The 72,089-nt window shown below is 33.4% G+C and overlaps 5 protein-coding genes and 1 pseudogene across 5 annotated transcripts; 2 read left to right on the top strand and 4 right to left on the bottom strand.

Moving 5' to 3' along the window:
• Positions 1-31,711: 31,711 nt before the first annotated feature.
• LOC135194518 (uncharacterized) lies at positions 31,712-32,905 on the bottom strand (annotated as a pseudogene).
• Positions 32,906-33,796: 891 nt separating this feature from the next.
• On the bottom strand, positions 33,797-35,427 carry LOC135194530 (uncharacterized). Its single transcript, XM_064220143.1, has 2 exons — positions 34,981-35,427; positions 33,797-34,593 (listed from the first exon to the last, which is right to left on the bottom strand). Exons 1-2 carry the CDS (start codon positions 35,351-35,353, stop codon positions 33,962-33,964), a joined length of 1,005 nt encoding a protein of 334 aa, XP_064076213.1. The 5' UTR covers positions 35,354-35,427; the 3' UTR covers positions 33,797-33,961.
• A 271-nt stretch (positions 35,428-35,698) lies between these two features.
• On the top strand, positions 35,699-38,986 carry LOC135194526 (uncharacterized). Its single transcript, XM_064220112.1, has 2 exons — positions 35,699-35,997; positions 37,191-38,986. The coding sequence occupies exons 1-2, from the start codon at positions 35,826-35,828 to the stop codon at positions 38,615-38,617; spliced, it is 1,599 nt and encodes a 532-aa protein (XP_064076182.1). The 5' UTR covers positions 35,699-35,825; the 3' UTR covers positions 38,618-38,986.
• Positions 38,987-45,710: 6,724 nt separating this feature from the next.
• Positions 45,711-47,062, bottom strand: LOC135194522 (uncharacterized; the record flags this gene model as incomplete). Its single annotated transcript, XM_064220105.1, has 1 exon — positions 45,711-47,062. A coding segment is annotated over one exon (1,332 nt), but the record flags the coding sequence as incomplete, so codon positions are not given.
• A 422-nt stretch (positions 47,063-47,484) lies between these two features.
• LOC113398174 (uncharacterized) lies at positions 47,485-50,696 on the top strand. Its single transcript, XM_026636782.2, has 4 exons — positions 47,485-47,745; positions 48,181-48,364; positions 49,708-49,896; positions 50,505-50,696. The coding sequence occupies exons 1-4, from the start codon at positions 47,562-47,564 to the stop codon at positions 50,671-50,673; spliced, it is 726 nt and encodes a 241-aa protein (XP_026492567.2). The 5' UTR covers positions 47,485-47,561; the 3' UTR covers positions 50,674-50,696.
• Positions 50,697-51,234: 538 nt separating this feature from the next.
• On the bottom strand, positions 51,235-65,822 carry LOC113398173 (L-dopachrome tautomerase yellow-f-like). Its single transcript, XM_026636781.2, has 11 exons — positions 65,663-65,822; positions 61,361-61,471; positions 60,653-60,697; positions 59,251-59,349; positions 57,930-58,103; positions 56,167-56,283; positions 55,323-55,496; positions 54,526-54,704; positions 52,905-53,088; positions 51,905-52,007; positions 51,235-51,438 (listed from the first exon to the last, which is right to left on the bottom strand). The coding sequence occupies exons 1-11, from the start codon at positions 65,796-65,798 to the stop codon at positions 51,360-51,362; spliced, it is 1,401 nt and encodes a 466-aa protein (XP_026492566.1). The 5' UTR covers positions 65,799-65,822; the 3' UTR covers positions 51,235-51,359.
• Positions 65,823-72,089: the final 6,267 nt, after the last annotated feature.

Raw genomic sequence — 72,089 nt, 5'->3', positions numbered from 1 at the left:
AATAAGTTGACGAAATACTTTCTGAGCGACTCCAGATATGAACATTTGCCAGATTGATTTCTGGAGATGTAAACTCTGCAGAACATTTGTAAAGATATTTTAATTCCTTTCGCATATATTGTCATTATTGAATTTAATAGTTTATCATTGAATTTGAAGTCGTTTTGGTTGGTTCGTTAAAGGTGAGACGCGAAGCGACCTTTTTACTTTTCAAAAATAGTTTTTTTGTCTACTCAGTTATAAGTACCTAAATTACAAAACGTATCGACAAAAGTTGTTTGTCATTTTTCCAACAATTTTACGGTTTCTATCGCAACAAATTGCTCACACAGAAGAAGTATTGATGAAAGTTACTATTCTACGAATTATCTGGGTCGATCGTTTTTAAAACATCACGGCCGTTGAACATCTTTCTTTTTTAATATTCCTAATTGTTCATGATATTATTTCTGAACGACTCCCGACATGAACATTTGCAAGAAAACATATTGAAGATGGATGTTCTTGCAGGACATTGTTTATAATTGTGTTTATCGCTAACGGATGTCATGTATTCAAAGAATTAAGCTGTGAATTTGAAGACGTTTTTTTTCGTTAAAGGTGAGATTTTTCACAGAATGAATATAGGCGAAACAGTTTTCTATTGCTTATCCAAATGCTGTTTTCCGATTGTCATATCTGAATTACCAAAGGAACGATTAAAATGTACTCTTTAATATTTTGAACAGTACCGCCTTATTGTCGCAAAGGGTAAACGGTTTCTAACTGAAAACAAAATCCTTGAATATCTAGCAAAATTGGAATGCATATTATTGAAGCATTTATGGATTTGGACTTTTTATGCCGAAAGTAAATTTCTTAACTTCCTAAATTGTCGACGGTATATTTTCTGAGCGACTCCAGATATGAACATTTGCCAGATTGATTTCTGGAGATGGAAACTCTGCAGAACATTTGTAAAGATATTTTAATTCCTTTCGCATATATTGTGATGATTGAATTTAATAGTTTATCATTGAATTTGAAGTAGTTTTGGTTGGTTCGTTAAAGGTTAGATGCGAAGCGACCTTTTTACTTTTCAAAAATAGTTATTTTGACTACTCAGTTATAAGTACCTAAATTACAAAACGTATCGACAAAAGTTGTTTGTCATTTTTCCAACAATTTTACGGTTTCTATATCAACAAATTGCTCACACAAATAACGTTTATGTGAAACTTACTAGTCGATGAAAGATGTCTCATAATATGCATTTCTGTCAAAACATCACGACCGTTGAATACCTTACTTTTTTCAAATAAGTTGACGAAATACTTTCTGAGCGACTCCAGATATGAACATTTGCCAGATTGATAGCTTAGACGTGAAAGCTCTGGTGGAAATCTCCGTAATAATGGTTTATCGCTAACGATCGTTAGGCACTCATTGAATTGAACTAATAAATTTGAAGACGTTACGGTGCGAAACACGACAATTTTTTCCTTCGCAAATATAGTATTTTTATCCTTTATCACTCCCAGATCGTTGTGTTTGTCTAAAGTTTACGTTTTTCATCTCGACAAATCACTCACACCAATGAAGTGATAAAATTACTTTTTCGTGAGATCTCGGTGTCGACTCTACTCAAAATCACGACCGTTGAATATCTTTCTCTGTTAACTTTTTTTAATTGTTGATTAAATATATTTAATAGGAAAAACTCTCAGAAAATTTGCGCAACTTCTTCTAAAGATTATTAGTTATGGTCATTGAATTGCACTAATGTTTCGATATGGTTTTAGCTGTTACGTTAAAGGTCAAATTTTTTCAATGTTCAATTATTTTCTCAAAAACTATTTCACGTTTTACTTTTAAAAATTTGCTCACACAAATAACGTTGCTGTGGAACTTGCAAGTCGATGAAAGATTCCTAATATGCATTTCTTTCAAAACATCATGACCGTTGGAAATCTTACTTTTTCAATTTCCTAAATTGTCGACGGTATATTTTCTGAGCGACTCCAGATATGAACATTTGCCAGATTGATTTCTGAAGATGGAAACCCTGCAGAACATTTGTAAAGATATTTTTAAATCTATACTAATATTATGAAGGCGAAAGTAACTCTGTCTGTTTGTGACTCTTCATGGCCAAACCACTGTATGTACCAATTTTGAACCCCAAAGAATTAACTATCTCAACATATTGCTCACACAAATAACGTTTATGTGAAACTTACTAGTCGATGAAAGATGTCTCATAATATGCATTTCTTTCAAAACGTCACGACCGTTGAATATCTTACTTTTTTTCAAATAAGTTGACGAAATACTTTCTGAGCGACTCCAGATATGAACATTTGCCAGATTGATTTCTGGAGATGGAAACTCTGCAGAACATTTGTAAAGATATTTTAATTCCTTTCGCATATATTGTGATGATTGAATTTAATAGTTTATCATTGAATTTGAAGTAGTTTTGGTTGGTTCGTTAAAGGTTAGATGCGAAGCGACCTTTTTACTTTTCAAAAATAGTTTTTTTGACTACTCAGTTATAAGTACCTAAATTACAAAACGTATCGACAAAAGTTGTTTGTCATTTTTCCAACAATTTTACGGTTTCTATCTCAACAAATTGCTCACACAAATAACGTTTATGTGAAACTTACTAGTCGATGAAAGATGTCTCATAATATGCATTTCTGTCAAAACATCACGACCGTTGAATATCTTACTTTTTTTCAAATAAGTTGACGAAATACTTTCTGAGCGACTCCAGATATGAACATTTGCAAGAGGTAATCTTGCATTTTCATACACTCACTGGTCATTTGAGCAACATTTTTCTAAAGATTATATATTCGCTAAGTTCATGGATATGCACTCATAATTTTCGAGCTTAGGGTTGTTTCTTGTAAGATCAAATTTTCTCACAGAATGAATATCTGTGGAAAAGCATTTATGTACTTATCGAAATAAAGTTTTCCAGCCCATCATCTCTAAATTACAAAACAAAGTCACTCAAATTGTCTTACTGAAATATTCGTAGTGTTTATGCAACAAATCTTTCACGTTATCCACACAAATAACGTTGGCACGACTTTATAAAGAGAGTACATCTCTTTATAATGTTTTTAGTAGCTGGTTGTCCAATCTATGATTATAAGAAGTTTTTAACTTACAACAACATCGTTGAATATCATGTACAGCACTTGAAAAACATATTTTTAAACATTTATGAATTTGGATTCTTTGCACGAGTCACAAAGTAAATTCCTTATTCTCCTAAATTGTTGACGGAATATTTTCTGAACGACTCCCGACATGAACATTTGCTGTCGACATTTGGAGTCGTTTTCGATGTTTCGTTAAAAGTCAATTTTTTCCCAGAATGATTAGCTTGAAACAGTCTTCTGTTCCTTAACAAAATATTGTTGTTTTTTCGACCGTCCTATGATAATTACCTAAAATGTCCTCTGTAACATTTTAGGAGGTCGCCATAGAAATGTCGCTAACGGTTCAAAATGCATACCTGTAAACTAGATCGTTGGACATCTTAACTAACTTGAACGACTCCCAATATGTACGTCTTTGTGATTCACATCTTTTAACCGTAATAAAAAGACATATTTTTAACCTTTTCCACAGCAGTATGACGTGATGAATAACACCGAACAGTTGACTCTTTGTACCGACATTACAGTCATTAAGAGATGTTCAATTTGCGTTTCTTTCCTTAATATCACGACCGTTGAATATCTTACTTTTTCGATTTCCTAAATTGTCGACGAAATACTTTCTGAACGACTCCCGACATGAACATTTGCAACAGTGATTTCTGGTGATGGAGACTCTGCAGAACATTTGTAAAGATATTTTTAAATCTATACTAATATTATGAAGGCGAAAGTAACTCTGTCTGTTTGTGCCTCTTCATGGCCAAACCACTGTATGTACCAATTTTGAACCCCAAAGAATTAACTATCTCAACAAATTGCTCACACAAATAACGTTTATGTGAAACTTACTAGTCGATGAAAGATGTCTCATAATATGCATTTCTGTCAAAACATCACGACCGTTGAATATCTTACTTTTTTTCAAATAAGTTGACGAAATACTTTCTGAGCGACTCCAGATATGAACATTTGCAAGAGGTAATCTTGCATTTTCATACACTCACTGGTCATTTGAGCAACATTTTTCTAAAGATTATATATTCGCTAAGTTCATGGATATGCACTCATAATTTTCGAGCTTAGGGTTGTTTCTTGTAAGATCAAATTTTCTCACAGAATGAATATCTGTGGAAAAGCATTTATGTACTTATCGAAATAAAGTTTTCCAGCCCATCATCTCTAAATTACAAAACAAAGTCACTCAAATTGTCTTACTGAAATATTCGTAGTGTTTATGCAACAAATCTTTCACGTTATCCACACAAATAACGTTGGCACGACTTTATAAAGAGAGTACATCTCTTTATAATGTTTTTAGTAGCTGGTTGTCCAATCTATGATTATAAGAAGTTTTTAACTTACAACAACATCGTTGAATATCATGTACAGCACTTGAAAAACATATTTTTAAACATTTATGAATTTGGATTCTTTGCACGAGTCACAAAGTAAATTCCTTATTCTCCTAAATTGTTGACGGAATATTTTCTGAACGACTCCCGACATGAACATTTGCTGTCGACATTTGGAGTCGTTTTCGATGTTTCGTTAAAAGTCAATTTTTTCCCAGAATGATTAGCTTGAAACAGTCTTCTGTTCCTTAACAAAATATTGTTGTTTTTTCGACCGTCCTATGATAATTACCTAAAATGTCCTCTGTAACATTTTAGGAGGTCGCCATAGAAATGTCGCTAACGGTTCAAAATGCATACCTGTAAACTAGATCGTTGGACATCTTAACTAACTTGAACGACTCCCAATATGTACGTCTTTGTGATTCACATCTTTTAACCGTAATAAAAAGACATATTTTTAACCTTTTCCACAGCAGTATGACGTGATGAATAACACCGAACAGTTGACTCTTTGTACCGACATTACAGTCATTAAGAGATGTTCAATTTGCGTTTCTTTCCTTAATATCACGACCGTTGAATATCTTACTTTTTCGATTTCCTAAATTGTCGACGAAATACTTTCTGAACGACTCCCGACATGAACATTTGCAACAGTGATTTCTGGTGATGGAGACTCTGCAGAACATTTGTAAAGATATTTTTAAATCTATACTAATATTATGAAGGCGAAAGTAACTCTGTCTGTTTGTGCCTCTTCATGGCCAAACCACTGTATGTACCAATTTTGAACCCCAAAGAATTAACTATCTCAACAAATTGCTCACACAAATAACGTTTATGTGAAACTTACTAGTCGATGAAAGATGTCTCATAATATGCATTTCTGTCAAAACATCACGACCGTTGAATATCTTACTTTTTTTCAAATAAGTTGACGAAATACTTTCTGAGCGACTCCAGATATGAACATTTGCAAGAGGTAATCTTGCATTTTCATACACTCACTGGTCATTTGAGCAACATTTTTCTAAAGATTATATATTCGCTAAGTTCATGGATATGCACTCATAATTTTCGAGCTTAGGGTTGTTTCTTGTAAGATCAAATTTTCTCACAGAATGAATATCTGTGGAAAAGCATTTATGTACTTATCGAAATAAAGTTTTCCAGCCCATCATCTCTAAATTACAAAACAAAGTCACTCAAATTGTCTTACTGAAATATTCGTAGTGTTTATGCAACAAATCTTTCACGTTATCCACACAAATAACGTTGGCACGACTTTATAAAGAGAGTACATCTCTTTATAATGTTTTTAGTAGCTGGTTGTCCAATCTATGATTATAAGAAGTTTTTAACTTACAACAACATCGTTGAATATCATGTACAGCACTTGAAAAACATATTTTTAAACATTTATGAATTTGGATTCTTTGCACGAGTCACAAAGTAAATTCCTTATTCTCCTAAATTGTTGACGGAATATTTTCTGAACGACTCCCGACATGAACATTTGCTGTCGACATTTGGAGTCGTTTTCGATGTTTCGTTAAAAGTCAATTTTTTCCCAGAATGATTAGCTTGAAACAGTCTTCTGTTCCTTAACAAAATATTGTTGTTTTTTCGACCGTCCTATGATAATTACCTAAAATGTCCTCTGTAACATTTTAGGAGGTCGCCATAGAAATGTCGCTAACGGTTCAAAATGCATACCTGTAAACTAGATCGTTGGACATCTTAACTAACTTGAACGACTCCCAATATGTACGTCTTTGTGATTCACATCTTTTAACCGTAATAAAAAGACATATTTTTAACCTTTTCCACAGCAGTATGACGTGATGAATAACACCGAACAGTTGACTCTTTGTACCGACATTACAGTCATTAAGAGATGTTCAATTTGCGTTTCTTTCCTTAATATCACGACCGTTGAATATCTTACTTTTTCGATTTCCTAAATTGTCGACGAAATACTTTCTGAACGACTCCCGACATGAACATTTGCAACAGTGATTTCTGGTGATGGAGACTCTGCAGAACATTTGTAAAGATATTTTTAAATCTATACTAATATTATGAAGGCGAAAGTAACTCTGTCTGTTTGTGCCTCTTCATGGCCAAACCACTGTATGTACCAATTTTGAACCCCAAAGAATTAACTATCTCAACATATTGCTCACACAAATAACGTTTATGTGAAACTTACTCGTCGATGAAAGATGTCTTATAATATGCATTTCTGTCAAAACATCACGACCGTTGAATATCTTACTTTTTTCAAATAAGTTGACGAAATACTTTCTGAGCGACTCCAGATATGAACATTTGCCAGATTGATTTCTGGAGATGTAAACTCTGCAGAACATTTGTAAAGATATTTTAATTCCTTTCGCATATATTGTGATGATTGAATTTAATAGTTTATCATTGAATTTGAAGTAGTTTTGGTTGGTTCGTTAAAGGTTAGATGCGAATCGACCTTTTTACTTTTCAATAATAGTTTTTTTGACTACTCAGTTATAAGTACCTAAATTACAAAACGTATCGACAAAAGTTGTTTGTCATTTTTCCAACAATTTTACGGTTTCTATCACAACAAATTGCTCACACAGAAGAAGTATTTATGAAAGTTACTATCCTACGAATTCTCTGGGTCGATCGTTTTTAAAACATCACGGCCGTTGAACATCTTTCTTTTTTAATATTCCAAATTGTTCATGAGATTATTTCTGAACGACTCCCGACATGAACATTTGCAAGAAAACATATTGAAGATGGATGTTCTTGCAGGACATTGTTTATAATTGTGTTTATCGCTAACTGATGTCATGTATTCAAAGAATTAAGCTATGAATTTGAGACGTTTTTTTTCGTTAAAGGTGAGATTTTTCACAGAATGAATATAGGCGAAACAGTTTTCTATTGCTTATCCAAATGCTGTTTTCCGATTGTCATATCTGAATTACCAAAGGAACGATTAAAAATGTACTCTTTAATATTTTGAACAGTACCGCCCTATTGTCGCAAAGGGTAAACGGTTTCTAACTGAAAACAAAATCCTTGAATATCTAGCAAAATTGGAATGCATATTATTCAAGCATTTATGGATTTGGACTTTTTATGCCGAAAGTAAATTTCTTAACATCCTAAATTGTCGACGGTATATTTTCTGAGCGACTCCAGATATGAACATTTGCCAGATTGATATCTTAGACGTGAAAGCTCTATATATATATAGAAGGATTTTCGGTAATTTTTTCCAAAATTTCAATTTTTTCTGATATCTCAAAGATTAACTCTTTCGACTCTTTGTGCCGAAACCGCTGTTGGTGACAGACTGACTTTTCATATGCATTTCTTTGCACAACATCACGACCGTTGTATATCTTACTTTTATTCAAATAAGTCGACGAAATACTTTCTGAGCGACTCCAGATATGAACATTTGCCAGATTGATATCTTAGACGTGAAAACTCTGGTGGAAATCTCCGTAATAATGGTTTATCGCTAACGATCGTTAGGCACTCATTGAATTGAAGTAATAAATTTGAAGACGTTACGGTGCGAAACACGACAATTTTTTCCTTCGCAAATATAGTATTTTTATCCGTTATCACTCCAAGATCGCTGTGTTTGTCTAAAGTTTACGTTTTTCATCTCGACAAATCACTCACACCAATGAAGTGATAAAATTACTTTTTCGTGAGATCTCGGTGTCGACTCTACTCAAAATCACGACCGTTGAATATCTTTCTCTGTTAACTTTTTTTAATTGTTGATTAAATATTTTCGAAGCGATTGCCGACATTAATATTTGCAAAAATATATATTGAATTGGAACAACTCTCAGAAAATTTGCACAACTTATTCTAAAGATTATTAGTTACGGTCATTGAATTGCACTAATGTTTCGATATAGTTTTAGCTGTTACGTTAAACGTCAAATTTTTTCAATGTTCAATTATTTTCCCAAAAACTATTTCACGTTTTACTTTTAAAAAATTTGCTCACACAAATAACGTTGCTGTGGAACTTGCAAGTCGATGAAAGATTCCTAATATGCATTTCTTTCAAAACATCATGACCGTTGGAAATCTTATTTTTTCAATTTCCTAAATTGTCGACGGTATATTTTCTGAGCGACTCCAGATATGAACATTTGCCAGATTGATTTCTGGAGATGGAAACCCTGCAGAACATTTGTAAAGATATTTTTAAATCTATACTAATATTATGAAGGCGAAAGTAACTCTGTTTGTGACTCTTCATGGCCAAACCACTGTATGTACCAATTTTGAACCCCAAAGAATTAACTATCTCAACATATTGCTCACACAAATAACGTTTATGTAAAACTTACTAGTCGATGAAAGATTTCTCATAATATGCATTTCTGTCAAAACATCACGACCGTTGAATATCTTACTTTTTTTCAAAAAAGTTGACGAAATACTTTCTGAGCGACTCCAGATATAAACATTTGCAAGAGGTAATCTTGCATTTTCATACACTCACTGGTCATTTGAGCAACATTTTTCTAAAGATTGTATATTCGCTAAGTTCGTGGAATAGCACTCAAAATTTTGAAGCTTAGGGTTGTTTCTTTTAAGATCAAATTTTCTCACAGAATGAATATCTGTAGAAAAGCATTTATGTACTTATCGAAATAAAGTTTTCCAGCCCATCATCTCTAACTTACAAAACAAAGTCACTCAAATTGTCTTACTGAAATATTAGTAGTGTTTATGCAACAAATCTTTCACGTTATCCACACAAATAACTTTGGCACGACTTTATAAAGAGAGTACATCTCTTTATAATGTTTTTAGTAGCTGGTTGTCCAATCTATGATTATAAGAAGTTTTTAACTTACAACAACATCGTTGAATATCATGTGCAGCACTTGAAAGACATATTTTTAAACATTTATGAATTTGGATTCTTTGCACGAGTCACAAAGTAAATTCCTTATTCTCCTAAATTGTTGACGGAATATTTTCTGAACGACTCCCGACATAAACATTTGCAGTCGACATTTGGAGTATTTTTAGATGTTTAATTATATGTAATTTTTTTCCCAGAATGAATGTCTGGGAAACAGTCTTCTGTTCCTTAACAAAATATTGTGGTTTTTCCGACTGTCCTATGATAATTACCTAAAATGTCCTCTGTAACATTTTAGGAGATCGCCATATAAATGTCGCTAACGGTTCAAAATGCATAGCTGTAAACTAGATCGTTGGACATCTTAACTAACTTGAACGACTCTCAATATGTACGTCTTTGTGATTGACATCTTTTAACCGTAATAAAAAGACATAATTTTAACCTTTTCCACACCAGTATGACGTGATGAATAACACCGAACAGTTGACTCTTTTTACCGACATTACAGTCATTAAGAGATGTTCAATTTGCGTTTCTTTCCTTAATATCACGACCGTTGATTATCTCACTTTTTCGATTTCCTAAATTGTCGACGAAATACTTTCTGAACGACTCCCGACATGAACATTTGCAACAGTGATTTCTGGTGATGGAGACTCTGCAGAACATTTGTAAAGATATTTTTAAATCTATACTAATATTATGAAGGCGAAAGTAACTCTGTCTGTTTGTGACTCTTCATGGCCAAACCACTGTATGTACCAATTTTGAACCGCAAAGAATTAACTATCTCAACATATTGCTCACACAAATAACGTTTATGTGAAACTTACTAGTCGATGAAAGATGTCTCATAATATGCATTTCTTTCAAAACATCACGACCGTTGAATATCTTACTTTTTTTCAAATAAGTTGACGAAATACTTTCTGAGCGACTCCAGATATGAACATTTGCCAGATTGATATCTTAGACGTGAAAGCTCTGGTGGAAATCTCCGTAATTATGGTTTATCGCTAACGATCGTTAGGCACTCATTGAATTGAACTAATAAATTTGAAGACGTTACGGTGCGAAACACGACAATTTTTTCCTTCGCAAATATAGTATTTTTATCCTTTATCACTCCAAGATCTTTGTGTTTGTCTAAAGTTTACGTTTTTCATCTCGACAAATCACTCACACCAATGAAGTGATAAAATTACTTTTTCGTGAGATCTCGGTGTCGATTCTACTCAAAATCACGACCGTTGAATATCTTTCTCTGTTAACTTTTTTTAATTGTTGATTAAATATTTTCGAAGCGATTGCCTACATTAATATTTGCAAAAATATATATTGAAATGGAACAACTCTCAGAAAATTTGCACAACTTCTTCTAAAAATTATTAGTTATGGTCATTGAATTGCACTAATGTTTCGATATAGTTTTAGCTGTTACGTTAAACGTCAAATTTTTTCAATGATCAATTATTTTCTCAAAAACTATTTCACGTTTTACTTTTAAAAAATTTGCTTACACAAATAACGTTGCTGTGGAACTTACAAATCGATGAAAGATTCCTAATATGCATTTCTTTCAAAACATCACAACCGTTGGAAATCTTACTTTTTCAATTTCCTAAATTGTCGACGAAATACTTTCTGAACGACTCCAGATATGAACATTTGCAAGATTGATTTCTGAAGATGGAAACTCTGCAGAACATTTGTAAAGATATTTTTAAATCTATACTAATATTATGAAGGCGAAAGTAACTCTGTCTGTCTGTGACTCTTTCATGACTCAACATATTGCTCACACAAATAACGTTTATGTGAAACTTACTAGTCGATGAAAGATTTCTCATAATATGCATTTCTTTCAAAACATCACGACCGTTGAATATCTTACTTTTTTTCAAATAAGTTGACGAAATACTTTCTGAGCGACTCCAGATATGAACATTTGCCAGATTGATTTCTGGAGATGTAAACTCTGCAGAACATTTGTAAAGATATTTTAATTCCTTTCGCATATATTGTGATGATTGAATTTAATAGTTTATCATTGAATTTGAAGTGGTTTTGATTGATTCGTTAAAGGTGAGATGTGAAGCGACCTTTTTACTTTTCAAAAATATTGTTTTGACTACTTAGTTATAAGTGTCTAGTTACAAAACATACAAAAGTTGTTTGTCATTTTTCCAAAATTTTTTCGGTGCCTATCTCAAAAAATTTCTCACACAGAAGAAGTATTGATGAAAGTTACTATTCTACGAATTCTCTGGGTCGATCGTTTTTATAACATCACGGCCGTTGAACATCTTTATTTTTTAATATTCCTAATTGTTCATGAGATTATTTCTGAACGACTCCCGACATGAACATTTGCAAGAAAACATATTGAAGATGGATGTTCTTGCAGGACATTGTTTATAATTGTGTTTATCGCTAACGGATGTCATGTATTCAGAGAATTAAGCTGTGAATTTGAAGACGTTTTTTTTCGTTAAAGGTGAGATTTTTCACAGAATGAATATTGGCGAAACAGTTTTCTATTGCTTATCCAAATGCTGTTTTCCGATTGTCATATCTGAATTACCAAAGGAACGATTAAAAATGTACTCTTTAATATTTTGAACAGTACCGTCTTATTGTCGCAAAGGGTAAACGGTTTCTAACTGAAAACAAAATCCTTGAATATCTAGCAAAATTGGAATGCATATTATTGAAGCATTTATGGATTTGGACTTTTTATGCCGAAAGTAATTTCTTAACTTCCTAAATTGTCGATGGTATATTTTCTGAGCGACTCCAGATATGAACATTTGCCAGATTGATTTCTGGAGATGGAAACTCTGCAGAACATTTGTAAAGATATTTTTAAATCTATACTAATATTATGAAGGCGAAAGTAACTCTGTCTGTTTGTGACTCTTCATGGCCAAACCACTGTATGTACCAATTTTGAACCCCAAAGAATTAACTATCTCAACATATTGCTCACACAAATAACGTTTATGTAAAACTTACTAGTCGATGAAAGATTTCTCATAATATGCATTTCTGTCAAAACATCACGACCGTTGAATATCTTACTTTTTTTCAAAAAAGTTGACGAAATACTTTCTGAGCGACTCCAGATATAAACATTTGCAAGAGGTAATCTTGCATTTTCATACACTCACTGGTCATTTGAGCAACATTTTTCTAAAGATTATATATTCGCTAAGTTCGTGGAATAGCACTCAAAATTTTGAAGCTTAGGGTTGTTTCTTTTAAGATCAAATTTTCTCACAGAATGAATATCTGTAGAAAAGCATTTATGTACTTATCGAAATAAAGTTTTCCAGCCCATCATCTCTAACTTACAAAACAAAGTCACTCAAATTGTCTTACTGAAATATTAGTAGTGTTTATGCAACAAATCTTTCACGTTATCCACACAAATAACGTTGGCACGACTTTATAAAGAGAGTACATCTCTTTATAATGTTTTTAGTAGCTGGTTGTCCAATCTATGATTATAAGAAGTTTTTAACTTACAACAACATCGTTGAATATCATGTGCAGCACTTGAAAGACATAGTTTTAAACATTTATGAATTTGGATTCTTTGCACGTGTCGAAAAGTAAATTCCTTATTCTCCTAAATTGTTGACGGAATATTTTCTGAACGACTCCCGACATGAACATTTGCTGTCGACATTTGGAGTCGTTTTCGATGTTTCGTTAAAAGTCAATTTTTTCCCAGAATGATTAGCTTGAAACAGTCTTCTGTTCCTTAACAAAATATTGTTGTTTTTCCGACCGTCCTATGATAATTACCTAAAATGTCCTCTGTAACATTTAAGGAGGTCGCCATATAAATGTCGCTAATGGTTCAAAATGCATAGCTGTAAACTAGATCGTTGGACATTTTAACTAACTTGAACGACTTCCAATATGTACGTCTTTGTGATTGACATCTTTTAACCGTAATAAAAAGACATATTTTTAACCTTTTCCACACCAGTATGACGTGATGAATAACACCGAACAGTTCACTCTTTGTACCGACATTACAGTCGTTAAGAGACGTTCAATTTTCGTTTCATTCCTTAACATCACGACTGTTAAATATCTTACTTTTTTCAATTTCCTAAATTGTCGACGAAATACTTTCTGAACGACTCCCGACATGAACATTTGCAAGAGTGATTTCTGGTGATGGAGACTCTTGTAGGACATTTTTTAAAGATATTGTAATTCCTATCGCATATTATGTAATCCTTGAATTTAATAGTTTATCATTGAATTTGAAGTCGTTTTGGTTGATTCGTTAAAGTTGAGATGCGAAGCGACCCTTTTACTTTTTTAACTACTTAATTATAAATGTCTTAATTACAAAACATTTCGACAAAGGTTGTTTGTCATTTTTCAAACATGTTTTACGGTGTCTATCTCAACAAATTGATCACACAGAATAAGTATTGATGAAAGTTACTATTCTACGAATTGTCTGGGTCGATCGTTTTTAAAACATCACGGCCGTTGAACATCTTTCTTTTTTAATATTCCTAATTGTTCATGAGATTATTTCTGAACGACTCCCGACATGAACATTTGCAAGAAAACATATTGAAGATGGATGTTCTTGCAGGACATTGTTTATAATTGTGTTTATCGCTAACGGATATCATGTATTCAGAGAATTAAGCTGTGAATTTGAAGAGGTTTTTTTTCGTTAAAGGTGAGATTTTTCACAGAATGAATATAGGCGAAACAGTTTTCTATTGCTTATCCAAATGCTGTTTTCCGATTGTCATATCTGAATTACCAAAGGAACGATTAAAAATGTACTCTTTAATATTTTGAACAGTACCGTCTTATTGTCGCAAAGGGTAAACGGTTTCTAACTGAAAACAAAATCCTTGAATATCTAGCAAAATTGGAATGCATATTATTCAAGCATTTATGGATTTGGACTTTTTATGCCGAAAGTAAATTTCTTAACATCCTAAATTGTCGACGGTATATTTTCTGAGCGACTCCAGATATGAACATTTGCCAGATTGATATCTTAGACGTGAAAGCTCTATATATATATATAGAAGGATTTTCGGTAATTTTTTCCAAAATTTCAATTTTTTCTGATATCTCAAAGATTAACTCTTTCGACTCTTTGTGCCGAAACTGCTGTTGATGACAGACTGACTTTTCATATGCATTTCTTTGCACAACATCACGACCGTTGAATAGCTTACTTTTATTCAAATAAGTTGACGAAATACTTTCTGAGCGACTCCAGATATGAACATTTGCAAGAGGTAATCTTGCATTTTCATACTCTCACTGGTCATTTGAGGAACTTTTTTCTAAAGATTATATATTTGCTATGTTCCAACCCATCATCTCTAAAAGGCATATTTTTAAGCGCTTATGAATTTGGATTCTTGGCACGAGTCGCAAAGTAAACTCCTTATTCTCCTAAATTGTTGACTGAATATTTTCTGAACGACCCCCAACATGAACATTTGCAAGATTGATTTCTGGAGATGGAAACTCTGCAGAACAGTTGTAAAGATATTTTAATTAATTTCGCATATATTGTTATCGTTGAATTTAATAGTTTATCATTGAATTTGAAGTAGTTTTGGTTGGTTCGTTAAAGGTTAGATGCGAAGCGACCTTTTTACTTTTCAAAAATAGTTTTTTTGACTACTCAGTTATAAGTACCTAAATTACAAAACGTATCGACAAAAGTTGTTTGTCATTTTTCCAACAATTTTACGGTTTCTATCTCAACAAATTGCTCACACAAATAACGTTTATGTGAAACTTACTAGTCGATGAAAGATGTCTCATAATATACATTTCTTTCAAAACATCACGACCGTTGAATATCTTACTTTTTTTCAAATAAGTTGACGAAATACTTTCTGAGCGACTCCAGATATGAACATTTGCAAGATTGATTTCTGGAGATGGAAACACTACAGAACATTGTAAAGATATTTTAATTCCTTTCGCATATATTGTGATTATTGAATTTAATAGTTTATCATTGAATTTGAAGTAGTTTTGGTTGGTTCGTTAAAGGTTAGATGCGAAGCGACCTTTTTACTTTTCAAAAATAGTTTTTTTGACTACTCAGTTATAAGTACCTAAATTACAAAACGTATCGACAAAAGTTGTTTGTCATTTTTCCAACAATTTTACGGTTTCTATCTCAACAAATTGCTCACACAAATAATGTTTATGTGAAACTTACTAGTCGATGAAAGATGTCTCATAATATGCATTTCTTTCAAAACATCACGACCGTTGAATATCTTACTTTTATTCAAATAAGTTGACGAAATACTTTCTGAGCGACTCCAGATATGAACATTTGCCAGATTGATAGCTTAGACGTGAAAGCTCTGGTGGAAATCTCCGTAATAATGGTTTATCGCTAACGATCGTTAGGCACTCATTGAATTGAACTAATAAATTTGAAGACGTTACGGTGCGAAACACGACAATTTTTTCCTTCGCAAATATAGTATTTTTATCCTTTATCACTCCAAGATCGCTGTGTTTGTCTAAAGTTTACGTTTTTCATCTCGACAAATCACTCACACCAATGAAGTGATAAAATTACTTTTTCGTGAGATCTCGGTGTCGACTCTACTCAAAATCACGACCGTTGAATATCTTTCTCTGTTAACTTTTTTTAATTGTTGATTAAATATTTTCGAAGCGATTGCCTACATTAATATTTGCAAAAATATATATTGAATTGGAACAACTCTCAGAAAATTTGCATAACTTCTTCTAAAGATTATTAGTTATGGTCATTGAATTGCACTAATGTTTCGATATAGTTTTAGCTGTTACGTTAAACGTCAAATTTTTTCAATGTTCAATTATATTCTCAAACACTATTTCACGTTTTACTTTTAAAAAATTTGCTCACATAAATAACGTTGCTGTGGAACTTACAAGTCGATAAAAGATTCCTAATATGCATTTCTTTCAAAACATCACAACCGTTGGAAATCTTACTTTTTCAATTTCCTAAATTGTCGACGAAATACTTTCTGAACGACTCCCGACATGAACATTTGCAAGATTGATTTCTGAAGATGGAAACTCTGCAGAACATTTGTAAAGATATTTTTAAATCTATACTAATATTATGAAGGCGAAAGTAACTCTGTCTGTTTGTGACTCTTTCATGACTCAACATATTGCTCACACAAATAACGTTTATGTGAAACTTACTAGTCGATGAAAGATTTCTCATAATATGCATTTCTTTCAAAACATCACAACCGTTGAATACCTTCCTTTTTTCAAATAAGTTGACGAAATACTTTCTGAGCGACTCCAGATATGAACATTTGTCAGATTGATTTCTGGAGATGGAAACTCTGCAGAATATTTGTAAAGATATTTTAATTCCTTTCGCATATATTGTGATTATTGAATTTAATAGTTTATCATTGAATTTGAAGTCGTTTTGGTTGGTTCGTTAAAGGTGAGACGCGAAGCGACCTTTTTACTTTTCAAAAATAGTTTTTTTTTACTACTCAGTTATAAGTATCTAAATTACAAAACGTATCGACAAAAGTTGTTTGTCATTTTTCAAACATTTTTTACGGTGTCTATCTCAACAAATTGATCACACAGAATAAGTATTGATGAAAGTTACTATTCTACGAATTGTCTGGGTCGATCGTTTTTAAAACATCACGGCCGTTGAATATCTCTATTTATTAGCCTCCTTTATTGTTCATGAATTTTTTTCTGAACGACTCCCGACATGAACATTTGCAAGAGAGATATATTGGACGGCATTGATTGGGCGAACATTTCTTAAGATATTTTATTGTTAACGCAAATTATGTAATAATTGAATTAAAGTTTTAAGTTTGAAGTCGTTTTGGCTATTTCGTTAATAGCCAAATTATTTCAGTGGAAGGTAAAAGCTAATCGAATATTGTATCCGAATATTCGTTCGAAGTGTCGCATAGCGATATAATTTTTGAGTCTCTAACGCTTAAATTAAAAACAAGATCGTCGAATACTTTAGTAACATCGAAGGACATATTCTTTAAGCATTTATGAATTTGGACTTTAATATGCTGATAATTAACTTTCCTCACATACTAAATGTTGATGAAATATTTTCTGAACGACTCCCAACATAAACATTTGCAGTCGACATTTGGAGTCTTTTTAGATGTTTCATTATAAGTAATTTTTTCCCAGAATGAATGTCTGTGACACAGTCTTCTGTTCCTTAACAAAATATTGTTGTTTTTCCGACTGTCCTATGATAATTACCTAAAATGTCCTCTGTAACATTTTAGGAGGTCGCCATATAAATGTCGCTAACGGTTCAAAATGCATAGCTGTAAACTAGATCGTTGGACATCTTAACTAACTTGAACGACTCCCAATATGTACGTCTTTGTGACTGATATATTGTAACCGTAATAAAAAGACATAATTTTAACCTTTTCCACACCAGTATGACGTGTGAATAACACCGAACAGCTGACTCTTTGTACCGACATTACAGTCGTTAAGAGATGTTCAATTTGCGTTTCTTTCCTGAACATCACAATCGTTGAATATCTTACTTTTTCAATTTCCTAAATTGTCGACGAAATACTTTCTGAACGACTCGCGATATGAACATTTGCAAGAGGTAATCTTGCATTTTCATACTCTCACTGGTCATTAGAGCAATTTTTTTCTAAAGATTATACAGGGTTATTGGTAATTCGACGTATTCCCGTCAGGAGGTGATAGGGGTGATTATTTGCGATAATTTTAACCCCCATATGCATTATGCAAAAGTGAACCATTTTTGAGTTATCGCGTTTTTTAGATTTTTTCAAAATAAGTCAAAATTGCAAATTCAAAGATTTATTAAAAAAAAAGTATCAATTAAAATCTATTTTTTTCTTCTGATTTATAAAAACGATTAAACACTGGATATTTTTCAATATTTAAACAATAATTATCGGTCCAAATTTAAAAATGCGAGACGGAAAACGATATTATTTCAATATAGTTTTTAAATTTTTTCCCTCAAATATGCCTGAAAAACAAAAAAAATCAATATGAAACTTGTTCTGCAGATTATTTTAAAAACATAATCATTTACTTAGCGTTTCGAAAATATATAAAAACTAGGAATTTATTTTAAAGCAACCGAAATAAAAATGATCAGAAAGGTCGCTGGTGGAAATTCGTATTCGAACATGACCGAATTCGTACTAAAGGTCGCTCTTTAAAATTCCCACAAAATTGATTTAAAATAATAACTAATGTAAAACAACTTACTTATTTACTTAACTTACTTAATACAAACTTAAAATAAAATTTAGATACATAAATAGTTCAGTAGCTAAGTTACAATTAAGATATTTTATATTATCATTTTAATCCTGTGCACGTTATTACCAAAAACCCTGTATATTCGCTAAGTTCATGGAATTGCACTCATAATTTTGAAGCTTAGGGTTGTTTCTTTTAAGATCAAATTTTCTCACAGAATGAATATCTGTGGAAAAGCATTTATGTACTTATCGAAATAAAGTTTTCCAGCCCATCATCTCTAAATTACAAAACAAAGTCACTCAAATTGTCTGACTGAAATATTCGTAGTGTTTGTGCAACAAATCTTTCACGTTATCCACACAAATAACGTTGGCACGACTTTATAAAGAGAGTACATCTCTTTATAATGTTTTTAGTAGCTGGTTGTCCAATCTATGATTATAAGAAGTTTTGAACTTACAACAACATCGTTGAATATCATGTACAGCACTTGAAAAACATATTTTTAAACATTTATGAATTTGGATTCTTTGCACGAGTCACAAAGTAAATTCCTTATTCTCCTAAATTGTTGACGGAATATTTTCTGAACGACTCCCGACATGAACATTTGCTGTCGACATTTGGAGTCGTTTTCGATGTTTCGTTAAAAGTCAATTTTTTCCCAGAATGATTAGCTTGAAACAGTCTTCTGTTCCTTAACAAAATATTGTTGTTTTTTCGACCGTCCTATGATAATTACCTAAAATGTCCTCTGTAACATTTTATGAGGTCGCCATATAAATGTCGCTAACGGTTCAAAATGCATAGCTGTAAACTAGATCGTTGGACATCTTAACTAACTTGAACGACTCCCAATATGTACGTCTTTGTGATTCACATCTTTTAACCGTAATAAAAAGACATAATTTTAACCTTTTCCACACCAGTATGACGTGATGAATAACACCGAACAGTTGACTCTTTGTACCGACATTACAGTCGTTAAGAGATGTTCAATTTGCGTTTCTTTTCTGAACATCACAACCGTTGAATATCTTACTTTTTCAATTTCCTAAATTGTCGACGAAATACTTTCTGAGCGACTCCAGATATGAACATTTGCAAGAGGTAATCTTGCATTTTCATACTCTCACTGGTCATTAGAGCAATTTTTTTCTAAAGATTATACAGGGTTATTGGTAATTCGACGTATTCCCGTCAGGAGGTGATAGGGGTGATTATTTGCGATAATTTTAACCCCCATATGCATTATGCAAAAGTGAACCATTTTTGAGTTATCACGTTTTTTAGATTTTTTCAAAATAAGTCAAAATTGCAAATTCAAAGATTTATTAAAAAAAAAGTATCAATTAAAATCTATTTTTTTCTTCTGATTTATAAAAACGATTAAACACTGGATATTTTTCAATATTTAAACAATAATTATCGGACCAAATTTAAAAATGCGAGACGGAAAACGATATTATTTCAATATAGTTTTTAAATTTTTTCCCTCAAATATGCCTGAAAAACAAAAAAAATCAATATGAAACTTGTTCTGCAGATTATTTTAAAAACATAATCATTTACTTAGCGTTTCGAAAATATATAAAAACTAGGAATTTATTTCAAAGCAACCGAAATAAAATGATCAGAAAGGACGCTGGTGGAAATTCGTATTCGAACATGACCGAATTCGTATTAAAAATCGCTCTTTAAAATTCCCACAAAATTGATTTAAAATAATAACTAATGTAAAACAACTTACTTATTTACTTAACTTACTTAATACAAACTTAAAATAAAATTTAGATACATAAACAGTTCAGTAGCTAAGTTACAATTAAGATATTTTATATTATCATTTTAATCCTGTGCACGTTATTACCAAAAACCCTGTATATTCGCTAAGTTCATGCAATTGCACTCATAATTTTGAAGCTTAGGGTTGTTTCTTTTAAGATCAAATTTTCTCACAGAATGAATATCTGTGGAAAAGCATTTATGTACTTATCGAAATAAAGTTTTCCAGCCCATCATCTCTAAATTACAAAACAAAGTCACTCAAATTGTCTGACTGAAATATTCGTAGTGTTTATGCAACAAATCTTTCACGTTATCCACACAAATAACGTTGGCACAACTTTATAAAGAGAGTACATCTCTTTATAATGTTTTTAGTAGCTGGTTGTCCAATCTATGATTATAAGAAGTTTTTAACTTACAACAACATCGTTGAATATCATGTACAGCACTTGAAAGACATATTTTTAAACATTTATGAATTTGGATTCTTTGCACGAGTCACAAAGTAAATTCCTTATTCTCCTAAATTGTTTACGAAATACTTTCTGAGCGACTCCAGATATGAACATTTGCCAGATTGATTTCTGGAGATGGAAACTCTGCAGAACATTTGTAAAGATATTTTAATTCCATTCGCATATATTGTGATTATTGAATTTAATAGTTTATCATTGAATTTGAAGTAGTTTTGGTTGGTTCGTTAAAGGTTAGATGCGGAGCGACCTTTTTACTTTTCAAAAATAGTTTCTTTGACTACTCAGTTATAAATACCTAAATTACAAAACGTATCGACAAAAGTTGTTTGTCATTTTTCCAACAATTTTACGGTTTCTATATCAACAAATTGCTCACACAAATAACGTTTATGTGAAACTTACTAGTCGGTGAAAGATGTCTCATAATATGCATTACTTTCAAAACATCACGACCGTTGAATACCTTACTTTTTTCAAATAAGTTGACGAAATACTTTCTGAGCGACTCCAGATATGAACATTTGCCAGATTTATATCTTAGACGTGAAAGCTCTGGTGGAAATCTCCGTAATAATGGTTTATCGCTAACGATCGTTAGGCACTCATTGAATTGAACTAATAAATTTGAAGACGTTACGGTGCGAAACACAACAATTTTTTCCTTCGCAAATTTAGTATTTTTATCTTTTATCACTCCAAGATCCTTGTGTTTGTCTAAAGTTTACGTTTTTCATCTCGACAAATCACTCACACCAATGAAGTGATAAAATTACTTTTTCGTGAGATCTCGGTGTCGATTCTATTCAAAATCACGACTGTTGAATATCTTTCTCTGTTAACTTTATTAATTGTTGATTAAATATTTTCGGAGCGACTGCCTACATTAACATTTGCAAGAGAAAATATTGAAATTGAAAAACTCGCGGACAATTTGCACAACTTATTCTAAAGATTATTAGTTACGGTCATTGAATTGCACTAATGTTTCGATATAGTTTTAGCTGTTACGTTAAACGTCAAATTTTTTCAATGTTCAATTATTTTCCCAAAAACTATTTCACGTTTTACTTTTAAAAAATTTGCTCACACAAATAACGTTGCTGTGGAACTTACAAGTCGATGAAAGATTCCTAATATGCATTTCTTTCAAAACATCATGACCGTTGGAAATCTTACATTTTCAATTTCCTAAATTGTTGACGAAATACTTTCTGAGCGACTCCAGATATGAACATTTGCCAGATTGATTTCTGGAGATGGAAACTCTGCAGAACATTTGTAAAGATATTTTAATTCCTTTCGCATATATTGTGATGATTGAATTTAATAGTTTATCATTGAATTTGAAGTCGTTTTGATTGGTTCGTTAAAGGTTAGATGCGGAGCGACCTTTTTACTTTTCAAAAATAGTTTTTTTGACTACTCAGTTATAAGTACCTAAATTACAAAACGTATCGACAAAAGTTGTTTGTCATTTTTCCAACAATTTTAAGGTTTCTATCTCAACAAATTGCTCACACAAATAATGTTTATGTGAAACTTACTAGTCGATGAAAGATGTCTCATAATATGCATTTCTGTCAAAACATTACGACCGTTGAATATCTTACTTTTTTTCAAATAAGTTGACGAAATACTTTCTGAGCGACTCCAGATATGAACATTTGCCAGATTGATATCTTAGACGTGAAAGCTCTGGTGGAAATCTCCGTAATAATGGTTTATCGCTAACGATCGTTAGGCACTCATTGAATTGAACTAATAAATTTGAAGACGTTACGGTGCGAAACACGACAATTTTTTCCTTCGCAAATATAGTATTTTTATCCTTTATCAATCCAAGATCGCTGTGTTTGTCTAAAGTTTACGTTTTTCATCTCGACAAATCACTCACACCAATGAAGTGATAAAATTACTTTTTCGTGAGATCTCGGTGTCGACTCTACTCAAAATCACGACCGTTGAATATCTTTCTCTGTTAACTTTTTTTAATTGTTGATTAAATATTTTCGAAGCGATTGCCTACATTAATATTTGCAAAAATATATATTGAATTGGAACAACTCTCAGAAAATTTGCACAACTTCTTCTAAAGATTATTAGTTATGGTCATTGAATTGCACTAATGTTTCGATATAGTTTTAGCTGTTACGTTAAACGTCAAATTTTTTCAATGTTCAATTATTTTCTCAAAAACTATTTCACGTTTTACTTTTAAAAAATCTGCTCACACAAATAACGTTGCTGTGGAACTTACAAGTCGATGAAAGATTCCTAATATGCATTTCTTTCAAAACATCATGACCGTTGGAAATCTTACTTTTTCAATTTCCTAAATTGTTGACGAAATACTTTCTGAGCGACTCCAGATATGAACATTTGCCAGATTGATTTCTGGAGATGGAAACTCTGCAGAACCTTTGTAAAGATATTTTAATTCCTTTCATATATATTGTGATGATTGAATTTAATAGTTTATCATTGAATTTGAAGTCGTTTTGGTTGGTTCGTTAAAGGTGAGACGCGAAGCGACCTTTTTACTTTTCAAAAATAGTTTTTTTTTACTACTCAGTTATAAGTATCTAAATTACAAAACGTATCGACAAAAGTTGTTTGTCATTTTTCAAACATTTTTTACGGTGTCTATCTCAACAAATTGATCACACAGAATAAGTATTGATGAAAGTTACTATTCTACGAATTGTCTGGGTCGATCGTTTTTAAAACATCACGGCCGTTGAATATCTCTATTTATTAGCCTCCTTTATTGTTCATGAAATTTTTTCTGAACGACTCCCGACATGAACATTTGCAAGAGAGATATATTGGACGGCATTGATTGGGCGAACATTTCTTAAGATATTTTATTGTTAACGCAAATTATGTAATAATTGAATTAAAGTTTTAAGTTTGAAGTCGTTTTGGCTATTTCGTTAATAGCCAAATTATTTCAGTGGAAGGTAAAAGCTAATCGAATATTGTATCCGAATATTCGTTCGAAGTGTCGCATAGCGATATAATTTTTGAGTCTCTAACGCTTAAATTAAAAACAAGATCGTCGAATACTTTAGTAACATCGAAGGACATATTCTTTAAGCATTTATGAATTTGGACTTTAATATGCTGATAATTAACTTTCCTCACATACTAAATGTTGATGAAATATTTTCTGAACGACTCCCAACATAAACATTTGCAGTCGACATTTGGAGTCTTTTTAGATGTTTCATTATAAGTATTTTTTTCCCAGAATGAATGTCTGTGACACAGTCTTCTGTTCCTTAACAAAATATTGTTGTTTTTCCGACTGTCCTATGATAATTACCTAAAATGTCCTCTGTAACATTTTAGGAGATCGCCATATAAATGTCGCTAACGGTTCAAAATGCATAGCTGTAAACTAGATCGTTGGACATCTTAACTAACTTGAACGACTCTCAATATGTACGTCTTTGTGACTGATATATTGTAACCGTAATAAAAAGACATAATTTTAACCTTTTCCACAGCAGTATGACGTGATGAATAACACCGAACAGCTGACTCTTTGTACCGACATTACAGTCGTTAAGAGACGTTCAATTTGCGTTTCTTTCCTTAATATCACAACCGTTGAATATCTTACTTTTTCAATTTCCTAAATTGTCGACGAAATACTTTCTGAGCGACTCCAGATATGAACATTTGCAAGAGGTAATCTTGCATTTTCATACTCTCACTGGTCATTTGAGCAACTTTTTTCTAAAGATTATATATTCGCTAAGTTCGTGGAATAGCACTCATAATTTTGAAGCCTAGGGTTGTTTCTTTTAAGATCAAATTTTCTCACAGAATGAATATCTGTGGAAAAGCATTTATGTACTTATCTAAATAAAGTTTTCCAGCCCATCATCTCTGAATTACAAAACAAAGTCACTCAAATTGTCTGACTGAAATATTCGTAGTGTTTATGCAACAAATCTTTCACGTTATCCACACAAATAACTTTGGCACAACTTTATAAAGAGAGTACATCTCTTTATAATGTTTTTAGTAGCTGGTTGTCCAATCTATGATTATAAGAAGTTTTTAACTTACAACAACATCGTTGAATATCATGTACAGCACTTGAAAGACATATTTTTAAACATTTATGAAATTGGATTCTTTGCACGAGTCACAAAGTAAATTCCTTATTCTCCTAAATTGTTGACGGAATATTTTCTGAACGACTCCCGACATGAACATTTGCTGTCGACATTTGGAGTCGTTTTCGATGTTTCGTTAAAAGTCAATTTTTTCCCAGAATGATTAGCTTGAAACAGTCTTCTGTTCCTTAACAATATATTGTTGTTTTTTTCGACCGTCCTATGATAATTACCTAAAATGTCCTCTGTAACATTTTAGGAGGTCGCCATATAACTGTCGCTAACGGTTCAAAATGCATAGCTGTAAACTAGATCGTTGGACATCTTAACTAACTTGAACGACTCTCAATATGTACGTCTTTGTGATTGACATCTTTTAACCGTAATAAAAAGACATATTTTTAACCTTTTCCACACCAGTATGACGTGATGAATAACACCGAACAGTTGACTCTTTGTACCGGCATTACAGTCGTTAAGAGATGTTCAATTTGCGTTTCTTTGCTTAACATCACGACTGTTGAATATCTTACTTTTTCAATTTCCTAAATTGTCGACGAAATACTTTCTGAGCGACTCCAGATATGAACATTTGCAACAGTGATTTCTGGTGATGGAGACTCTGCAGAACATTTGTAAAGATATTTTTAAATCTATACTAATATTATGAAGGCGAAAGTAACTCTGTCTGTTTGTGCCTCTTCATGGCCGAACCACTGTATGTACCAATTTTGAACGCCAAAGAATTAACTATCTCAACATATTGCTCACACAGATGAAGTATTGATGAAAGTTACTATTCTACGAATTCTCTGGGTCGATCGATTTTAAAACACCACGGCCGTTGAATATCTTTCTTTGTTAACCTCCTTCATTGTTCATGAAATACTTTCTGAACGACTCCCGAGATGAACATTTGCAAGAGGTAATCTTGCATTTTCATACTCTCACTGGTCATTTGAGCAACATTTTTCTAAAGATTATATATTCGCTATGTTCCAAGTCCAACTCATCATCTCTAAAAGTCATAGCGAGACTTCTGTAAATAATAAAACATTTGCTAAGATAATTTCGAAATGTAATTTAGTTTTTTCGTGTGATCTACTTCTTGTTTTCCGAGGATATGACGGTTTTATTAAAAAAAAAATCCATGTCGAATTTTAATAGACTGTACTGTTTTATGTTAAAATGTGTTGAGAGCCGAGATGGCCCAGTGGTTAGAACGCGTGCATCTTAACCGATGATTTCGGGTTCAAACCCAGGCAGGCACCACTGAATTTTCATGTGCTTAATTTGTGTTTATAATTCATCTCGTGCTCGGCGGTGAAGGAAAACATCGCGAGGACACCTGTATGTGTCTAATTTCAACGAAATTCTGCCACATGTGTATTCCACCAACCCGCATTGGAGCAGCGTGGTGGAATATGCTTCATACCTTCTCCTCAACGGGAGAGGAGGTCTTAGCCCAGCAGTGGGAAATTTACAGGCTGATTATGTTATGTATGTTTATGTGTTGATTTTGTTTTATTTTGTCCTAAACTACCATATGAGTAGCTCGGATAGTCCAGATACAAAATTTCATATACCTAACACCATTGGTTGTAACAAAAAAAACTTGTCCTTTGCAATTAAAATTATCCGAATATGAATTTTGATTTGTTTCATAAAATATATTATATATATTTCTCATTTATGTAAAATTTACATACTGTTTAAATATATGTTATAACATTGTGTGTTTTTCAATAATAGTAAAAATAGCCAATAAAAAAAAAACTGTATTATAATATTATTAATAAATGCTTTAATTTAATTTCTGGTTTCATTCATAAATACGAATCATTTGTAAAAAATACATTAATAAAAAAAACTTATCATTCGATACAAGATTATATAGATGATAAAAAAGCGTGGAGTTAACGCTCGTTGACTTCCAGGCAGGATATACAATTGTATTTAACTAAAATAAATTCCTATTATAAATATTGGAAAAGTGTAACTACTGATTTTCTAGCCGGTTATTCTTGGTAGAATCTACATTCTACATTCTCAACCGGTGGTAGCATCTTTTAATATAATTTGTTAAATGACGATTCAAAAGCGCTTGTAAAAGCCTACTCGAATGAAGTATAATATATTTTGATTTTAATTTTGATATTTGTTGGTAAGTGATCACCGCCGCCCATAGACAATGGCGCTGTAAGAAATATAACCATTCCTTACATCGGCAATGCGCCACCAACCTTGGGAACTGCGATGTTATGTCCCTTGTGCCTGTAGCTATAGTAACTCAGTCAACAATCAAACTGGATTTATTCCGGCATTGCCTACCCAGATGGGCTTGCAAGAAATCAAGGACAAGTACCTCTGTGTGATCATAGTCAAAGTCAAAGTCAAAAATCTTTATTCAATATAGAAGTGTTTACACTTGCTTATTGATTGTCAAAAATCTACCACCGGTTCGGAATTTAGCGCCTCGGACCTGAGAAGAACCGGCGAAAGAAACTCAGCGGGATATATTTTTTTTTTTTTTAACCGTTATTATGTACAATGATAATTATATTTTAATTATTTGAAGCAGCCTGGAGGCATTCATTTCATTCCCAAGGTGTGCAGTCAACTTAAACTTCAAGACATTTTCTGCATTAAGAATAATTAATGAATAAGCACTACATGAATAGTAATATATTTATTTTGTCAGGTAGCTGATCATAATGGTAGAATCCTAAGCATCAACCCTAAATTTGGAGGAGCCAGCCATGATGCTTCTGTTTGGGAGAACAGCCAAATAAACGCATACATGCAAAATTTGCATCGGAATGGTGAACCTGTTTCGTTACTAGGTACACTTTATTTGTTCTTAAATAATAAATTTGTACCTTTTTTTTTTTACTCGCTGGAAAATCGCGTTACGCGGTTCCCCCACGTGATGGAAAGTGGGGGGTGTGTGGGACTACCCGGAGCCCTGGACGCCGAGTGCGCCCAGGTACGCCGGGTTTATCTACTAAAAAACCAGCGGTACCCTCTCCGTCTTTCGGCGTGCGTCACGGAATCGCTTACGCATGCTACCGTGATAGGGCGGATCGCCCGCGAGAAGTATCGCCGCAGTACACGACACCGTACGGTACCCACTGATGCCTCTCACCGTTATGACCCTCTGTGGCTTCTGCAGCTGGGCCTAATAGTCAACGGTGAGGGCGTCGACCCAGATCGGGGCACCGTACACCGCCATCGACCTCACTACGCCGGAATAAAGACGCCGGCATAGCGATACCGCCCCCCCCCCCACATTCGGAAGGAGGCGGCCGAGAGCCTTTCGTTTCCGTGGACCGTGGAATAGGAGGGCCTCCGTTTTGGATATGGATATGGAGATATGGGAATATACATACGGTCCACGGTGAGAGCCGTTCCGACCTCGGTGAGGCGAGCCGCCTCTCGAAAGTAATAAATTTGTACCTGACTTAAATAGTGAATGACTAAAACTTTAATAAATAATAGGTGACTCTGGATATCCTCAACGGCCATGGCTTATGACACCATACAATAATCCGGCACCAGGATCTGCTGAGGAAACTTATAATGAGTTACACACTAAAGCCCGGGTAATTGTAGAAAATACTTTTGGGCGCCTTAAGAATAGATGGAGATTTCTGTGCAAGGATAGAGTACTTCATTATAAGCCTCTGAAATGTGCACAAATTGTTACTGCGTGTAGTGTTTTGCATAACATTGCACTGGATTTAAGAGTGCCAGCGCCCCAAGATCATGTCATTGGTTAGTTAATTTACATTATATAACGTTAATTGTTTTATATAATTAATATTATTAGTATTATTCATAATTTATTTAATATATACTGTTAAAATGATTATTATTGTATTTAAATGTCCCAGACTAAGTTCTCGTCACCAGTGTCTATTTGATGTACCTACTACAAGAACAAAATTCACACAAAACAGTTTTATATTCCGATCTTGTAGGAATTATAACAAATATTTTTCTAATGTTGACTTATTTGTAACCACACTAAATTATTTTAAAAATTTAATTAAAAATGCTTTAGATAATAGTAATTAGAGTTACTTTTAAAGAAGATGTAATTTGATGTATTTTTACTAATTTATTATTGTTAACATTATTTTATTTTAATTAAATGCTCATGTGTTCAGATTTTATATTAGGTTAGATTGGATAATTAATATATTCAATTAAATTCATATCATTGTATTCAAATTGCTCTAATTCTGTATTATTTGTAAGTGGAAACTTAATTGGTATCTGTATTACCTTTTTTAATCATATATTTGTGTATTATGTTACTGTTTGTTTCCCAAATAAAATAAATAAATAAAATAAATAAATTTATTATTTAATATAATAATAATTTTAACAGTATTTTTCTGTGTATAACAAATTATGATTTCCCTTATTATCTTATTATTCAACAGTAAATCAAGACGTAAATCAAATGGAAGTTCCTTGGCAAGAAGAGCAAGACCACTCCCTTTTGACTCTGGGCCGCCTGCTACGCGATCAATTGGCTAGGAGGCTACATGGTCCAGTCACATGAATATATTACTTGATGTGTATATTTATGATGATGCTAGATGACAACACGAATGAAAGGCTGAGTTTTTATACTGAATAACTTCATATAATTTAGTTATAACTGACCCTTGAACTAAATTAAATTATTTTGAATTTTTAATAGGTTGGCTTTCACGACAGAGAAAAATTAAGCAATCAATATATATATATCAATATATATATATATATTGATATATATATATTGATTGCTTAATTAATTAAATAATATATAATTAATTAAATAAACCAATCAATATATATATATCAATATATATATATATATATATTGATATATATATATATTGATATATATATATATTGATTGCTTAATTAATTAAATAATATATAATTAATTAAATAATATATATATCAATATATCAGAAGGAGCCTATCAAAGTGTTTGCTTTGTGTCAGAAATAAAAAACTAAAAGATGAGACCCAATATTAAATGACAAGCAACTTATCATATTTCAGATATTAAATATTTAAATAATGAAATATGTATAATTGTATATGTCGGCGATTCGCCAGAATTCTCCCCGGGATTTATGTAGAAATCCAGAAAAACACTTTTTGCATTAATCAATTTAATATTAATAGTAATAATTGTATAGCAATTGGTCCTGCAATTGTCCGAGCAATGCCCGCCTGAACTTACTTTTCTACTAACTAAACTATAACATCCTTTTTTTATATCAACAACAAAACCATATTTATTTTGTTACAAACATAATAACTATTAATGGCGTATAATAATAAAAAAATAATATAAAATTATTTTTGATCCTAAATAAAAAATCGTAATATATTGGAATTAGCTTAATTATTTATCACTATCTATATTAAAAATATACCGGACAAATCAAATTCACACATTTCTTGACAAAAAGAAATCATATTTATATTACAAAATTATTAAAACAAATTTTATGACAAAAATAGATCATATTTATATTTCTAAATTATTTAAACAGTATTAGTTAATAATTGCCATAACCAAAACTAATACTAAATCTTAATTTATTTAATTCCTTACTTATTATAATAAATCTGTCCGGAAATCATAGGCTTAAAACGCCATAGGTACAAAACAAATGTTAATGACTTGCTTGATACATTCTACATTCCAAAATAAGAAATATAACTTAGTATTATCTAAGATTGATTCTAAAATATGAATTACAATTTATTATTCTACATTTTGCTTACTTTATTGCTAAGAGTAGATAATAATATTTCCTGTATTATTAAGTCCCAAATTAGCTGATAGATGTCTCTTTACAGATTATAAGTTTTATTCGATTTGTTACATATATTGACAACAGATGGCAGCACGGCCGAGCGCCCATATATACATAATAAATTGTCTGTGTACAAAATATATTATTGAAATTGATTAGTACTTGTTTTATTTAGATGTTACGGTGTAAATGAAAAGCCAAATTAAAGATGTAAAATTATTTATTATTTTTATCAATTATTTCAATCAATTTCTGCACAACATTTTGCCACTGAGCTTGCTGTTGCAGCTCCAGCTGTCTTGTTCGAAAATGCTCAGTGGCAATTTCTTTTATAATTTCAATTTAAAGGAAGGCCGAGACATATTGCGCCTCGGAGGCCGAAGGTTTCTTAGTGGGGTAGAGCGGCGGTAAGTTTGTGATGTCGGTGGTGTATGACTGGTCGACGCTGAAATAATATGAAAATTCAGGCCATTATATTAATTATTATATGTATCAATTTAAATTTAGTAGGTATTTTCTTAAGTTTTACATTGTCTAATATCATAATTATAATCATTAATAGGCAAAGCATTTCATAAAGATTCTTTTAGTGGGTAATTTACATGTTGATAAAAATTTTTATTTAATATATTTAGTATTTTTAAGTAATAATAATACCTATAGGTGAAGAAGCCTCTTCACTGGGTGTGCTGTCCAACACATTATTTATTTGTGGCTGTCGTGTAATACCAGCCAAATCAACAATTGGTAACAACTGAAACATAAAAATATATATATAAGATAGGTTATTGAGGATGCTCAAAATAAACCACAAATTGTTTCTCTGAAAACACAAAGAAACGACATTTAAAGTTCACTAATATCGCCTCCTCTATTATATCTCTTTATTTTCTTACAAAATCAAAGTTCAAAATAATCTAAACATTATCTGTCATTCTGTCATTCACCCGTCAAATGCGCGGCAAACTGACTTTCAGTTACAGATTAAAAACGCGCGGAGCGCAGCAAATTTGGGACAATGAAATGTCATTTCATTACATATATAATAATAAATGTGTCATATACTAAGATAATAATATGTATATTCACATATATAAGCACATACATGCATGCATTAAATTAACATCTCATTGTTATATTATAACTTAAATTTTTAATTACACTAATTGAATTTTTTTTTTTAAGTTTTCTCATACAATAAAAATTGATATGATGGATAGTCTGATAAAAAATAAAATATTAAAAACCCTATGTTTAATAAAAGATCAAACTTGCAATTAACTTTAATTATATAATTTATAGCAAATATTTAATAATCTTGTTACCTCCACACCAACTTCTTCTATTAATTAAGGTTAAAACCCGTTGCTCCAGGTCTGACAATGCAAGTTTAATTGGTGGACCACCACCTGTGCTTGATGCGGCTCTATTAATTTTAGCCGCCTTTTTTTTGTGTTATTTTTAAAGTCACTCCAAACCTTACATGCAAAGCGAGGAATGATTATTATTAATAAAGGCACATGCATGTTTTATTAAATAAGTTATATCAAAAATGGTGTGCATGCGCGATAAAAAGCGTGTCATATTAAACTTTAAAAGATAAAACAACAAATGAATTTTTATTACTAACGAGAAGGCAAAAGTGTTTCCATTTAAGTAAAATAATATAATTCATTGCATGGTAAATTAAGAGTCAATTGGAAGTATAGAACTCCATTTTTCGACCGGTTTCGAATCCTAGGTACCATCCATATTTAAGATGGATGCTAACTTATTCCAGTTAGCTGTGGCCCTCAGCCGCTCCTGGGGTCCATAAACGGGCTTATTTAAGTCGCCGTTACTAGATTTGAGATTATAATTTATTAATTTTTAATTGTAGGATATCACATATCACACTGAAGTAACAAAACATATTTAACTCACTTCTCCATGAAATCCACCATCGTCTCAAATTGCGTATGCGACGTTCTTCTTGTCATGGTATAAGCAACAGCAATTAATTATTAAATTCAATTCAACTTTTATATCAATAGGTTGACATAGAAAATACGAATTGCGCGCTAATATTGTTTGACAAGAAGAAAACATGACGATTAATGTCAAATACAATAAAAACGGTCGAATATATTTCTCTCGCCTTTTTTAGCGCGTGTAAGTGAGATGGAAATATACAATTGTGGTGTAGTCTATTTCGAGTAGCTCGACGGTTATCATGGTTTTAACGCAAACGAGTAATGTCAAACTCATAGTATCGAATACAAATACTTCGTAAACGTTTTCGAGAAGTCGACACGTTATTAACGCATGAAGTATTGAAACTCGTACTAGGGGTACTGTAGGCCGTTAAAGAACTTAGTTCAAAAAAATCATAGCGTCGGCGAAGATGTGTCATAACCTGGTGTCTGAGTTAAGGATTAAAGTCTGTATTACAGACCACTAGGACCTCAATTCACGGATCAAGAAGAGCTTTACTCTGACATGACATTTAGCATAGAATTTAATTCGGGGATAAGATAATTACTGGCATCATTTTTATTAGTTAGATATTTCTCTATGGCATAAAAAAAAACATTGTTAAATAACAATATTTTATTTAATATGTATTCTAAAATAAATCGCTTTGTTCCAAGCACCAAATTTGTGAGCAAGATTTGAACTCGATCTAAATGTACAGTGTTGTTCTTCACTAACACGCTTGTTCAGTTTTGACACGCTTTTTTTCAATTTTATCCTTGACAAAAGCCCAACCAATTTTCTTGGTTTGACCTGAGATATAAAAGCAGATCCTTCTACAGTAGTAAAAAAAACTTATGATATATTAAAAAAAAAAATAAAGAACAGATTTCAATCAAACGACGCCCTTATTTTATAAAGTTTCAGGTATGCATTGGTTTTAAATTAAAGAAAAGTCAAAACATTAAATCACACACAGACGATAAAGTAACAGGACATATACGTATTATCCAGCAGACCTTGGGCAATTATGCCAAAAAAAAAAAATATAGTTCCTATTAAAATATGCTATAAAAATTTAATTATCTATGATTTATTCGAATTTTCCCAGTAAAACGTTCATCTGCAAAGTTCTCGTAAATCAACTCAGGACTATAAGACCTCTCTTCGAGTGTCAGCTGAACGGTCTTCAAAATTTTCTTCCTATCTAAATATGAGCCGTCCTTCTTACTACAAATCGCTGACAAAGTCGTATTGATCCAGGCTTCGTAATACGGTCTCGTGTGATCTGTGATACTGTTCGGCGCCCATTTAGCTATTTCCGTTGGCGGCGAGATGCCATTTCGTTCGCGGACAGGCGACACCAGTTCCCTTCTATGTTTAATTCTTTTATCAAATTTACCATTTCTTTTACTGACTACGTTATCTTCAACGATATTCTTAACGGCTATTTTATTTCTTTGATGTCTATTTACTAATTTAGGTATATTCGTTTTTTTAACATTGTTTATATTTGGTATTTTAATTTTTATCGCTCTCTGTGGTTTCCTTTCAGTAAATGTTACGGCTTTATAAGTTTTAGTTGCGTCGTGTGTGTCGGTTATAGTTCTGATTAGAGGTCTCTTATTTATTTGATGTGACGTATTATCCATTTTGACATTCGGTTTGGATTCGTGTGATATGTTCTTAACATCGTCCCGCGCCTTCGAGTGATCTGTAATGTTAGCGAATAAAATGTTTTACATTCTTAAATACGGCTAGATGGGCCGATGACGTCAATATCTATGGGCGGGGGTGACCATTTAAAATCGTTTGACTTAATAAAAAAAAAGCGTGGAGTTAATGCTTGTTGACTTCCAGGCAGGAGACATAACATACATATATAATTGTATTTAACTAACATGACTGTATTTTTAGATGTTGAAAAAGAGTAACTACTGAGTTTCTTGCCGGTTCTTCTCGGTAGAATCTACATTCCGACCCGGTGGTAGCTTTACTCTACCTTAATCTATTAGTTCTAATCAATAAATAAACTTCTGTTTTTGGAACTGCAGATAGTTGGAGCTATTTTCGACTATTTGATAAAACAGATCCAATCTACCTTTATTAAGGTCATCTTTTGTATCCAATATATTTTTAGATTTAGTTTCGTATCTTCTATCTAGTAAATTCCTTGTTTTGCTATTTTTATCTTTGTCTCTTTTCCTCTCGGTATCTTGTATATTTACGTCCTTTTTTTCAATTTTCGAAGGCACAATCAGGTTTGTTACTCTTGAATGTAAGTTGTTTTGTTGAGTTTTGTTTTCAATTTTTTCTTTACTGTTTCTGAATTGATTAGAATCTCCTCGATCTTTGCCGAATCTGTAATCTTTGTAATTTGCCTTTTTTTTATTGTAATTCGTTTTGTTCAAATCGGCGAACTTATCTTTGATTTTGTACAAGCGCTTGCCGTCTATTGCGTTAATTTTGTCCATTGTAAAGGCTTTAGACACTTTAAAATTTAATTAGATTGTATTTCACGGATAATTTTAATTTATTTTTATGTCAAATTTTAAACGTCATCGCCATCTAGATTAGGTTAGATCTAAACAAGGAGTTTTATTTATGTCCCCAATAGGAAATAAACAGTAATGTATTTATTTATTTGAGCGCACTGAAAAAGTTTTTTAATCTGGATAGATATTTAAAGATAAAATTGTTAAGTTAAAATCAAATATCTAGAAAAAAAATATGTGTTTTTTTAATCTGTTACACCATTTTTATTAAATGAAGAATATAAAAAAAAATCAAACATCATTGTCAAAATTGAAAGTCAATAATCATGAAAAAGTAAAAATAAAAATATATATTATATATAAAAAAATCCTCTTTCTTAAATTTCCATCTAATACATACATTCGATAGACGAGCAGAAACATAAATAATATCTATCAGAACATTTATGAAATGGATCAGATGTCAACGGTCGTGAAATCCAAGTCTTCAAACAACGGAATACCACTTAAGCCTAAGAAGAACAAGAAAACCATCAGCGACGGTGATTTCGCACCCAATTCGGTGAAGAAGCGAGGAGTATACGTGGACAGGAAATTGTTTAAGTCACCTTTGTACACTCAAGGTGAACAGTCAATTCTCAAAACACTTCATCAAAATCAAAATATACTTTATTCAAGTAGGCTTTTACAAGCACTTCCTCGGTTAGGGTTTCTTGGTGTCTTTACGTAAGCTGAGTATGCAATACTTACTGTACCAGTTTGATTGCTGAGTAACTATAGCTACAGCCACAAGGGACATAACATCGCAGTTCCCAAGGTTGGTGGCGCATTGGCGATGTAAGGAATGGTTATATTTCTTACAGCGCCATTGTCTATGGGCGGCGGTGATCACTTACCAACAAATATCAAAATTAAAATCTAAATATATTATACTTTATTCGAGTAGGATTTTACAAGGACTTTTGAATCGTCATTTAACAAGCTATATTAAGTTAAGCTACCATGTCTATAAGCTACTATATAATTATATCTAAATAGAGCGTCTAAATAGAGAAGAACTAAAACAAAAGAGCTAACTTTATTATCTTGGTGTGCGTGACGTCTACGGTTGACACGTAAAACGTCAAACTGCTTTGCTAGTGTGCGTTAGTGGACGTTGACAAATATTTTTAGAAAAGACGATGTGACTTTGACGACCTCCGTGGTCGAGTTGTGTGTACACCGGTTTTCATGGGTACTCCACTTCGAGGTCCGAGTCGATGTAGAAAAAGTTCATTAGTTTTCTATGTTGTCTTGGGTCTGGGTGTTTGTACCGTCGTTACTTCGATCTTCCGTAACACAAGTGCTTTAGATACTTACATCGGGATCAGAGTAATGTATGTGATGTTGTCCAATATTTATTTATTTATTTATATTTATTTAGAAGGAACTTGTGGACGGATACAAAAATACAGTACAAATATGTGTCAACATTAATAGCCGACACTCCCATCAAAATAGGAAACCATAAAATAATATCCTGAATAAAAATTACAATAATATAAAAATATATCAGATTTTTTTATATTTGATATTAGATGGTAAGTGGTCGCCAACAGGCATTGACACTATAAGAAATATTAACCATACCTTTCATCGCCACCAACTTTGAGAGTTAAGATGTTAGTCAAAGGCAAAAACAATAAATAATGCCGTTTGGCGGTAGAATATCTGATGAGTAGCTGGTACATACCACAAAGTCTTATAGGATTACTTTAGATTCATGAGTAAATGTGACCTGTAATAATTCTAAAATAATTGTACTACTAACTTTCAGAGGCAAGTGATTTCAAAACCAATAGAAGACCACCGCCGAGACCGAGACCTGGTCAAAAAAAGTTTTTAGCCTCCGTTCTGAGAATACTCTCGAAATCAACAACCGGCACACAATATCCAGATCGCGAAGATCAGGCAGACGTTAGACACAGTAAACGTAGAGCTCGGTCTAGACTTAGACTCGAGACAGATATAAGAAACGAGAAACCTAACAAACGAGGCAAGTATAAATCAAGAATACTAAAGAAAAACTTAAACAACGACGACGATCGATTTATTGTACTGCAGTCAACGAAACAAATAGCACAGACGCCGTCTAATTACTCTGAAGCAAATGCATTTAGTTTACAGGAGGAAAAGACGAAGATACGCTCGATTAGAGATATTTTGGTAAACAACACTTACAGTGGATTAGCAAATGATATAGCGAGTGATCTTTTGGAAGATGTGCCGGCGAAAGATCAGAAAATAAGGATTAAAGACGAACCGGACACGATCGCATCGGATATAAAGAAAGAGGGCGAAAAAAAGATCTACAATTTATTCGTTGATTTACTAGAAAGTACGTTCAATGCTTACAATCTCAAAGACGGTACGCTAAGCGAGTCGAATGTCGCTTTAGAAATAAATGAATCTATAGCCAATAAATTAACAATCAACAATAAGTTAGAATCAAATGATTTAACAACGAATGCAGTTAAGAACACTTCGATAACAACAATGAAACACTTCGATAACCCGTTAATGAATATAAGACTGTCCAATCATAAACCTTATAAACGCATTAATCCTAGAGTATCAGTGAAATCTTGGGATTGTACAAAAACAGTTAATACACCAGAATTACATAGCTTTCCGAGCAAAAGGAGGTCTATCAGAAGTAACAGAAAAAAGAAGTTGTTAAATGTATTCAAAGAAGAACTACAACTTAAACGTACGTGCGTTGAACCGATAAATTTATTCCAAGCTTTAAAAGTAATGGCGAAAAATAAACAAAAGAAAAACGTATACGAGCAACGCGACGCAAAGCGTTTGAAGAATATATCAGCGGAAAGCAATTCAGATAGACGCGAATGCGTGTTTAAAAGACGCAAGATCATATCAATGAAACCGAAAAAAACATCCCAGATTATCAACCGTGATGTCATCGGGCAGAAATATTCAGAATATAATGCAAAGTTTAAGAAAAGAGAAAGGAACTCAGCAATACTTTCGCAGCATTCGATTAAGGTTTACGGTTACAATTACGAAGATGTAGTTGAAAGGAAGAAAGTTCAGCACGCTAGAAGTCACGAGAGATGGCCTCAAAATCTGAACAAAAGTCGCGAACTTACCGCGACGTTATCGCCGTTCATTATGCAATCAAATTTAGACTACTACACTTTGTTACAATTCCCCGATCGATCCTCTTGTGATTTTACTTACTAATTATTAACATTTCTATCATTATTTAATTAGTCTAGAATTATTGTTACAAACTCCTGAAAATTTTCCAATTTGGCCCCTCGCACACGGCGTATTTGAACGCAACCTCAGAACAAGGAGCGATCGGAAACGTGCGGTTACTGCGCACAGATATATCGACACAGACGTGCTATAGTCGCTCGTAGCGTTCACGTTTTGGTCATAAACTCATCGCGCCCCTCCTCTACCCCTCCTCTTGCCCTTTGTACGGCCATCGAACGAGATTATCGCGTTTTACGCGCGTTCGAATCTACAAAAACGCAAAAATAGGCATCTACGGCACAGACGAATCGCGTTTAAAATACGCCATGTGCTAGTTGCCTTACAAGAGTTACAGTAAGACAAATAAATAATTTTGACACTTAATTGACTTATCATTGGTTGAGATCTTGATCTTTATAATATTTTTAATTGCCGCCCACGAATTCAGTCGCGTTTTAGAGTCGGTCGTCAGTTTTTACGTATAAAAATGTAAGAGCTAAAGGTAAGAGCTGAATGCTGCAAACCAGTGTAGAGGCATTCTGTGAGAAGTAAGTCGACACTCACCGAAAAACGAACGTCAAATGTGTGACATTGAAGGCCTTATATATTAATACCATGAGCCGATTTTTGTCGCAGTGATTATGGGACGATAGCTGCACGTAAAAGATCGGTTATGGTCTCATTTCGAAGAGCTCCAGCCGTAGATGTGCAGAAAATTAAAGAGGATTCTTGATTGCAATTAACTAAATTCTTACGTTTTAAAAAAATAATTCATTTTAGAGGTGGGTAAAATGGAAAAAAAAAAAAAACGTAACCAAACTTAAAGTAAATTGTTATCGACAAACTCTAACTGTTCAATTGTAACTGAACTAATGTATACTATTTGACTTTAAAAAAATCATTTAAAAAAGGTTTAAATTAATTTTAGAGAACGGAAAAACGTTACTAGCCGCTAAGAGAGCGGTGCTACGGCTGTATAAGAAAAAAAAATAGAAAAACGTAAACCAAATTAAAGTAAATTGAAATCGACAAATTCCAATTCTAACTGAACTGAGTACTAAAATTAAAATAAATTGATTTTATTATTGATTCTATTCAACATTAAACATTTCATTTAAATAAGGTTTTAACATTTTGACGCCAAATGTAGATAAGTGACTTGCATTTTACAGTAAAATGAAGAAAAAAAAAAACAAAACTTGTCATAAGTTTCGAAATTCCTATAAAATCGTTTGAATAAACGCGAAGTTTCGCGGGAGACCCACTTGTTATAAAATAAGGCCTAAACGTGTATCGTATCAAAATGGCCAATCATTGTCGACGACATGTTGTGAAATTTTGACAACCGATCTGTCAAAATTTCACGACTGAGATACTATAAATTAAATCTGACAGAATCAAACTGCTGCAGTAATTTTAAGAAAAAAAATAATTGTGTATAGAAATAATAATTCATAGTCTATAATAATATATTAACACTAAATAGTTATCCTGGTTTTAAGATCATTTGAACTGATAACACTTGTATGTATAATTCGAATTTTATATTTACATTATGACATTTTACAAATTCTCACAATGTATTTAAATCGTTTATTTTATTTTATTTATTTTTAATATATTGACAAAAAACTGTATTGAGACTTTTCACATTAGTAGAAGATCCGACCTTCATCGAGCAGATAATAGAATGAAACGTATTTTATACCAAATTTAGTATATTAGAAAATATTTGAAGAGTGGGTTGTATAAAAAAATCCTAGACAGACTATTTTAAATTATTTAAAAAAAAAAGATTACTATTAAATGAAAAAAATTTTTAGACAACCACATTCTTGACATATTTTCTAATATACTAAATTTGTTATAAAATATGTTTCATTCTATCATCAGCTCCGTGAAGGTCGTTTTAGGTTCGGATCTTAGACCATATTATCTCATTATTTTTTTATAATTTACAATGTTAAATTAAATTTGAATTTTCAAAATTTTAGTTGGTGTTGTCAAATAAATTAAATAATTAATTAATAATATTGTTAATGAATTAGAAAAAAAAAACTTACCAATAACTTTTCGTGTAATATAAAGTTATAAAAATGCTCTCGGTTCCAGCGTATCCAAAAGAGATCTTTAATTTTTCCGCCAATGTAACAAACATTGGCGGAAAAATTATCTTTTCTAGTGTTGCCCACTTCAAAAATCATTGCGATAATACGACATTAGTAATACATTCTTTGAATAAATCAATATAATTATAAGAAACTTAAATTAACTTTAAATCAATTTTATTAATGTGAGTAATTTCTTCCTATTTTTCTATATTATATGACCCGCCCCGGCTTCGCTCGGGTGCAATGCTGATACTAAATATACTACAGTGTCTTACAACGTTCAGTTTTTCAGTCGTTAGACAATACAAACCGCTGTGTCCCTGCGTTTTAAATCTGTAATATCTTCGAAAATATACATTTAAATTACATGCTGTAAAGGACCATATTAATATATATTAAATTGTTGCAATTAAATACTTTACTTATTCAACATACTTTTATTCATAACTAATAAACACGGAATTTAAACATACAAGAAGGGAAAAGTTAAAATACAAAACGTTACACTCCACGAGCGCAGGAGTGGAGGTAGCAAACAACGTTGACCTTTCCCTTTTAATTCCCGCGACGCAGTGATATTTTAAAATTATGAGGAACTAACGCGGGGGGAAGTGTCAAGGACGAATCGTACTGGACGTCGTCGAATACGTTGGGGCCTGAAGGGTGGCAGGCTAGGCACTACATTTGCTATAAAATGCACAATGTGTTTAAAGATTATTGGATAAGGATTTACTTAATTTGTTAAGGATTAATGCTGTATTGCTTAAAATCGCTTCGAAAATAAGCCATTATTTCTTGTAAAAAGTAAAGGATAAAAATGGTTATTGTGGGTTATCCCTAAGAGATGAAGGTGAGAGAAGGTGTACAATACTGTAGTACATTATTTTGATCTATCGTGTACAATGCAGCAAGCGTTTACAATGTAAGCGCAAAATATGTGTTTATTTACGACATCAAATTTAAACCTCTAAAATGATCACTGTTTCTCTACTATTTTGTGCATGTATACATATAAACCTACCTCTTGAATCATTCTATATATTTAAAAAAAAATCGCATCAAAATCCGTTGTGTAATTTTAAAGATCTAAGCATACGCAGAGATTTCTAAGCCGGGATTTTTTTTTTTTCTTCAATCTAACAAGATGTACGTAGACCCTTAATATAACCGTGTGCAGCCGCGACTCGTAACTAGTATTCTATATGTAAAAGGAAAATTAAAAATAAAGTCAATTTAGTGAATTATTTATTTATTCAGTTTTTTATTAAAGCATTTTGACACTCTACATAGATTAACGATTCATAAATAATTACAAGTTAAAAGATCTTAAAGCTAAAGCGTTTAAAGCTAAAAATAATTAACAAAAAAATATATTAATTATTAAATTTATTTATCACAAATCATTTACTATATCTTTTTTAACAATAAATTGATAAAAAAAATTTGCAACATTATTGCTCATGTGAAGAGAACCTTATTTAATGTTTATTCAAACATCAAATGCGCGGGACATTTAATGTGACGGCGCATGGTGCGCCATCTTGTTTATTCATACTGGTTGGAAAGGAGTGTCAATGGGAGTTAACGGCGCTCTAGTGAAGCGTCGCGTCGATGGTAGCGCGGCGGCCATCTTGGATCGACAGTTACATTCAAGATTTCCCGCGCACCGCGTTTGCGACGATTCGCTAATTTCCAACATTTTATTCTTATGTAATATATTCAGTGATTTATGTTTGTTTGTGTATATGATTTATTAACGAATCGACATTGATGACTTGTGAATATATCTGTGTAATTGATATGTTTAATTAACAACTTACTGAATGTATAATACAGTATGAATAAACAAGATGGCGGATCATGCGCCGTCAAATATATATTTATGTGTTTGTAATAATAAATAGCAACGAATATAGTCGTGCCACCCACACACGTATGCATATTTACGAGTCGGTCTTTCCCTAAAGCGCACCAAGAGATGTTTCACATCAAAAATCAACAAAATTAAAACCAAAAAAAAGCATAATTTCTTATGAGCTAATGTAACGGTATTGCAGACGTATATTACTTTTCGATACACGATCGTGTGAATATTTATATTTAAGATCACTATAACAATTATATACCTTTCAATAAAATTATTAAAGCATTATTTTCATTGGTCGATTTATTGCTAAGCCTGTACTATGTTACATCGAGGTGCGTATCGTAACGTACCAAGTTGTTTATGAATAAATTTACGGGGAATCCTCGCTTTACATTGATCAATGAATTGATTTAATTTGTGCGAAACATAAGATCAGTGCTAGTACAGGTGTGTCGTATGGTTTAAAGAGGTAAAGAAGATAAAGTATTTTAGTGTACCAAAAGTGCCCTTCAAAATATATGTAATTTAGAGATGAATAATATGATGATTTAGAGGATGAATTTTGAAGGAACGCGTTACTCAGTTCACCACGATCAAAAACTAGATACCCGCCTTCAAAGTGTGGCATTTTCTAATTATTCTGTTAATCATAATTATAAAAAAAAATAATAGTCGTAAATGTCCCATCGCTGGGCTACAGCCGCCTCTCTCTTTGAAGCTTTGGACATACTTAGGTTGTCTCACGATGTTTCCCTTCATCACCGAGCGCGAGATGAATAATTATAATTACAAATTAAGCGCTTGGAAATTCAGTGGCGCTTCCCTAGCCCACCTCGGATCTCAATGTTATTAACCTTGATACATTAATGTTAATAAAAAAAAAATAGTTAATCTATGGAACATTTATTTCATACACTTCACGCCAATTTTCTATATTCCAACTATAACAGGAGAAAAGTCAAAACAACATTTGACAGCAAATTGACGCGACATCATTGGTCGAGAGCTCGATTAATCTATGATATTCACTATGGATTTGCGAAAAAAGACGTTATGAACGTCGACGAAACTGTTGTCGGAATTTTGGAAGTAAAATTAAAGTGGATACAAGTAGTTAAGTGTACCTGTGTTGTATTATAAATAAAGATATATTATTTTTTTAAATTAACATGGTTATTTTTATTACTAACAGTATTTAAAACGGGATATTTACCATGTTTTTTATTTTTATTTGGTGGAGCTCGATATTTCGACATTATCTACGAATGTCTTGTTCACGAGTCATATATTCTTAGATAATGTCGAAATATCGAGCTCCAATGATCAATTGATTTCACTTTAATTTTGCAAATATGTTTGTCGAATAATTATTCTAAACTTAACTATATATAAAAAACGGAAGCATGACTAATGACTATTTATTTAATACCTTCGCATGAACTTCTATAGTTGTATCTATGTGTAGCACCAGCATTATGCAAACAATATTCCATTAAAAAAAAAAACATGTAATTGAGATCGAAAATTTTAAATATTTTTTAAAGGTAACAACACTAAAGTCTGACCAATGAGATCTCTTAATATAGACGGGAGATTTTTTAGCTCAATCAATTGTTTGACAGTTGTACTTCAATGAGCGCAGTGATTTATTTTTGATCGCACATTGAAAAACACAAAAATAGTTTGACCCCAAGCGAATTTAAGAGAGCCCAGCCGATGAGATTCATTATGTAGTCTGTCAGTTTGTTATGGCTAGTGACAGACACGATCCCACAAGCAAGCAAATCAGCAGAATCCGCGGAGTGACTTAACTGTTGAATAAAAATACAGATGGCGCTGCGATCGAGGATTGGATTAACATAACTTAATATTCAAATTATCATTCGTTTTACAATATATATGTCCTTCAAACAAGTTAAATAAATATAAAGTATAAACAATAATTTTGGTTTAGGGTTTAATGGGTATATATCGACATATTTCTCGCACCGAGTATCCTTCGATCGGAGCGACGCCATCTTGCCACGTTAAGAGGCCCAAGTAAACCCAAAGTTTAAAGACCTAGTTGTAAAACCTTGCTGGTGATACAATACAAGCATACATAATTTTATATTTTAGTGGGCCCTCTGCTTGGACTAGTTGACATTTGACTCAGCGCTAATGGCATAAGAAAAAAGCGCTTCTGAACTTGATTGTTACTTAAATTTCCAAATACCGATTAATAAACGCTTATATAAACGGTAACACCCTCTAGCCACAGTAGCGCCATTAAGGCAATCAATGGAACCCTTATTTGAAACATTTCAGTACATACTTCTCGGATGAGCTTTGAGATATATCTCTTTATCTCTATACTCCATAGGCAAGACCTTGGATTATTTATATATAGTTAGAGCGTCGCAATACAAACGAACTAAAACAAACAAGCCAAATTATTTATCTTAGTGTGCGTGACAGCTACATTTGACACGTCAAACGTCATGCTTAGTGGCACTAGTGTGCGTGTTGGTTACAATTTTTTTCGCCGCGTCATTAACTTCGACAGTATGTAAACATATAAATAATCAAAGTTATAATTTTTTAATAAACAATTAAATTTTATAATTTATTTTAAATAATAACAATAATAGAACTAAACGTATTTTTCTTTTTTTGAACAAAATTAAATCTCTAACCTAAAACAATGTACCAACAATTATAAATTAACCAAAAAAACTGTATTGTGTATATTCTAAGAATAATAGGTGGAAAAAAAACTTAAAAATCATAATCAGTTCTATTTAGGCAATTGAAAATTTAAGGCTTCGAATAATCTTATATTTTTTTTAATAATTGGTTTATTGCAACGTTTCTAGCAGCAACAGCTTCATCTCAACATCAGCAAGTTATTTAGTTTTTTTTACATATTGCAAATATCATTCCTTATTTTATTTAACAATAATTGTTATTAAAAAGTACAAAAGTGAAAAATATTATAAAAATTGTTAAGACCTATTTTGGAATGTTAAAATTGTGTATTTTTTTATTTTTTTTATTTGTTATAAGAATAATTAAGATTGTGTAACTTTCTTAAAATATGACAGCATTGAGAAAAAATATAAAATGTCTTTTGAAGTATCACTCAGAAATATTAAGTATTTTAATTTTATGTACATCTTGATAGGGCAACATTGTCCCCATTGTTGTTTCTTTGAAACTATGTATGTATGTTATAACAGCAATTTTCTTTGGCATAGCGATTAAAATTATATGGCTATCTTCCCCTTCGATAACATCTATCCGTATTATTGGGCACATAGACAGCACTGGGCAGTCACAGCGCTCCATAAAATTAAATTGTTTTATTGGTTCCGAATTAAATAGATCAAATTCATCATTATTATAAGGAGCATAGTAAATACGGAAAACACCCCAATTGGAACCAACAAACACTGCTTCTCCGTATGTTTTAATAATTATAATATCACGTAACGGACCTTCTGGGACTGTATGTTTCAAAACATACATCCATTGAAAGTATACTCGCCAGTCTAGGTTCTCGAGGAAATTGTACTTTTTTAATTCATGTAACAAGTTTGTTGACGTATCTAAGGTGCTCCGGTATATCAATTCATTGCCGACAATTGTAAATATATCTCTTTGGAATGTAAGTAAATTAATGTTTCCTTTGTGATAACCAACGGACATTATACTGCTATTGGCTTGGTTGAGTAGCACAGATTTTAATTGGTCATCCTGTAACTTACATAGGAAAACTTCATCGGTTAACGTTACATAGAACAAATCTTCGTCGGCCAAGAGAAATGTTTTTACGTTTCCAAATGTCACATCAGTTTCGTAATGCGTATCAGTTATAAGTTTTCGAACAACGAATAAATTTAGATTGTACCCTAGTATTATTATAGTATCGTCGTTTTCAACGTAACGTAGATAATTACCTGTTATTGATGTTCTTCTGGATAGTTTTAGTGTGTCCAAATCGTAATAAGTAATCGCTCCTCGTGTGTGAACTCCGATTAGACCATGTCTTAGTATTTGGAAGTCTCGTATCTCGTCCATACAGCCCGTTGCGGATGCGAACTCGTCCATCGATTCATTCGCTTTGTTTAACTTCGACCAGAGCGTTAACGATCTGTAGATGTGAAACCAGGTTAGACCAGGCACTCGCTTGTAATATGCTACTGAATAAATGTCATTAAAATCTTTCTTGCAATGTTTGAGCCACAACCCTTCGTTTTTGGATAGATTGTCGACGATACGCTTCCATCTCCAGCAGACTTGACAACATTTTGCTCGTTCTTTCGGTGAAAGAAATGTAAAAATGTAAATCAAAATTTCTGTCGGCGATGTTTCCATGTAGTAGGTTTCGTTTTCATTCATTTTTATGGGTTTTATATGAGAATGACTTCTCTTTTTTACAGCAGATAAAGGCCACAGATGAGTGTTTAGTTATGAGATATTTATTCCATTATATTGTTGCGAGTTTATTTTTTATAGCTAAGATATTGTACATTCATGTTTGTTGTGAATTTTGATCACATAAAATTTGACAATTATAATTTTTAGTATATTGACATTTGCATGACAAACATATTAAGTTCTTGTCTACACTATCAACAAAGTTTTATGAAATATAATATTAATATTATAAATTATCATAGTTTTAAGATCTTTTCTAGACTAGATCATTAATTGGTAATAGATTATTTTAAATAAGATAGTCATAATAAACCTGGAATGTGAATGTATGAGTTTGTAAGCTATTATAAAACTCAATTTTATTTCTAAACTGAAGCAAATTGTTTTGACATTTGACATTTAGTAATATTCATTCAAAAATCAAAACATTGTATTCCGTAACGGTAGGAAGTAGATAGAACTGTAAATATTGTGATTATATTTCATTCGAAAACAATTAAACAATCAATACAGATCATATTTAGTACAAATGTCAGCATTTAAAGCTCTACGCGATGTCAGTAATAAATTTGAAAACGAACTACGAAAATTATCAACGGAATTATTTTCTGCAAAAATTGACGATGCCTTCGAAGATAATATCTCTAAGAAAATGCGAGACCTTGCTTTGTTTAGTTCAAAATTAAGATTGTTACAAGCGAAGCCTTTGTCCGGTGAGTATTTATAGATTTCCATTAGTGTTTTAATCACCGATTAAAATACGATTTCAAGAAAATGACGTCTTATTATATTCTACAACAGGTGAATGTATGTACACTTACTTAAAAATATAGAGAAATAATATTTATGTTTCTTTGTTAATCATCCTAAAATCATATATTCATATTTTATTCAAGATTTGCGAGGGATTTCCGTGAATATGTTCGTTTGTGCATAACATACATTTGTGCTAGTGAAAATAAGTACATTAATTTTTACTATCTATAGATAAATAAATAATCTTGTTAGAATTTCCACATGGAAGTTAAAAATGCAAGTCAAGATTCAGTAAAAAATATTTTAGTTACTTTTTCATTTATAATATTAGTAAATATTTATTAATGTTTATTTGTCTTCAATATTATTTACTAGAGATTATATTATTTCAGTCACACCACAAGTTACCGAGATTCCAAAGAACGAACAAACGACAATCAGTGATTATACGGACACAGTGACGTGGAAGATAATAGAGCAACAGGTGGTTAAAACACTAACTCAGATGCACGCCGTCAAGAACCTTATTACAACGTCAAGTCGTGAATTAGATCCTGAGTTAGTTGAAAGAAAAGAGTATGTATCTATACTTATTTATTTATTTAACCCATTAACAACTTGTTTAATATAAATATTTCCGATAAATACATATAAGAATTATTTTACAAGGTATACAGTAGAAAATGTAGCTCTAAGTTATTAATAATGTACAAAATGATACTAAGCAACTCGAGTTCGACGAATATTACCTCCCGTACTAGGCGAACTGTATAAGGTAGGAGCACATTTCTCGATCGTGAGTCAATAGGTGCAAAGTACATGCAATAGTTACATGTCGCTTCCCTAACTGTTCCAATAATACAGAACATTAATTTACATTTTATATCAATTTTAATATAATATTTTTAGGAATCAGAAGCGGTTTTACTTAAAAAAAATATAAAAAAACATACAAAAGATAGAAATTAAAATCACATTTTAAATAATAAACTTGATTAGTACTAAATATTACAAGATTTCAAAATTAACAATAAGCAAATCGTAATAAATGACAAAAAAATAACAAATCGGAATTTCAAAGTTATAACAAAGTAAACAAAACATTCATTCAGCACAATGACCCAAAACAAAAGTGAACCTGAGTAGACCACGCTGCCTGTTTTTATAGGGTATCGGCAGTTTTTTTTTTTTTTTTTTGTTAATTAATGCAGTTGTCATCTAATAATATTATATTGATAGCGCAACTTTGTATATACATGTGGAATGTGTGTGCTTGTGTGTAAGAAGACTTGTATTAATCTTACATCGCCATTGTCTATGGGCGGTGATGACCACTTACCATGAGGTGGCTCATATCGTCCACCAACCTATACCATAAAAAAAACATATACTGGGACAAACAGACAGCTTTGTTTTATACTAAGTAATGGTACAGTAATTTTATACTGGTGTTATGAGTTTACGTATGAATTAATAGATACTTTTAAATAAAATATTTATTAAGAATCCCATGTGAATTAGGATAATACCAAAAAAATAAGATTATATAAAACCATATATATTGACGACCTCCGTGGTCGAGTATTGTGTACACCGATTTTCATGGGTATGCCACTCCGAGGTCCCTGTTTCGATTCCAGGCTTAGTTGATGTAGAAAAAGTTAATTAGTTTTCTATTTCGTCTTGGATCTGGGTGTTTGTGGTACCGTCGTTACTTCTGATCTTCCATAACACAAGTGCTTTAGCTACTTACATTGGCATCCGAGTAATGTATGTGATGTTGTCCAATATTTAAAAAAAAAAATGTCCAAAAGAAAGACAAAGAGAAAGAGAGGGAAGTATCTGCCAGTTCACTCTACTGTAAACCGTGTAAAAGAACTTCATTGCAATGAATAAAAATAATACAAATTTTCCTACAGGAAAATCATTGAACAATTACAAAAGTATCGAGAACATGAATCTCAACTCCGACACTTAGAAGCTGTGCTCCAGGAGAAGGAGGATGAACTTCTGCATACTAGACAGATATGGGATGAATCGTTAAGCAATTTGAAAGACAGCCAAAAGTTACCGCAAAATGAAGAAATTGCTACTGGGCCCTTGTATAAGTAAGTCCACTTTAAATATTAGAAATTCATTTATAATACTAAACTAAAAAAGTGTGTAAGACATGGGCGACGTGCACTTCCAACGGCCGTAAAAGGGCCTCGTACTTGTACTTAAAGGGGCCTCGTACTTCCTTTAAAGGGACTAGTGTATTAAAGGGAATTAAAGTTAAGGTCTCCCACACTTTCTAAGATACTGGAATGTGCTTAGACGCTCTGATCATTCTCATCTAAACTTTTGATATTTTCTACCACTGTGAACTAATCCCTCCAAATGTATCCCAAGTGATTTGATAATAATTCTGCTGTATTGTACACTACCAATAGTGTTTGATTTAATATATTTATAAATAAACTTTTGACATTGAATTGATGCGATATCATTGGTCGATGAGCTTGAATAATCTATGATTTTTATATTATGGATTTGTGAAAAAATTGCATTTTGAACATCCATAGCTACTATTAAAAGTTTTCAAGTAAAATTAAATTTGATATAGTGTTGTATTATTTAAAAAGATATGTTAATCAAGTACTGTGAGTCGTGCACAATATGTTCTATATTGTGCACGACTTACAGTATTAGAAAAATATATTTCTTATCATTTCAGAAAACTCCAAGTATTGATCAGTAAGATGGAACTGATGCGTTGGCTCATAGCCAAATTGGTGACGTCACGAACGGGGGGCTATGATTGGGCTACGGATCCCCACAAACGATTGAATGCCTTAGCATTGGCAAGACAGCACCACACTATACAAGATTATACTGAAAGTTGATTTGGAATAAATATTTTTGATAAGATTAGTTGTTTTATTAACCAATTTTAGTTGGTGGTAGGGCTTTTTGCAAGGTCCGCTGGGTAGGTACCACTGACTTATCAATTATTGCCAAACAGCCAATGGCGTAGCTAGGTGGGCAACGGCCCCGGTGCATAGAAAAAGAATCGGGCCCTTACCCCCTATTTTAATTTTAAAATAATACTTTATGTCAAAAAAGAAAAATATTAACATATTTTCTTAAATAACGGATCAAATTGTTTTTTTTTTTTAACATTATATTTAAAATTGTGGTGGTGAACAAATAAATAAAAACATATTAATGACTTCGATTTATGTATTTTATATCATAATAACATTCGTAACTAAAGTATAAAATTAAACATATCATATTTTACTATTAATAATTACTATTAAAAATTTGAACGCAGCGAGAATGTGTTCCTGACAGGTCCGTGATTGAATGAATCTCTCTCTGCTTTAACGAAGAATATTTCAATTAAAAGTATAATTTTATCGTTTTAAAATAAATAAGTTTTGAACTATTTTTTTATTTTACAATTAAGAATCAAATAATTTAGGCTCTATAGTGTGCTACAAGGATATTTTAACTTTTTTATTTTGTATTAATTGTCATAAATTCATAACTGACTGAATTTCAGGAACGCGTTCTTTACTTTCTTTGTTCAATTATTCTTTTTAAATTCTAAATATGTACGTGGAGCTGAACAAACTGTGCCCGCGATCAATTCGTTCACATTACCACTGAAAAAAAAAAAATTCATTAGCAAAGTTATATTTTTGACAACTGTTGGGGTAAGGAGAACTGTAGTGTACAGTCGGGGTAAGAAAATTCATCACCTTAAGATCTATTTTCGTGTGATCAGTATGAGCGATAAGCTGCTTTACCGATTCAGTATGACATATTGCGTTGCAATGTCATTATAAGTCGCATCTAGCAAAGAGTATAATAGCGTTTAAAGGCTATAATAATAATAATAAGAAGCCGTCAAACGGGATGACAACTACCAACTTTTCACGAAACCTCATAGCCCTTCGTGAATGCTCGTGTAACATCGGAGATTAGGACATTGTCTTGTCTCCTCTTCCTAAATTTGTAACGAAAACCGCCGAGTTGGCAACACTGACAACAGCAGTGAACTGTGAAACCAAATGACGTTTCAATTGAAAAGCTATGAAATGACATAAGCACAGGTAATCAAAAAAATACCTATAGATATAAAAGTTGAACTCGTTGGTGTCAAGTCTCGAATAACCAAACCTTGGTAAGGTGTTCGCCATCACCCATACTTCGTCATCAGTTACATGAAGATCTGAAACATAATCAAAACAATTTTGGTTTTATTGTTACGTGGCGTTTGATTATAATAATTTGCTTCACGGACGGCACGCTGGTAAATTGCCATCAGCAATCTTAGACATTGGCTCTGTAAGGGGCCATTCGTTTATTACGTAAGACGATTTAGGAGGGGAGGACCATGTCTTATGTTTTCTTACAAGGGGGTGGGAAGGAGTCTCGATAGTTCTTGCGTAAGATAAAAAAAATGCGCAAAGTTAAAATTATTTAGAAAAAGTTTCGATCGTCGAGGTTCGCTCGGATGCGTATAGGTATAAAACGATGTTTCCCTGTCCATGGCTGCGAGCGGGCCAAAAAAATAAATATTATTAGTACCTTTGAAATTACGAATAAATATTTCAAACAATTAATTCTTTGAAACAAACATTAAAATAAACCAAACGTGTATTATTTTTTCCTTTAGATTCTTACGTAATAAATATTAAACAGGGGAGGGAGTTCTTAATTCTTCTTATAATAGGGGGGAGGGGGTCAAAAACAAGCGAAAATAGTCTTACGTAATAAATGAATGGCCCGTACCATGCACCAACTTTGGGAACTAAGATGTCTTGTCCCTTGTGCCTGTAGTTACGATGAATCCATTTTCAAATCGGAACACAAAAATACTAAGTATTGTTGTTTAGCTGAGAAAATGGGATGATCTGGTAGCACCTACACAGAGTGGCTTGCACAAAGCCTATGACAAGTAAATAAATTAAAAAAAAAAAACAAAAGATTTCTTCTACAACAATAAACTCAAGCTTCATATTTTTTCAAGGATACTCGTATCAAACGCGTATCACGGTCAGCTGTTGCCAAAATTTCATAAGTGAGATACGAGGTGACTTCCTACAGTTTCAGTTTCATAGCACACCTGATGGATAGCTCATTCTCTGTCTATCTTGTGCTAACATCGCAATATTCGATGGGTTTAACATTTTCCCGGAATTCCAACAGGATACAGCATCTCTTCCGATTTCAGCGAAGAAGATTGTTCCGCTTTTCTGATGATATTCGTGCATGGTTGATTGACTGCCTTCACCGCGTTTGCCGACGTACTGTGGACCAATAGAAAGCATTTATAACAAGACTAGCTTTTGCCGCGGATTTATAATAAATAAATATTGGACACATACATTACTCTGATCCCAATGTAAGCAGCTAAAGCACTTGTGTTATGGAAGATCAGAAGTAACGACGGTACAAACACCCAGACCCGAGACGACATAGAAAACTAATGAACTTTTTTTTTTTTTCTGTTATTAGTTGGCGGACGAGCATATGGGCCACCTGATGGTAAGTGGTCACCACCGCCCATAGACAAAGGCGTAAGAAATATTAAACAGTCCTTACATCACCTATGCGCCACCAACCCTGGGAACTAAGATGTTATGTCCCTTGTGCCTGTAATTACACTGGCTCACTCACCCTTCTAACCGGAACACAACAATACAGAGTACTGTTATTTGGCGGTAGAATACATTTTTCTACATCGACTCGGCCGGGAATCGAACCCTCGGAGTGGCGTACCCATGAAAACCGGTGTACAGACTACTCGACCAAGGAGGTCGTCATGTATCTGTAGTTATTTAGAAATATAATAAAATTTTATTGCTGGATAATCGGTTCAACAGATTCGGATTTTTTTTATTACAAACAAACAAATCTTTATTTATAATATACTAGCGACCCGCCCCGGCTTCGTACGGATGCAATGCTGCCTCTAAATAAATTGCAGAATGTCTTACAACGTTCACAGTTTTTCAGTCGTTAGACAACACAAACTGCTATGTCCCTGCGTTTAAATCTCTGTAAATCTGTAATATCTTCGAAAATATTCATTTAAATTACATTCTGTAAGGAACCATATTGATCTATATTAATTGCACAATGTATTTAAGGTACTTAATTGGATAAGGATTAATGCTGTATTGCTTAAAATCGCTTCGAAAATAAGCCATTATTACTCGTAAAAAGTGAAGGATAAAAAATAGTTATTGTGGGTTATCCCTAAGAGATAGAAATATATACAATCGCATACTTTTTTTAAGGTGTTGACACTACTGTAATACATTATTTTGATCTTTCTCGTAGAATTCAGCCAGCGTTTACAATGTAAGCGCAAAAAATGTGTTTATTCAGAAACCTCTAAAATTATCAATATTTCTCTACTATATTGTACATGTATTATACGTATAAACATTCCTCTTGAATCAATCTATCTATTAAAAAAACCGCATCAAAATCCGTTGTGTAATTTTAAAGATCTGAGCATACATAGGGACAGACAGCTGTAAGCGACTTTGTTTTATACTGTGTATTGATTATGTACGACTCGGTCCGCACGGTCCACACTAAAATACTTTTTATTGGTATACTAAAACATCCTTACAGTAAGTAATTGTTTCAATAATTCTTATACTTAAATAACATTTAACAATTAGTAAAAAAGCAATTAAATATTCTATCTTTAATAATAAATATGTAATACTCACCGAATATAAACTAAAATAATTCCTATTGCTCCGTATAGCACGGTTCTTTAAGACGCAAGTCGATACGGAGAATTCCTCTGTACTTATCAAGGGATGAAAGTATGCTGTCCTGCAGCCGTCAGCTTGGGGTTCAGTCAATGTAATGCTGAAGACACCATCGCTCCATTGGAAACTTTCACCTGATGATGATAAATCAGTCTGATTATGACTGTAGTCTATTCAAATCACAAGAGCCAAAAGATACATTTGAAAATAATTGACATTGATTTGACGCGATATTGGTCCAATGTTTGAATAATGATGTTGTTCAATGATTTAATGATCTATGATGTTCATTGTGGACTAGGTCACTTGCGGAACTTCGCGTTTATTCGGCAGATTTTTTAGGAATTTCGAAACGTATGACAGGTTTTGTTTTGAATTCATTTCATTGTTCAAGTCAACTACAATTTACATTTGGCGCCAAAATACCCTTTTTTAAATGTTTTTTTTAAAGTCAAATAGTATACATTAGTTCAATTAGAATTGAACGGTTAGAGTTTGTCGATAGCAATTTATTTTAAGTTTGGTTACGTTTTTTTTTTTCGTATATAGCCGTAGTACCGTTCAGTACCTTTTTTTCCAACCTCTAAAATGAATACTTTGTTAAATCGTAACAATTTAGTGTAATTGCAATCAAGAATCCTCTTTATTTTTCTGCACTCCAGTACTGGAGCTTTTCGACATGAGACCATAACCATGTCCCTGATGCTGAGAAGTTTGCCAAGCTGTGGGATATGTATGGTCCGCTTGCTCACCTGCAATATTCAAGTTCGCCGCTGTCGGGTTGAAATGGAGGTACGCGTGCGTATGTCTCCAGCTGTCATTATGTTTTAGTGAATATACAATAATTCCAAATGTCGTCAAGTCCACTACATATGCGTAGGCATCACTGCAGTCCTCGTCTATGTCAACTGTAATCGAAGCTAGACCTGAAACGATTGCAAAGTGATTACTCATTAAGAAGAGCTTCGATAGCATTTATGACAAAGTCAATCTTGACTTGGGTAAGCTCTGAGCTAATGCCATCGTGAGGAATCCTGCACGTATCGGAGGAAATTCTGCCATATGGATTACGCTCAAACTTTCTCCATTTCAGGACGGCTGTCCATAGTGAAGATGTGGAACACTTTATTTGATGGTGGGCTTTGTGTAAGCCCATCTGGGTACCACTCGTCAGGTATTTTACCGCGAAATAGCCATACTTACATTACATTAACATTAGCCTGTAAATTTCAATAAAAAATTGGTGGAATACACATGTGGCAGAATTTCGTTGAAATATAAGCACAAAAAACATGAAAATTCAGTGGTACTTGCCTGGGTTTGAACACGAAATCATCAGTTATGATGCACGCGTTCTAACCACTAGGACATCTCGGCTCTCGGCCATACTTAGTATTGTTCTATCCTGGTTAGAACGATCAGCGAGCCAGTTTAATTACAGGCATAAGAGACAACGTCTTTGCTCCTCGGATTGGTTGCGTATTGGCGATGAAGGTGTGTCCAATGTTACACAGCCAATGTCTATGTGTGGAGGTGACCTTTTCAAGTGGCAAATTGACGCATCCGCCATATTATAGAATAAAAAATTATAATTACCTGTGGGCGTGTTAGCCGCTGGTATGTCAGAGCTCTTGAATGGATATCTTAAGATTTGCTTGTCGTTTTTTAAATCAAACACAACTATTGCTGGCGTTTGTAACTGTCGGGGATTATCTGAAATATAATCATTTGGAATATTATTTTTCCATTATTCCTGATCTGGTTTTGATGCTTTCGGTGATATATCGAAGAATAACAAGGCGGCGACTCCGGTTTGCAAGGAGACAAGCCAAGTGTACAATAGTTATAATATTGAAGTATATGGTTGTTTATGTATCTATAAAAGTGTAGACATACAAAAGAACTTAAACAAACCCGCCAACTATGTTATCTTGGTGTATGACAGCCACGCTGACAGTGTGCGAATATTACTGTTAACTTGGACTGTCGGCCATATATATATATTTTTTTTGATATATTGGACAACATCCCATACAAGATTTTAAATTAACGTGGTTATTTTTTTACTAACAGTATTGAAAACGGGATATTTACCATGTTTTTTATTTTTATTTGGTGGAGCTCGATATTTAATAGTACACATTCTGTATTCCCGCGTAATATCCTTTCGAAGAGTGAATTATCTTATGTACACCAAACTTAAACCAATTCCATACTAAACTCCAACTAAAACGTTTCAGCGTTTAAGCGAGAAGAGGTAACAGACAGAGAAACATTCGCATTTATAATATCTATATAGAAGCGAAATTTCAGAAACGACATCACCTACAAACTTGAATTTTGGCAGGTAAGTTCCTCATCACGAGAACAAGACATTCTTAGATAACGTCGAAATATCGAGCTCCACCAAATAAAAATAAAAAACATGGTAAATATCCCGTTTTAAATACTGTTAGTAATACAAATAACCATGTTAATTTAAAATCTTTTATTCATAACTGTTCAAGATTTCCTTTAGCATACCTTCATTGATCTCATTGATTGTATAATTTTAACTATTTGATTTTATGTATGTTAGTCATTTTATTATTAATCTTAATAATCGTGTAATTAGTATCTGTGGAAATTTAGCTTTTTTATTTAATATTGTATATTCTTATGCCGTAAGTGTCATCTCCCTTGTTTCCCTAAATAAAATAAAATATATATATACACTGTATTCAAATGGCAAGAGAAGTTACGAACGACAGACGTTAAATTAACATATCCAATGCGATTTTCAAATAACTCTGCTATATTTGACGACCTCCGTGGTCGAGTAGTGTGTACACCGGTTTTCATGGGTACGCCACTCCGAGGTCCCGGGTTCGATTCCCGGCCGAGTCGATGTAGAAAAACTTCATTAGTTTTCTATGTTGTCTTGGGTCTGGGTGTTTGTGGTACCGTCGTTACTTCTGATCTTCCATAACACAAGTGCTTTAGCTACTTACATTGGGATCAGAGTAATGTATGTGATGTTGTCCGATATTTATTTATTATTTATTATTTATTATTTATTATTTATTATTTATTATTTATTATTTATTATTTATTATTTATTATTTATTATTTATTATTTATTATTTATTATTTATTATTTATTATTTATTATTTATTATTTATTATTTATTATTTATTATACACTTATTAAAGTTCTAATTAATTATTCATAACGTCTTTTAGTTCCAAAGTTCCCTAAAATTCAAAACGGATTTGTTTCCGAATTCATAATGAATTCAATGTAACATATTCGAGCAATCGACCAATATTACTCTGTCCTTACTTCTCCTGTGATTCGAATAGCCTATATTCATACAAACCAGGTATTTCCAATAGCCCAGTGTCAACCATCCAAAGTCTTCCACATTTGTCCGCCCTGGTTCGATACACTGACGTCAAAGATCTCGCTTGCCACAGATCAGGGTACGGGCGTAATGCTGGCGATCTGCTCTTTGAGTCTTTCAGATCGATGTAGTTCAGTGTCGATGGTATACCTAACGGATATTAAGAAAAAGATAAATTTTTTGTGTGTTCCATTTTTGAAATAGCTTTGATCATTTAAATTTTGATGGTTTTTATCGGAATCAATTAGGGATTTTGCAAAGAAACAACATATTATGTCGATTTTAATTTTAATTCTCGTCGAATCAGCAGACAGATATTTTAGAAAATGGCGTCGCAATTGACAACGAAGATTTTGCTAGTTATAAATAATTTAACTCGAAATGAAATACATTGTTTACAGATGTATTTAATTGTCATATTAAAATTTTAAAACCTATTCATAAGGTTTTCTGCAGCCCGTAATGACACAAAAAGCGTCTGGGGAAGCCGAGTTATCAGCCAGATATTGAGAGCAACCTTTATGGATCAAATGCGAGCCAGGTGCCTGTCAAAACTCTGATCGACGTCTGCACATATAAAATTAAATTACTTTATTCAATATAAATTATACCTAGTTATTAATTTTCCTATTAAACATTATCATCAGCTGGGAAACAATACCCTGACCTTAGAGGAACCGTCAAAAGATAGTCAGCGGTTTTTTGGAACGATTTTTTTTCCGCGGCTTACAGTAGTGAACTGGTAGAAATGGTCACGTAAGGAAAAGCCTTATGCTCCCTAGATGACGGTTCAATCTCTTTGTCCTTCCCTCTGTCTCTTTCTGTTACGGTTTAATGTAACATTTTTAACGTTGTTCATTTATTATATGATGATATACGAATAGGTATACAGTGGAAACAACTTCGTTCCGACCGATCTCTCGCGATTCTTCTTTTTATTGTCAATTTATGATGGTTTATTTCAAAAATCAAAATCAAAATACACTTTATTCAAGTAGGCTTTTATAAGCACTTCTGAATCGTCATTTAACGAACTATATTTAGTGAAGCTACCACCGTTTCGGAATGTAGATTCTAGCGAGAGGAACCGACGAGAAACTCAGTAGTTACTCTTATCTAAAAATATAGTCATGTTGGTTAAATACAATTATATATGTATGTCATGTCTCCTGCCTGGAAGTCGACGAGCGTTAACTCCACGCTTTTTTATCATCAATATAATCTTGTATCGAATGATATGCCTTCTTTACCGATGTATTTTTTACAAATGACTTGAATCTGTTAAAAGTGGACTCACCATAACGTCGTCTCGGTACCGTTATGAATAATCTTTCACCGAATCTTTCGACGCCCATGGGAACATTATTGTATTGAATAAAAAAGCTCCCAACTTCGCCTGTGAACAAACATTACAATTAGAAACAAAATATGTGTTTAAAATTATAACCATTGATCCGATGTGATATACTTTTAATTCCATTATAGCAGTACATCAAATTTATTATACCCTGTTCAATATAGCTTGATCTTTTTGACAGATGTAATTTTTTCTGATCGACATAACTTTGCAATGACGAAAGATGAAAGTACATATCATACAAGTGTTCCTAAAGATTCATTTTTTCAAACTACTAACCGAACCGAAAACTAGTCAATGTTTTCATCCCTTATTTCATGGGTGAAATTTTTTATGGAAGTTCGTAATTTTTTAAATTAAAAAGAAAAAACTGTTTTTTGGGATACTGATTAAAATTAGTAGATACGTATTTAAATGTTTCTGGATATTTTACGCCTCAAGGGAAAAGTAGGGGTTGACATTTCGTATACAGGTTAGTCTGGAAGTCCGTCATTTTTAAGTTAGAAGCATGAATTTTTATTTTCGGGATACCGATTAAAAATGAGTTGATACGTATTTAAGCGTTTCTGGATATTCTACCCTAAGGGCTGAAATACACACCGATGTGGTATACAAAGAGGTCTTACATTAACGTAATATTTTAAGTTAATTTGTAAATATATTCAGATTCTACGCGGGTAACAGCTTGTATGTTAAATTTTCTGTTTCTCATCACTCGCCCGTCTGTCAAAAAGATCAATCTGACTTGAACAGGTTATATCCTTGTGTACGTGACAGTTACGTTTGACAATTCAAACGTCATACTGCGTTATTGGTGTGCGTTTCCTACATTTTATTTTCGCACTCTCAGCTCGGATAATTTGTGATTTCTCTCTAAACTATTTATAATTCGCCCAGTTAATGTAGAAACTAGACTTCAATGCGGGCATTGTGTTATTCTGGTTAGTTAGGTTATTAGTTAGGTGTATTAGTTAGGTTAGTAAGGCTTAATATCCGTAAGGCTAATTGCATCGCCCTACTCCAATGATTTTTATTCACATTGAAATAATTTACTATTTTTAATACGCTTATATTAGCTTCACTTGTGACACACTGCTACAGAAAATTATGTTAAAAAGATAAAAATAATAAGTTGTCTGCATAGCAGTGTGTACCGACACAAAAAGCAAGGTCACACAGACGATGTTGAAATTCAGGGAAGCATACAATGACCCTGAAGCTCAACGCTGTTTTTCAAATGTACATGCAAAAACCGCAATGGAACAGCATGATGGAATTATCTGTAAAGAAACCGCCAAGAATAGTGGGATTTACAAGTCTTAGGATTACAAATGATACTCACTGCTAGGATCCGTTGTGCTCGTGTTATTGGTCGCATTCTGTGGAGCTGTAATGGAATCGAAAGATTAGTATCAGTCGGAAAAATTCACAGTTACAGTCCGAAGTCTGGAAATCGGAAGGGTACACTCTCGTGCCTCGGGAAACACTTGAACTCTTTTCGGTGGTGTCAGATTTGAAGTCCCATCGGATTACGAGCGTGACAAGATAGTGAACCTTTGTTTGTACAGAATTGTACTATAATATGTCCTGCGTATTTGGTATCCCATGAGTTTGGGCACCGTGACTGAATGCATCTTAACCGATGATTTCGGGTTCAAAGTTCAAGCACCACTGAATTTTCATGTGCTTTATTTGTGTCTATAATTCATTTCGTGCTCGGCGGTGAAGGAAAACATCGTGAGGAAACCTGCATGTGTCTAATTTCAACGAAATTCGTCCACATGTGTATTCCACCAACCCGCATTGGAGCAGCGTGCTTGAATATGCTCCAAAACTTCTCCTCAAAGGGAGATGAAGCCTTAGCCCAGCAGTGGGACACAGGCTGTTAATGTAATGTAATGACTGAAATCGGCAGAAGGACATCACTACATACCAGCAGCGTCCTACATCTTAAAAGAGACATCCCCACAGCTGGCCTGCCCATGCTGTCTTCTACAGGGAGATCTACCACGAGTAAATATGAGAAATGAGATATAATATCAGCTCTTACGTTCATTCCAATCTCTGTCGCCTGATTCCGATTTATCGTTCTCAAAAACTATCTTGCCTGTTTCACGTTTCTTGCGATTGTCTTCAATGTCGCCGAATCTATCTTGAAGTACTGTAAAGACGTTAAATATTATTAAAACAAATAAATAAATAAATATTGGACAACATCACATACATTACTCTGATCCCAATGTAAGTAGCTAAAGCACTTGTGTTATGGAAAATCAGACGTAACGACGGTAACATTAACACTTAGCCCAAGACGACGTAGAAAACTAATGAACTTTTTTTACAACGACTCGGCCGGGAATCGAACTCGGAGTGGCGTACCCATGAAAACCGACGTACACAATACTCGACCACGGAGGTCATCGAAACTTAAAATGACTCCAAATGAACAATATTTAAGATTAGGAATTGTTTTGGGGGTTTGTGCAAGTCCGTCTAACTGGGTAACCACTTGGCAGTTGAATATGTGGATTCAACTGCCAAACAAACTTTGAGCGTTAAAAGCGCAATAGTTCACGTGCCGCCTGGCGATTTAAAAATCACAGGATCGAGCCTGACCCCTTGGACGTTTCGTCGGCTCCACTCCTAACACAAGTGATAATCTTAAAGGGGTAAATAGGAATATTAGTTATTAGTTAATTTGTGGCATTGCTTTAATATTATTGTGTTCCGGTTTGAGTAAATCAGTTTAATTAAATGCACGAGGAAAATAACATCTTAGTTCCCACCGTTGGGCGAATTGGCGATGACCTTTAAACAATTTATTCAATTACTGGTAGGAGCTAGAACTAAAGTTCGCTGCAGCGATAAATCTTTATGTCAACTTGGTGGTAGGGCTTTGTGCAAGCCCGTCTGAATAGGTACCACCCACTCATCAGATATTCTACCGCCAAATAATAGTACTCAGTATTGCTGTGTTCCGGTTTGAAGGATGAGTGAGCCAGTGTAACTACAGGCACAAGGGATGTAACATCTTAGTTCCTGAGGTTGGTCGTATAAGGAATGGTTAATATTTCTCACAGCCATTGTCTATGGGCGGTGGTGACCACTTACCATCAGGTGGCTCATATGCTCGTCCGCCTACCGATACCATAAAAAAATCTAATGAAACTATGAATAACCAGTATTTGAACAAATTACTTAAAACCTTCAAAAAGTTCAGTTTTAATAACATATCCTGTATTCAATCTGCTTGACCTCGTCTCCATTTTGACATCACACTTCAATCATTGCGTCGAAACGCAACTCGATAAAGACCACAAATAATAGGATGCAACGTTTTTGTGTAGTTTTTTGCATCAACCATAATACGACGCCATTTTGAAAAAGTATTGCCTGTCATTAGGAGATGTTTTGTTTTTGTTTTATCTAATGTATAAATATTATCGATAAATTTGTCGAATCACTAACTAACCTAACCTAATTATCATTTACTTTTTTAAGGGGTCCAAAGCCATGCGCCTCCTGCTGGTAAAAATCAATAGAAAAAAATACAAAATTGGCGCACTTTCGAGGTGGAGCCGTGATTCGACAAATTTAACATATTCTAGACACAATGTAAAAATCTAAAGTCTATTCGAACCACAAGACAAAAGTCAAATAAACAAACATTTGACAGTAAATCGACGCGATATCATTGGCCGAGAGCTCGATTAATCTGATATTCACTGTGGATTTGCGATGTTTGTTTAGATGTCGACGAAACTGTTATCGGAATTTTGGAAGTGAAATTAAAGTGGATATAAGTAGTTAAGTTTAACAGTGTTGTATTATAAATAGAGATATATTAATCATAAACTCTTAGTAGTGTTTATAGCTGAGTTATTAGCGAATCGTATGGAATACGTAAATCTAAGGTTTATTTATATTTATTCCTTCATCGATACGAATACAATTAAAACTTTGTAAATATAGAGATGCTGCGTAAAAACCAGTGTCGTCTGTGGCGAGCTGTTTGTAAACATTTATTCTGATACAATTATATAATTTCTATTAAGTATTTCTCACATGTAATACATAATAATTAAAATATAATATATTGATTACGAGTTATGAGAACGTAGAACTATTAATATATAAAATAATGTATAAAATAATATACACTGTGAAATAAAATTTTACGATTTACGATTACATCTGGGTAGGTACCACCCACTCGTCAGATATTCTACCGCCAAATAACAGTACACTGTATTGTTGTGTTCCGGTTAGAAGGGTGAGTGAGCCAGTGTAATCACAGGCACAAGGGACATAACATCGTAGTTCCCAAGGTTGGTGGCGCATAGGTGATGTAAGGAATGGTTAATATTTCTTACAGCGCCTTTGTCTATGGGCGGTGGTGACCACTTACCATCAGGTGGCCCATATGCTCATCCGCCAACCAATGACATAAAAAAAAAACATTTTACGAACGTCCATCCCCAAGGGTGTAAAACGGGGTTTGAAAGTTTTTTATTTATATATTACGCGCGAGTAAAGCCGCAGGTGGTAGCTAGTTAGACATAAATACGATTAATTTTGCGGAAAGATCACCAGATCACGACGTCTTCTTAGAATATAATTTTATTATGTAAAAACGTGACAAGTTTTGTAATAAAATATATTAATATGAACGCTTATGACGTGAGAATTGCGAATAACATTTTATATAAAACGGGGCGCGGTTACTTTGGTTATTGATTTGGATAATTAAGAAATCGAGTGGTTGGCAATAATGTCTGATGGCTGATTTACTTTTAAGAGCGGGTCACCCCGAATGGAGTTGTAAGTGTCATGGCAACGCGAGCCGTTATGTTTTGACAAGCGACTCGAATGCGATGGCTGCTTGCAAACCCATTTGCTCTTAATCGAGATGAATTATTGTAATCCTTTGATATTTCTGGTGTAAGATTATTGAATCAATTAATACAGTGATCAGACTATATTGAATACGTTTTATTTTGTGAATATCTCCATTGCACGCTCACAAAGTCTTCCAAATGTCGGACCAATCCCCGAACCCAACTGTTCGGCATCCTGCTCCTCTGACATATATATTATCATTTATTCAAAGGTGACAGGGTTTCGTGCAAGCCCGTCTGGGTAGGTACCATCCACTCATCAGATATTCTACCGGCAAACAGCAATACTCAGGCACAAGGGACGTAACATTTTATCTGACGTAACATCTTATTTATTGCGTAGTTGTTACCAGTAAATTATATTTTGTATGTTACGTCAATTGTAAATCAAATTATCTAAACCAAACAAAAGCTCTAAAATCATATTTAAGCGGTTTTCCTTAAAGTATAATCTATCTCTTAAATGGAGGTTCTAATTCGTATCTAATATTTGATTGAAAATAATTATTTGCATGTAAAAAAAGTATAATCTATCCCGTGCGTCAATATACAAGTACACGAATCTTTATTTTATCTAAGCCTCAACTTGAGTTCCTCTGACTATAGCCTTTAGAAACTTTTGTTACCGAGGCATAATTTCTACAGAGTATAAAAAGTTGCCTCCTGCTTTATACGCTTGGATCTTTTAAACTACGCGACGGATTTTAATGCGGTTTTCGTCAATAAACAGAGCGATTCACGAGGAAGGTTTACATGTATAATACACGCATTTTGTAGCTGAGATAAGCCGAAAATTTCAACATTCCTAGCCGGCAAAAATAAGAGATTTTCTTTGTATTTTTGTTTTTCAATCTAAAGTGCATTTAATCTTGTTTATATTATTTTTCGTGTGTTTTATATGTTAGAACTCTTGTTACTTCTGTTGGATGTTCTAAAGTCATTACATAGTATAAAATAAAGTCGCTTACCGCTGTCTGTCCCTGTGTATGCTTAGATCTTTAAAACTACGCAACGGATTTTGATGCGGTTTTTTATAATATATATATATTGATTCAAGGGGAAGGTTTATATGTATAATACATGCACAATATAGTAGAGAAACACTGATAATTTTAGAGGTTTCTGAAATAATATCGTAAATAAACACATTTTTTTTAAGAGAAATTTTGGCTTATTTTCGAAGCGATTTTAAGCAATAACCCATTAATCATTATTCAAATAAGTACCTTAAATACATTGTAAATTTAATATAGATCAATATGTCCCTTTACAGGATATAATTTAAATGAATATCTTCGAAGATATTACAGATATAAAACGCAGGGACACAGCGGTTTGTATTGTCTAACGACTGAAAAACTGTGAACGTTGTAAGACATTCTGTAGTATATTTAGTATCAGCATTGCACCCATGCGAAGCCGGGGGGGGGGGCGCTATTAATAAATAAACTCACAAATGTTTCCATTGATGTTATAAGTCAACTGTTTCCATGCGAATATTTCTCTGAATTTTCCCAGTCGCCTCGTCTGTTGTAAGCTCGATTTTGTTAGTATCAATATCACGAAAATGTATATTATTTTGAAAAACATTTTCTTTCAGTAAAAATGCTTTGCCTGTAACAAGAAAAAGAATTGAATTAGTGAAGCGCTTTCGGGTCGCCTAGCGATGTAAAATCAAAGTCAAAAATCTTTATTCAATATAGAAGTGTTTACACTTGCTTATTGATTGTCAAAAATCTACCACCGGTTCGGACTTTAGCACCTCGGACCTGAGAAGAACCGGCGAAAGAAACTCAGCGGGATATATATATATATATATATATATTTTAACCATTATAAAGTCTCATTATAAAGTCCTAGCTTCGATTCCTACCCCTTGGGCTATTGAAGTCACTCTTTTAAGCTTTACTGGAGGGGTAAATAGGAGTATTAAAATAGAGGTGTCATGCGACACATGGTTGGAAAGAAGTATATACATGCATTTAGGAAACTCATTTCTAATCAATCTAATCTAATCTCTGGAATGGCTGGACCGATTTTGATGCGACTTTCACACCCAGATAGATAGTTTGATGAAAAAAAAAATTTGAGTTTCAGTTCTAAGTATGGGAACCCCCAAAATTTATTGTTTTTTTTACTATTTTTGTGTGAAAATCTTAATGCGGTTCACAGGATACATCTACTGCCCAAGTTTCAACAGTATAGTTCTTATAGTTTCGGAAAAAAGTGGCTGTGACTTACGGACGAACAGACAGACATCTATAACGGTTCCGTTTTTCGCCATTTGACTACAGAACCCTAAAAACCGTGTAACTAAAATGGTGGAAAAGAGTGACTACTAAGTTTCTTGCCGGTTCTTCTCGGTAGAATCTACTTTCGGAACCGGTGGTAGCTTTAAATTAATTCAACACTTTAACATGACGATTCAAAAGTGATTCTATGATTTTGAATAAAGAATATATTTTTATTTTATAATAATATTAATTTATTGGTGCAAAAGTAAATATTACAAAAGAAGCTTACATATATGACTATGACTATTGTTAAATATTACTATTAGTTAAGTAATATATTTACATGTGGCTTGGCACTTTAGAAAGAGTAAAACTTATTATCCTTACATAACATGTGTTAAGTATAATTAGCCCAACCCCTAATTGAAAATTAAAAGTAACGTTAAATACATGCATAGCAGAGTCATTTGAAGAGTTAAAAACAAATTTGAGAAATAAATAACTAAACAAAAACATAATATAATTTCATATGAGGGAGAATACAAAACAGCGCCACGGTTGAAAGCATGGATGAGTATGTGTGTGTTTATGTGTTTGTGTGTGTGATGTGTGTATGTGAACGTGTGTGAGGATGTGTTTTTGTTTTTTTATATTATGTTGAATGCAATCTAATGTCAGTAATTCAACCCGCAACCTTAAGCTTCGATACGAACCACTGGACAATGTCGGTACAAGGTCGAGGAACACATTACAACAGAATTTGTTCCGTAATGTACGGTATTTTTAACTCATTAGCAAATTCAAGACAAACTTTGTAAGTCGTTTCGTAACATCGTTTTATTGACAATTGTCCGTCCTGATATCGCTCGTGGAGAAGTTTTTAATTTAACCTTAATAGCCATCGGCGAAGTAAGAAATATTAACTAGTTTTAAGCTAAGATGTTATGTCCCTTGTGCCTAGGACTTGGGACAATATCCCGGAGCGTCTCATGTCTGGGAGTCGCGGGGCTTTTTGTAATTTAGTTGTCTCGAGTCCAGGGATTTTCGGGTCGAGACTCGAGACGAGACAAGAGCACCATCTGTTAGTTAAATTAATAATTACTTTGTCTACTAATACTAAGTCTTTCTACTTAGTGCACAATACAATTAGTGCGATTGCCGCGCCGACATCACGCCGCCATATTGGTTGTTGTGACGTTTAAATTATTAGTGTGTTGTGGTGTCCCGGGAATACCCGGATTTTGATTACAGGCTGTCTCGTGTCCCGGGATTTTGAAATTGTCGGAAATTCCCAATTCCTACTTGTGTCCAGTCTACTTTCTCACTCACGATTCGAAAAGAAACACAGAAATACAAAGTATTCCTGTTCGACGGTAGAATATCTATCACCACGACCTAGACAGGTTTGCTCACAGTCCTAAACAGATGCAATGATTTTTTTAATCGAATTATATCATATCTTTTTAATGAGCAGATTCTACTGGTTTGATCCATTCAAAATTTTGTATCATCATCGTAACGTAGGATAAATACCGTCGACGTTTCTTTTGTCATTAACGACTGAAGAATTGACTATTGGAGCGCGTGCCCGCTGCACTCAGCTTGGCAAAAATTGACGTCGGAGGGGTCGACGTCCCTCGCTCATGAATGGTTACGTATGACGAATTATTACATAGAAAATTATATTCTTTCATCGTCTATTAAGAGCCGAGATGGCCCAGTGGTTAGAACATCTTCACCGATGATCTCAACGCCATCTAGCGGAGAGTTACGATGAGGGTAGTATCAGAACTATTGCATCTGTGTTATTGCAGGTATCGATGGCAGCAGCGCTACGCGCACCTTCTCCCCCCGCCTCAATAGGCGTCGCAGGGACTAGGGGGGGTCTCAGTACCCCGAGAACCCCCTCTAGGTGTTTGAGGCTCGCATAGGCGGGCCGACCGTCAGGACGTCACGGTAGCATGCGCAAGCGATCCCGTGGTGCCCGCCGAAAGACGGAGAGGGTACCGCTGGTTTTTTAGTGGGTAAACCCGGCGTACCTGGGCGCACTCGGCGTCCAGAGCTCCGGGGAGTCCCACACACCCCTCCACCTTCCATCACGTGGGGGAAGCGCGTAACGCGTTTTTCCAGCGAGAAAAAAAAAAAAAAAAGGTATCGATGGTAGCGACGATTAGGACGACGATAACTACCATCCGTAACGTTTGAGCAAGCCCGTCCGGGCTGGTACCACCCGCTCATCGGATATACTACCGCCAAACAGTACTCAGCATTGTTGTGTTCCGATTTGAAGGGCGAATGAGCCAGTGTAACTACACAAGGGACATAACATCTTAGTTCCCGAGGCTGGTGGCGCATTGGTGATGTAAGGAATGGTAATTTTTCTTACAGCGCCATTGTCTATGGGCGGTGACCACTTACCATCAGGTGACCCAATAGCTCGTCCCCAAACCTGTACCATAAAAAAACCTCAATGTGAACAACACGAAGGAGACCACCAACTAATGTACTACAGTATTGTACACCTTAAAAAGTTCTTCATAAAAGTCCGTGATTGTTATATATCTATCTCTTAGAGATAACCCTCAATAACCATTTTTTATCTTGACTTTTTACGAGAAATAACAGCTTGATAAGCGATTTTAAATAATACAATATTAATCCTTATTATATAAGTACCTTAAATAAATATAAATAAATAAATAAATATTGGACAACATCACATACATTACTCTGATCCCAATGTAAGTAGCTAAAGCACTTGTGTTATGGAAGATCAGAAGTAACGACGGTACCACATACACCCAGACTCAAGACAACATAGAAAACTAATTAAACTTTTTCTACATCGACTCGGCCGGGGATCGAACCCGGGACCTCGGAGTGGCGTACCCATGAAAACCGGTGTACACACTACTCGACCACGGAGGTCGTCAATACATTGTGTGTTTACATAACATAAACAGCCTGTAAATTTCCCACTGCTGGGCTAAGGCCTCCTCTCCCGTTGAGGAGAAGGTATGGAGCATATTCCACCACGCTGCTCCAATGCGGGTTGGTGGAATACACATGTGGCAGAATTTCGTTAAAATTAGACACATGCAGGTTTCCTCACGATGTTTTCCTTCAGCGCCGAGCACGAGATGAATTATAAACACAAATTAAGCACATGAAAATTCAGTGGTGCCTGCCTGGGTTTGAACCCGAAATCATCGGTTATGATGCACGCGTTCTAACCACTGAGCCATCTCGGCTACATTGTGTGTTTAATATAGATTAATAAGAATCTGAACTGACTGAAAACGCTGTGAACGTTGTATATAAAGACATTTACAGTATGTTTAATATCAGCATTGCATACGTGCAAAGCCAGGAAGTCGCTTGTATAACTATGTGCTTCTAGTAATCATAAACATTATCTATACAGAGATATATTCAGTATATACATACTATATGCAGCGTCACCTACGGGTTCCAATGTAAACCACACACTCACTAAAATACACACAAAAGTTTAATTTGAATCGGTTCAACCGTAGAGATTTATATATATAAATATTTAAGACAGTTATGTGATTAATTTTTATTTAATAGTTTGTTAACTACTAATACTATTTAGGAAAATCATTGTGGGTACTTAACAATTATGTTTTATTAATTAGAAATTGAATTTGATTATTTAAAATGTTTCGTTTGGAATGTTTGATTATAGGAATACTAAATAAATAAAAATCAATTTACCTAATCGACTCAAAATAGCCGTTAATTGTTATTCATAAAGATTTAGATGAATTGAGAACATCCTTACTTAGTCGGTTATAAAATAATGTTATGCAAACAATAAAATCTCTGTTAAGATTAAATATTGACCTTCGACATCAAACGCAACGATTTAAAAAAAAAACCGTTTTGTTTATAATAATTTAAAAATCGAATATTAATCTTATTTAAAAACCTTACCTTAACACGGAATGAAAACGAAAACCGTCCAAGGAGTTAATCCAAGTTTTTTTTTCCGTTGACCGTTCGACACTAACGTCACAGATGTGACTTGAAGTAATACTGATTATGACTTACGAATATGATCGTCTTGTTTAGAAATACCATTAAGAAGCCGCCAGACCTTCGAACTGTTAAGGTGCCGACAGACATTACTTATTGATATTTATCGAAAACATTCGTATATTTAAACTAATATTAGAAATCTGAAGAGTTTGTTTGACTGCGATAATCTCGGAAACTGTTGGACCGATTTGTAAAATTCTTTCAGTTTTAAATAGCTTATTTATGGAGGAAGGTTTTAAGTTATACTTATATTACTTGGTGGCAGGGCTTCGTGCAAGTCTGGATAAATACCATCCACTCATCCAGATATTCTACCGTATGCTGTGTACCGGTTTGAAGGGTAAGTTAGCCAGTGTAACTACAGGTTATAATTTCTAACAGCGTCATGTCTATGGGCCACTAACCATCACGTGGCCCATTCTCCCTCCTTTAATTATTACAATAAAAAATGTTTCTAATACCATCACGCTACGATAATTCAGCGATGCTTGCCTGGGTTTGAACCCGGAATCATCGGTTAAGATGCACGCGTTCTAACCCCTGGGCCATCTCGGCTCAATCAAAATTGAATGCGATTTGATTATATCTCGTATAGAATGACCTACGGACAATTCTTGATAGATATATTTATATTTATATTGCAATACTTGATAACGAACGACTTATATCCAATTTTATTTTATTAACATAGATCTGATAACGGCGTGCATTCAAAACGTGAAATTGTCGCAAATCCAGCATAAAACAAAGTCGCTTCCCGCTGTCTGTCCCTGTGTATCTATGGTATCATAAGATCTAAATCTTGAAAACTACGCAACGGATTTTGATGCGGTTTTTTTTAATAGATAGATTGATTCACGAGAAAGGTTTATATGTATAATACATGCACAATATAGTAGAGAAACACTGATAATTTTAGAGGTTTCTGAAGTGATGTCGTAAATGAACACAGTTTTTGCGCTTACATTGCAAACGCTGGCTGAACCCTACGAGACAGATCAAAATAATGTCCTACAGTATTGTACACCTTAAAACGGTCTACAGAGATGTCCGCGTATATGTTTCTCTTAGAGATAATCCACATTGCACACGTGCGAAGTCGGGGCGGGTCGCTTGTAATAAATATAATACATGATTGAAAATCTCGACCAAAGATAACGCGTCAAATCGATGTCAAATATTGTTTATTTGACTCTTGTCCTCTTGTGCTTAGAACAAAACAAACTGTCGTAACATAGGTTAACTTTTTCGTGAATTAAACCATAGATTATACAGCACTCGTGGTCAGCCAAGTGGCAAGAGAGACAGCCCTAAAGAACGACCGGTTGATGAAATAAAAAAAAAAGATTGGATAAAAACAGCACAGATAAGAAAAACCTGGAAATTGTTGAAGGAGGGCTTAGGCCAGAGGCTTTAGCAGAATAATTCTAAATATATTATAATTATGTATGTTAAGGAACGACTGTCTATATGGCGTCAATTTAATGTCAAAGTTGTTAACTTGACTTTACTCTTCTTGTGATTGGAAAAAGGCTGTATAAACATTACACTCATTTATAAACTAGCTAAACCTGCGGATTTAGCT

The sequence above is a fragment of the Vanessa tameamea genome, chromosome 31 (assembly GCF_037043105.1).
Source record: "Vanessa tameamea isolate UH-Manoa-2023 chromosome 31, ilVanTame1 primary haplotype, whole genome shotgun sequence".
Classification (NCBI taxonomy): Eukaryota; Metazoa; Arthropoda; class Insecta; order Lepidoptera; family Nymphalidae; genus Vanessa; species Vanessa tameamea.
Note: the sequence above shows the minus strand (reverse complement) of the source record. Positions and strands in the feature narration are given on the sequence as shown.

Bases quoted from the DNA above. Each gene is read 5' to 3' on its own strand.
- LOC135194530 (XM_064220143.1), bottom strand. From the start codon at position 35,353: ATGGACAAAATTAACGCAATAGACGGCAAGCGCTTGTACAAAATCAAA. The intron at 34,594-34,980 runs GTAGATTGGATC...CTAACATTACAG, and splicing joins AAAAGATGACCTTAATAAAG to ATCACTCGAAGGCGCGGGAC.
- LOC135194526 (XM_064220112.1), top strand. From the start codon at position 35,826: ATGGATCAGATGTCAACGGTCGTGAAATCCAAGTCTTCAAACAACGGA. The intron at 35,998-37,190 runs GTGAACAGTCAA...ACTAACTTTCAG, and splicing joins GTCACCTTTGTACACTCAAG to AGGCAAGTGATTTCAAAACC.
- LOC113398174 (XM_026636782.2), top strand. From the start codon at position 47,562: ATGTCAGCATTTAAAGCTCTACGCGATGTCAGTAATAAATTTGAAAAC. The intron at 48,365-49,707 runs GTATGTATCTAT...ATTTTCCTACAG, and splicing joins GAGTTAGTTGAAAGAAAAGA to GAAAATCATTGAACAATTAC. The intron at 49,897-50,504 runs GTAAGTCCACTT...TTATCATTTCAG, and splicing joins GCTACTGGGCCCTTGTATAA to AAAACTCCAAGTATTGATCA.
- LOC113398173 (XM_026636781.2), bottom strand. From the start codon at position 65,798: ATGTTTTTCAAAATAATATACATTTTCGTGATATTGATACTAACAAAA. The intron at 53,089-54,525 runs GTGAGTATTACA...ATTGGTCCACAG, and splicing joins ATTATTTTAGTTTATATTCG to TACGTCGGCAAACGCGGTGA. The intron at 51,439-51,904 runs GTATTTTTTTGA...TTTTTTTTTCAG, and splicing joins TTCAACTTTTATATCTATAG to TGGTAATGTGAACGAATTGA.